The sequence below is a fragment of the Aplidium turbinatum genome, chromosome 10, assembly GCF_918807975.1.
Source record: "Aplidium turbinatum chromosome 10, kaAplTurb1.1, whole genome shotgun sequence".
NCBI classification, from domain to species: Eukaryota; Metazoa; Chordata; class Ascidiacea; order Aplousobranchia; family Polyclinidae; genus Aplidium; species Aplidium turbinatum.
The window spans coordinates 23,438,328-23,510,416 of record NC_137481.1 but is presented as its reverse complement, the minus strand read 5'-3'; the positions used below and the strand labels follow the sequence as shown (position 1 = coordinate 23,510,416).

Sequence of the window (72,089 nt, the reverse complement as noted above, 5' to 3'; positions counted from 1 at the left end):
TAATCAAGAAATTGACAAAATTAATGGATGTTCTAAAACAATTACGCAGGCAAATAACAATAAAACAATTAACTAATCAATGAAATCAAAAGTAATGACTGTCTATGCATAGTGATATTATTGAGATTTTGCTAAAAAACTTAACCAGAGCAATTGCATGAAGTGCACAGTAAACAAATGTGCTATAGTAGGCCCACAAGTGTTTTTCATTTAAATTTAGGCAAAAACATTTTTTGAACATTTATTTTGGCATCTAACAATTGATACCACAATTCTTCTTTGTGGTCAAGTTTGATTGGGTTTGGTTCTTCTACAAACGTGACTTCAAAGCAGTCTGATAATTGAAGATTTCCCAGTGAAGCATCAGTATGTATTTTTTGGTAATGTTGTAACAGTGCCGTTCTGTCGGTTTTGTCGGAGGAGTTGCCGCAGTTACCCGAATTCCAAATGGAGCGATGTTTGTTCCAACGTGCAGAAAATGAATTTTTTGTTTGTCCAACGTACTGCTCTTTGCAAATTTTGCAGGTAGCTACGTAAATTCCAAAGTTCTTACATGTCAAATTCTGTTTAAGACGAAAAAGTTTTCCTGATTGCGATGTAAGACTGTGTGTGTCACTGACCATACAAGAAAAGTTTTTTCTACCGCCACACAATGCACAATTTCCGCACCTTTTTGAAGATCCAATGTTTTTAATTTTTTTATTTGAAAAAGCCAAATCCTTGTAAGTCGTGACATAAGATGCAATAGTTGGTGGTCTTTTGAAGACAATACTGGCTGAAGATTTTAATTTCTTTTCTTTGTCTGAAAGCGTCAAAATGTTCGTAAAAGAGGAAGCCCAAATGATTCTTTTTTTGTCTGCGTTGGTTTTCTTCTCCGGTGCAAGTCTAGATTTCCAAGTTTTTGCCAAGTCAATAATGCTTTTGGTCATTTTTTTATTAAAGCCAGAGGCTATGCATTTATTGTACAAGCGAGTTAAACTCTTCAAGTAATATGGTTCAGTTTCATTTAATCGACGCATTCGAATGCATTCTCCATACACAATTGATCTGAACACACTCTGTGGATGATGTGAATTTCCATGAAGAAATTTTGCGTCCACAGCTGTTGGTTTCACAAAATCAGAAGTGAAAAACCCCATGTTGTTTTGGCTTGAAATGATGTGAAACACGTCAAGAAACTCAACTCCTTTTCCTTCATCTTCGGTGGAAATATTTCTAAATTTTAGTTTTAGATCCCAAGATGCAAATGCTTCGATCAAGTGCAATTGTATGTTTTCTGTGTTTTGGGACCCAAATGATAGCCACATGATGTCATCGATGAATCTTTTGAATAGTTCCGTTTTGTGTAATACATGCGATATGCTTCGAACAACATAATGCATGGAAATGTTGGCAATCGATACGGAGTTGTTGTCACCGGTTACCAAACCTTGCTTTTGTTTATAAAATTTGTCCTGGTATTGAATAATTACATTGTCCAAGCAAAGCATGACTAAATTAATAAACAAAGTTTGTGTTGTTTTGCTCCATGTCGTTTGTTGATTCAAAGCAAATGCCATTGCTGTTTGTACTAGTCGACGGTTCAGGTTAGGATAGAGTCCTTCTACATCAGCTGCTACGAGGTGCAGTTTGTTATCATTGTTGTTGAGAAATGTTTTTGGACTTGACTTCAAACTAATGAGTTTTGTAATGTAATCCTTGCTGTCCCTGCAGTATTCATCAATTTCTGTCTTACAGAAGTTAACACTAATTGGTTGGAGCATATGTTCGAGGAAAGCAGTAATTCTGGAAGTGGTGATGTTGCCGGCAGATTGTAATAATCTGGTCGGAATTTCAGAGATTGTTGTTGTTTTTAAGACTTCTTCGTTTAGTTTGTGAGTTTTAAACAAAGGGTATGCATAAGCTGCGGAGTTATTGCAAAAGTATTTAGCTGTAGGTCCAGGTTTTCTATGGTATCCTGATGGTGAATGTTGAATCCCTACGGTATGCAATAAAAGTTTGTCATCCAAAATACCTGCTGCATGTAATTTCTTCATCAAATTTTCACCATCTTCTCTAACTTCATTCATATGCTTATTGATGTTGTTTTTATTCAACGTTTTTTTCTCGTGAAATTTCTGTAGCTCCTTTTTCATTATTTGGTCATAATCCGAATAGTTAACGATGATTGTTTTTCCGTCTTTGTCTGCACGACAAATGACAATTTCTCTGTCTCTGACTAAAGTTTTAAGGTGGCATAGGGCATTTCTTTGTGACTGCGTTAGATTATTTTTAGTGAAATAGTTTTTTTGAATTTGTTTTTCTGCATTGCGTAGTTTAGACGTGACCATTTCAGTGTAGGTGGTGGTTTCTTCGTCCAAAACTTCTCGGTTGGGTCTAGATGTTTTAGGAATTTTTAGTTTGTCTGGTAGTCCATTTTTAAAGCTTTCGTCATCATCGTTATCAGATTTAAAAACATTTTCCCACTCAATTCTACGGATGTGTTGTTGCATGTTGTACCATTCTGATTGCTTGATTGTTTCATTCCATTTAGGTGTTGGCGCAAATTTCAAACCATACGTTAATACTATCTTTTCATCATCATACTATCTTTTTCATCATCAGTTAGAGAAGATGGTGAAAATTTGATGAAGAAATTACATGCAGCAGGTATTTTGGATGACAAACTTTTATTGCATACCGTAGGGATTCAACATTCACCATCAGGATACCATAGAAAACCTGGACCTACAGCTAAATACTTTTGCAATAACTCCGCAGCTTATGCATACCCTTTGTTTAAAACTCACAAACTAAACGAAGAAGTCTTAAAAACAACAACAATCTCTGAAATTCCGACCAGATTATTACAATCTGCCGGCAACATCACCACTTCCAGAATTACTGCTTTCCTCGAACATATGCTCCAACCAATTAGTGTTAACTTCTGTAAGACAGAAATTGATGAATACTGCAGGGACAGCAAGGATTACATTACAAAACTCATTAGTTGGAAGTCAAGTCCAAAAACATTTCTCAACAACAATGATAACAAACTGCACCTCGTAGCAGCTGATGTAGAAGGACTCTATCCTAACCTGAACCGTCGACTAGTACAAACAGCAATGGCATTTGCTTTGAATCAACAAACGACATGGAGCAAAACAACACAAACTTTGTTTATTAATTTAGTCATGCTTTGCTTGGACAATGTAATTATTCAATACCAGGACAAATTTTATAAACAAAAGCAAGGTTTGGTAACCGGTGACAACAACTCCGTATCGATTGCCAACATTTCCATGCATTATGTTGTTCGAAGCATATCGCATGTATTACACAAAACGGAACTATTCAAAAGATTCATCGATGACATCATGTGGCTATCATTTGGGTCCCAAAACACAGAAAACATACAATTGCACTTGATCGAAGCATTTGCATCTTGGGATCTAAAACTAAAATTTAGAAATATTTCCACCGAAGATGAAGGAAAAGGAGTTGAGTTTCTTGACGTGTTTCACATCATTTCAAGCCAAAACAACATGGGGTTTTTCACTTCTGATTTTGTGAAACCAACAGCTGTGGACGCAAAATTTCTTCATGGAAATTCACATCATCCACAGAGTGTGTTCAGATCAATTGTGTATGGAGAATGCATTCGAATGCGTCGATTAAATGAAACTGAACCATATTACTTGAAGAGTTTAACTCGCTTGTACAATAAATGCATAGCCTCTGGCTTTAATAAAAAAATGACCAAAAGCATTATTGACTTGGCAAAAACTTGGAAATCTAGACTTGCACCGGAGAAGAAAACCAACGCAGACAAAAAAAGAATCATTTGGGCTTCCTCTTTTACGAACATTTTGACGCTTTCAGACAAAGAAAAGAAATTAAAATCTTCAGCCAGTATTGTCTTCAAAAGACCACCAACTATTGCATCTTATGTCACGACTTACAAGGATTTGGCTTTTTCAAATAAAAAAATTAAAAACATTGGATCTTCAAAAAGGTGCGGAAATTGTGCATTGTGTGGCGGTAGAAAAAACTTTTCTTGTATGGTCAGTGACACACACAGTCTTACATCGCAATCAGGAAAACTTTTTCGTCTTAAACAGAATTTGACATGTAAGAACTTTGGAATTTACGTAGCTACCTGCAAAATTTGCAAAGAGCAGTACGTTGGACAAACAAAAAATTCATTTTCTGCACGTTGGAACAAACATCGCTCCATTTGGAATTCGGGTAACTGCGGCAACTCCTCCGACAAAACCGACAGAACGGCACTGTTACAACATTACCAAAAAATACATACTGATGCTTCACTGGGAAATCTTCAATTATCAGACTGCTTTGAAGTCACGTTTGTAGAAGAACCAAACCCAATCAAACTTGACCACAAAGAAGAATTGTGGTATCAATTGTTAGATGCCAAAATAAATGTTCAAAAAATGTTTTTGCCTAAATTTAAATGAAAAACACTTGTGGGCCTACTATAGCACATTTGTTTACTGTGCACTTCATGCAATTGCTCTGGTTAAGTTTTTTAGCAAAATCTCAATAATATCACTATGCATAGACAGTCATTACTTTTGATTTCATTGATTAGTTAATTGTTTTATTGTTATTTGCCTGCGTAATTGTTTTAGAACATCCATTAATTTTGTCAATTTCTTGATTATTGAATCGACAGTGTAGAAACTTATTAATTATCTTTTACTTCATTTGATAAAACTTGTAGACTCTTTTGGTTTTCATGCTATTTAATTTTACTTGTTACGTTTTCTTCATTAGTAATTACGTAGTAATAGATCATATAATTTGTTTCATTGTTTCCATGGTGGCGCAACATGCATTGTTACGTCATAATATCTAAACTTTTAACCTTTGAAGAATTTTTTATTATTATTTTTCTCTTGACAATATCAAACTGAAGATGCTTTAAAAGCGAAATCGATTTTTGATTAAAAAAATGAGGCTGGTACACTGTTTGTTGTGTTGAGCAACAGGACTATAGACAAGCATGAAGAGATCAGCTATGTTGCATGGAATGGAAGAGTTAGCAGTAAGGAAGATTAGAAAAAGACGTAGGATAGTAGAAATAAAAGTCGAATGAAAGAATTACTGCAAAAGGAATCCAAATACCTAAACTATTCGAATTCAAATACCTAAATTATTCAAATACCTAAAAACATAGACCCCTTCATCACTACCTGATACAATTTGCCACAGTTTTGACATGATCTTCCGGAACATGAAAATCCTATTCTAGATGAAATCTTCGAGATAGAAATTCATTCACCGAAGATTTCAACACATACGAGATTAATCTCTATGAAAAAAAGGTTTGATTAAATTATGTTGTGGGATGATACAGGAGAAAAGAAGCAAGAGGTCGACAAAGATGAACTTATTTAAACAGCTTGAATCAATGGGCCGCAAACACAACAGTCAAAACGAACAATTTTATACGAATGTTAAATGACAGCAAAGTTTGGAAGACCATGATCGCCAACGTCTGTATCAGATCAGGCACATAATCGTCATCATGTTGTGGTTCTACATTACAGATTAGTAAAGTCCAGAAAGGTTACAAAAAATCATGGTCACAATTCTGAATATTTTGAGGAAACAAATATTCTTGTCTAATTCTTTCGGGGTTTTTGTAACCGGCTACTAATGTGGGAAAGCTTTTTAATCTCTTTAAGTACGGTAAGGAAATCTGCTGGATGCCGAAGTAGAAACGTTTTGATGTCTCGCATACTGAAAGCGAAACAAATTTCCCAGTTACATCAATTTTTCGAGTTTTGTTAGAAAGTTTGTCTTGTTGAACCATATAGGCACATACATCAATTTTGAATGTAACTTAAATGAATGGACATTTTGTTGTCTGTGCTATTTTGATTGCCATTTTGCTGTAATTTTTATCTTTTAACACATGGGATATGGAAAAAATATTGCATTATGGTAACGGGACGCAACGACAATTTTAGTGGCCAAAAATGAAAACAAAAATCCGCTTTAGACTTATTTACTACGATCTTTTGTCATCGGTCCGTAAACATTTTTTTTTGCCTGTTTTTCCATATGAAAATTTTGGGAATCACTGCTATAATTGATCCTACTTGGCCAAAATTTAAACTACAGTTAAGTGTTAATACCTATAGATAGAGGCTAGCCTAGGCCTACACTAGGTCACATAGACAAAATGTGTTTAACTATGAACTTTTATCCCATTGCAGGCGGCAAGGTGATTAATTAATGTTGTTATTTATCTTACAAATTACAGAACAAGAACTCTGCATGACCCAAGATCATGAACACTTCGCACTTATTCTTTGGTTCCTGTTGGATCATTTTCATCACTTGCTTTCCATGCGTGAACTCACAAACCTTTTCTTCGTTGGGAAATTGCACGCCAATTGACAATTGTTCAACAGCTGCTTTTAGCTCCACAATTGTCCCGTCAGCTGGGCTTCCGTGGTCTTTCAATTGGGTTTGGCATAATAATACAGCTCAAGTCATCATAGCATCTGTTACAGTTTTAACCGGTGACAAACCAATGGTCATAACTCCTACAAACTTATTTCCTTATTCATATTCTATAACCAATGATCCTGATAGAAGCGTTGTTTCACCCAACAATTTCAAATCAAAGTTAATTATTTTTGATGTAAGCGCAAATGACAGCCTTGTGGTTGGCATTCCTGGTTCTCAATCTAGTCCATGCCAAAGATCACAATGCGCAGTCAGTGAAATACAAACTGTACCTTGTGAATATTATTTTGTCTGCGAATATACGAATGAGCTGTTTGAATGCCAGTTTCCAGGAGTGTTTAGCCCGACCTACAAATCTTGTGAACCGCCAACGACTACGGCTTCAACAACAGCTACAGAACCTGCAACTACAGAACCTGCAACTACAGAAACATCCGTCGTGCAAACTACCTCTGCAGAATCCACAAATGCACCATCGTCGACTAAACAGCCTGTTATTGGCAAAGTCGACCCTTTATTTGATGCTAAAACACCTGCTTCCACAGAAAGCAGTGCTACGAAATCGACAACAACACAACTAACTACAACAAGCGCCGCAACCAGCACTTTATGCACTGTACAAAACATCGCTGGTCTAATATTTCTTCAGATGCTCATTTTGTTTTTCACCAGCCATACATTTTGCTTAATTAAACTCTAGCCAATAAAACTCATGACCAAGGCTAATTGTGAGAGGACGTGACTGGTGCTGATATGTCATGTTGACGTCATATTACGGAAGTCGTTTAGTTCAAATTGCAGTTATGTCATTTTTAGAAATAAAATTTTAACACACTTACTTGCACTGCAGTTCTTTTATTTTTATTACCTACCGAAGGAAAGATTTTTGTTTTTCATGGAAAGTTCTTTCACTGCATATTGCGTCTTTATGAGCTTTTTTTACAACTTGGTGCATGCTGTTAACCAAGATAATATATGGTAAAGAAAAAGATCTTCTTTCTTATTTGTTCCTTATTTTAGTAGGGGCTTGATGCGGTCTTATTATTCTCACCTCACAGGCCCAGCCAAACCAAGGAATAACATAAATGGTTTATTGATATTGTTCGATTGAAACCATAAAATAAGCGACATTATAACTTCTATTTACTGGCTGCTTTGGTGTTCTCTGTTTGCATTGCACTTCACAATACCATGATGACCTATGACACCATTTCACGTCACTCAGCAATCCTCCAAGCGATGTTGGGAGTAAAGGAGTTATAATAACAGCATCACACACTTTTCTGACTAATAAGATTGTGCGCCATGATAAGTCAAACAAAGCTAGAAAAACTCCTCATTCTATCTTCTTGTACAGTAGACCATAGCTTACGGTTCTCAGTGACAGAAGTATTATAGGTGAGGTGCTCGACAAAGATTTAATGACTTGTGCTTATAGCCATGTCAGTTTTCGAATTTTCACCTGTTATAGTAGAGAAGGGGGGTGGGTAATTTTAATTTCAACTTTAGCCCATATTTTAGGATACAACAAGACATTCTAAGATCTCTAAACATAATTTAAAATTCCCCCCAAACCCTCTCTCTCCCTACAATGAAAATTACTTTTTGTGTGCAATTGCTTAATGTAATTGTATGGACGTCACTTTTTGTTTATGGCATTTAAAGTTCAAATATTGTTTACTACTTTACTAAAACACGTTAATAATGTTGCAAGACAGCCGCAAACAGTTTTTCTTGGGCTGATTTGTCATAAAATACGGAAGTAGTAGTCATTTCGATTTGTGCGCATGACTAAGCGCATGCGCAAAAGCGCAGCGAGACTACAGATATTCTGTATTGAAGAAATCATTGTTACAAAAGTAGAACTTTAAGCTTTCTTTGATATGTAGATTTAATCACTGACGTCAGTATGTAAAGCATGTCATTACTGACGAAGCCACATATTGTAAATAAAGTTTGTGTTTTTCAAAACCTTGTGACCACTGACCAATCAAGTATTTACAAACGTATTTATGACATCATTATTGCCATTCAATCGCATCAAAGCAGCCTACTGTTCAGTATTTTTTTTATTAAAAATGGATGGGGAATCAGCAGAGCCCTATTTAGGGCATATGCATTTAGCTCTACAACTGTAGAGCTTCATTAGTGCATTATTCAAATAGAATCTGTTCAAAGCAGTTCAAAGAAGCAACCTATTGTTCGGTTTTCATCATTTAATTGTTAGCGAAAGTCAATAAGTTCAAAATCAGTTAGGTGAACGTTTGCTGTTTTGTGACCTGCAGACTTTTCTGAATTTAAGGTAATCGTATTTTTATTAACATTTGCATTAGGCCACTAAAATCTTTGTTTTTGTTGTCTTGGGCATCAACCGCACCTATTGATGGCATCTGAAATTTTGATTGTTTTGTTATTGCCAATATGGCATTTTTGCATTAATGATACCATTATTTTGTTTTCTTTATCAGCGCTGATTCAATTATTGTACTAGACCTAATTAATTATCTTTGCCTACATCAAGGTTAAAAAAAAAATAAATTTTGTTTTAAAAACAGCAATTATAGCCAAGATATTTTATGTGACGGAACGAAAAAGTAAAAAAAATGTGTAGCTGGAATGAAAATTTCTATTTTTTTTGCCTACCAGTTAAGCTTTTTGTTCATAAGCCTAGTTGAGCTGTATAAGGGTTATACACAACTTGGCTATCATCGACGCAAGCAACTACCTGCTAGAATAACAGGTTAATTACTTACTGGTGGCTAGTCTTATTTTTAGTGGACTACAACTTCCACGTGTATTGAAAATAAGTTACTAGCTTTAATTTTCAGATGACCAACTTTTTTCAACAAGATCGGATTTTGATGAGCTAGTTGTTGGTTCTGTCATGGCTACCTAAAGGTTCTGTGTTAAAAAGTTTTTAGGCTTACCACAAAATTTCGTTCGATCATTTCCACAGAAAAAACGTTTTGCCTTTTTTCATTTCGACATTGTAGCAAAGTAGTTGCGAATTGCTTTGGCAAAAAACGCACAGGCCATTGTTGCAACGCAGAAAGCGTCGAAATGCAAAATGAAGGAACTGGCATGTGAAGGGCTTAACCCTTTAAGGGACATAATATTTCTAAGAAAGCTTTCTTCCAAATAAATATGTTTTGTAGTTTAAAATGGCGACCTAAATTGATTTTAAGATTTTTTTTTTTTTTATAAAACGGTATGGTACACATATGTACCATTGTCCCTTAAAGGGTTAACGAAGATATGAACAGGCCCGTTGAGAATAGTTTATATCCAGTTACAGTAAAAAATTTTGTACTCCAATTTTTAAATCAAGACACTTCTAAGAAAAATACAGTATATCCGAAGAATAAACAGTAGGCTAGATTTACAAGTTCTCGAGCGCCTTGGAAAGACTCCGGGCCCCTAAAATAATCCCCGGTCCGGGTTCAAGACCCTCTGGACTCCCCTGTCAACTCTACTGTATATGAAGCACGTTTAGCTTTGTATAGGAGTGTTTCATGCAAAATACTGTGTTTTTAAAAAATTTCCTTCTTTTTGTCACCTACCTTAATACCTTTTTCTTGAGTTTCTTTAAATTTTCTTAAAATTCTTTAAGTTTGGGTTTTAAATTTCTCAAACGAAAAAAGTCCTTTGCCAGATATGCTTCAAACACCTTGTCGGTCAGTACAGTTCAGCCTAAACTTGTTCGTGTATGGTCCGTGGTTATTTAAACATTTGTTTTCAAGCCAATCACGACGTTAGCTCAAATTACTGATGCTAAAGCCAGAATTGGTTAAAAAACTAAATGTTGGTAATATGACATCTGTCACAGTGGTTGAAACATTATCTACAAAAGTATAAAGCTATAAAATATTTGCCGAATTTCCAAGGTTATTGCTTATTGGCCATGCGTTTATTGGATAACAGATAAAATTTGAAATGTCATATAGGCTATACGCATAGACCAAAAATTGCCTGAAGCTAAATTTTCATGTCAAGTTAAATACTTTTGCTTCTGGAACCTCCCCAATTAAATGGGTCACAAATTAAACTGACAATTGACATCGAGACACCCATTTGCACAGTCCTCACAACTCCTGACGACAACTGCCAAAAACAAATAAACCAGTAGGCCTACGGCTAAAAAGGCAGAACTGGAGCTTGGAGTGGACACATAATTCCACGCGGTTTCATTTCCGATACTGGTTTCCACTCAACAGGAATAATTCGGCAAAGAAAATGCTTGGTTGTGGCTCAACCGCCTGCGCACTGGCGTTTGCACAATCCATTGATCATTAAAAAGGTGTCATAATGCTTTTCCGTCCAATTGGTACTTTTTGTTTATATGCTTATAGTGCATTAAATTTAATTCTCACTTAATTTTACACTAGAAAACACAGAGAATTTAGTAGAAAATACTTTAACCAGCAAAATTTTTAATTTATTACAATTTATAATCAGAGCTATTGCATAATCAGACTGTTTGAAAACATTAATTGTTGAAAATTGTGTGTTAAGAAAGTTACCTTGCTGGAAGTGGTTAGAAAAACCTTTCTGCCAACACGCTTCAAGTCTGTATTGTTTCGTCATGCTGGTAAAAATTTCAACAAGATCTAAATCGACATGTAGCCCACATCTATCTTTTGGTATCTTCTGGATCATCTTTGGTATCTGCTTTCCATGCGTGAACTCACAAACCTTTTCTTCATTGGGAAAATGCACGCCAATTGACAATTGTTCAACAGCTGCTATCAGCTCCACAGTTGTCCCTTCAGCTGGGCTTCCATGGTCTTTCAATTGGGTTTGGCATAACAATACAGCTCAAGTCATCATTGCATCTGTTACAGTTTTAACCGGTGACAAACCAATGGTCATAACTCCTACAAAGTTATTTCCTTATTCATATTCTATAACCAATGATCCTGATAGAAGCGTCGTTTCACCCAACAGCTTCAAATCAACTTTAACTGTTTCACACATAGACGAAACTACGTTGTTCGTACTTGGCGTTCCTGGTTCTCAATCTAGTCCATGTGGCTACGCACGATGTCGAGTCAATGAAACCTTCAGTGCATTATGTGAGGAGGATTTCTTCTGTCCTTATACACAGGAAACTTTTCAATGTGGGTTCCCTGGAGAGTTTAGTCCGACCTTCCAATCTTGTGAAGCACCCACCACTCCAGCTACAAATGCGGCAAATACAAGGTCGACTACTCTTCATTATGATACAACACGAAGTGGCCTATTTTTGTTCATGTTCCATTTTTTGTTGCAATCAATGTTACTTTGGTTCAATTAAACTCTGAGCAAGGATTTTAAGACTTATGTAAACACTGTAAGAATAACAGCAGTTTGTTTTTTAGCGCCATTTTTGCAGATTTTGTTTTTATTCATTTGCAATAATTATATTACCATTCGATCAACCAAAAAAAATGTTTAAATGCATGTTAAGATATTCTATACTTTTTGCATTTGGTTAACTTATTCTTTGTCATTGTTCAATGTCACATTTTCTATGTTGTATCGAGCTGTATCAATTTTTTGATTTAATAATTTTTATTTTACTTGTTTTATGCGAAAATGATTATTCAACGTTTAGAGATAATTTTACTGAAAGTAAACTTTAAACCTGTTATGCAATAAAAGAATGCGTTGGCAGATACTGTGAAAACAATCCAACAATCTTTCATTGGTGAGCCTTGTTGTTATTGATGAGCCTTGTAACCGCCGAAACCGTACAGGATTCGTCCTTGGTGCTTCAGCGCGTAAACGACATCGAGGGCGGTGACGGTCTTTCGTTTTGCGTGCTCGGTGTAGGTGACGGCGTCGCGAATCACGTTCTCAAGGAAGACCTTCAACACGCCTCGGAATTCTTCGTAAATTAAGCCGGAAATGCGCTTGACACCGCCTCGACGAGCGAGTCGCCTGATAGCGGGCTTGGTGATTCCCTGGATGTTGTCACGCAAGACTTTTTTGTGGCGCTTAGCGCCTCCCTTTCACAAACCCTTTCCTCCTTTGCCACGTCCAGACATTTTCGTAAGATGGATGCAAATACAACAAAAGTTCAACACAAAGTGAAATTAACTTGCATAGTCAGTATAGATGTAACAGAAAATATATTTCGCACTTGCTATAGTGCATCGTCAGTTCTGATCTTTATTGCTCTTTATTGCTTGCTTCTTTATTCTTGCTCTTTATTTATAGCTATTGTTAGCCTAAACTTGGTTGAAATACTTCTGTTTTGTGAGATCTTGGCTAAAATAGCGCTAGAAATTAGCGCTGACGCCGTCAATTTCTTTAAGAGCTGACGCAGTTAGTACTTTACGCCGTAAAGTTTTTAGGCAATTCGTTGACTCGTAGGCCACAATACTGCTCAAACTTTTAAAGAAATCTAGTTTTAATTTCATAACATTGGTCAAATGCAATATTTGCATCTCGGGCAAAAAAACATTATGGGCCTAAAAATACACAAAAAGCGATTGAATTGGTAAAATAATTTTTTGAAAGCAAGCCTCCTACAACGCTTACTAAATTATTTCCCTTTTTCCGACCTCGATTTTTGCAATGTCTATTTTATTTTACGAATCTTGCCTGTGTGTTTAAACCTTTGTAAAAAAGTAACCTAAAAGTACATGTCAAACTTCGTTTTTCTCAATGCCGGTCCGCGAAGCTATTTTCATTTTAAAACTGGTCCGTGATAGAAAAAAGGTTTGGGAGCTCTGCTCTAACAGATTAGTTTATATCGGTGTAGCGTAGCGTCTAAGGGATACAGAGGGGGCACGTGCCCCCCAATCATTTTGAAGCTACAAATTGTTTTTATCATTTTTTGAAAAAATACTTTTAGAAAGTTGTTTTGAAATTTTTTGGATTATAAACTATCAGGGGTGTGAAGGGTTGGGGAATAGGGGAGAGTCACTGGTCAGATAAATTGCGCAATTTATGCTCTTAAATCTTTTCGGTTTTGAAAACTCGAATTTAAGACAAGAAATACTGAAATAGTAATAACATTCCAAGAATACAAATGAAGAAGTGAATAAAGAAATAACAGTAACTTCTCAAGTAACTTCAGTAACAGTAACTTCTCAAGTACATGTAGCTCCACACAAGTCAGACTAATGATAGGAGTTATAATATGTAGAAACAAGTTTTATAGTTAAAAGTTCTTTATTACCATTTTAATAGATTTGATTTTTTACATGTTTATAACCATCTTATTATCTGATTTATTGGCCTACAGTCTTATAGTAATGTATAGTATTTGATCTTTTCTATGATTTTTGTTTTACACAATATTACCTACTTTGAAACCTTTTAACACTTTCATTAAATTTTATAATCATCTTAATAGTATTGCATTCTTTATTTTGTTGCAGCTTAAACTGAAGAAGCCACACTTGTGTGGCGAAAACTCTATATTTTAATAAATTGATTCTTCTGATTTGGTGTGATAATGCAAATAAAAGTTTGTGTTTTTCAAAACCTTGTGACCACTGACCAATCAAGTATTTACAAACGTATTTATGACATCATTATTGCCATTCAGTCGCATCAAAGCAGCCTACTGTTCAGTATTTTTTTATTAAAAATGGATGGGGAATCAGCAGAGCCCTATTTAGGGCATATGCATTTAGCTCTACAACTGTAGAGCATCATTAGTGCATTATTCAAATAGAATCTGTTCAAAGCAGTTCAAAGAAGCAACCTATTGTTCGGTTTTCATCATTTAATTGTTAGCGAAAGTCAATAAGTTCAAAATCAGTTAAGTGAACGTTTGCTGTTTTGTGACCTGCAGACTTTTCTGAATTTAAGGTAATCGTATTTTTATTAACATTTGCATTAGGCCACTAAAATCTTTATTTTTGTTGACTTGGGCATCAACCGCACCTATTGATGGCATCTGAAATTTTGATTGTTTTATTATTGCCATTATGGCATTTTTGCATTAATGATACCAATATTTTGTTTTCTTTATCAGCGCTGATTCAATTATTGTACTAGACCAGGGATGGCGAACCACTGACCCGCGGGTCACGAAGTGACCCATCACAGATTTTCAGTGACCCACTTGTCTTTTGAACAAGTCTACCCACTTGTCTAATGAAATTTAAACAAATATTTCAGCAAAGAATAAATGTTTCACTAAATATTTGTAATAATGCCCTACCCTATTGCCTATTTTAATCTAGTAATGGCTTATTCATGTAAATTTAATGGCTTACTGATGTACAACAGTGTAAGGTGGTTAAGTTGTGGTAATGTTTTACAGCAATTTGTTGAATTGTTGGAAGAAGTACAACTTTTTTTAGCTGAAAAAAATCAAAAATATTCAGAGTTAAGCGAAAGTACGTGGTTGAATGATTCACATTTTTTCGCTGATTTCACAATGCATTACAATAAGTTAAATACTGAATTGCTAGGCTGTGGAAATATTGTACTATCCATGTTTGGGCACATTAAAGCATTTGAGATACTCGCTATTTTTTCTGTAGACCTTGAACAAGGTCAGATGAAATATTTTCCTCAGTTGTTGAAGCAGTTGGAAAACAAAATTTGTAGACTTAAATCATCTCCTACAAAAAATTGAAATGAAAACGGATATGGATGGTTGTGACTTTCCTGCTGTTGAAAACCATGCTGAAAATATAATTCTTGCAGAGTGGAACTCCCTGCCAAATTCGTTTGAAACTATGAAAAGATTTGCGGTTGCTCTGTTAACGTTGTTTGGTTCTTCATATTTGTGCGAATCTTTATTTTCGCACATGAATTTTATACAATCAACCACACGAATCGTCTCAGCTCAGATATGAGTGCTGCATGTGTGAAGTTAAAAACTACGGATTACCAACCAAGGATAATAAGACTTGCAGAGAAGATGCAGCAGCAAGTTTTGCATTAACATGTAGTTTCGCATTAACATTAAATGTATGACCCACTTTTGCTTTTTCAAGATTTAGGTCTCTTTTGTGACCCATGCACTAAAAAAGGTTCGCCATCCCTGTACTAGACCTAATTAATTATTTTTGCCTACATCAAGGTTAAAAAAAAATAAATTTTGTTTTAAAAACAGCAATTATAGCCAAGATATTTTATGTGACGGAACAAAAAAGTAAAAAAAATGTGTAGCTGGAATGAAAATTTCTATTTTTTTTTGCCTACCAGTAAAGCTTTTTGTTCATAAGCCTAGTTGAGCTGTATAAGGGTATACACAACTTGGCTACAGTCGACCCAAGCAACTACCTGCTAGAATAACAGGTTAGTTATTCACTGGTGGCTAGTCTTATTTTTAGTGGACTACAACTTCCACGTGTATTGAAAATAAGTTACTAGCTTTAATTTTCAGATGACCAACTTTTTTCAACAAAATTCCAAAACAAAGCTTCGTTCCTAAACTTTTCATCAAATTTTCCTATAATTCAACTGATGATCCACTGGGATGCACGGTGTGACAAAACATTTTAAATAAAGTAAACAATATCACACATTGATTCACACATTGATTCTATTTGAATAAGTTTATACTGATGAAGCCACACTTGTGTGGCGAAAGCTCTGTATTTAAATAAACCGATTCTTCTGATTTGGTGTGATATTGTTTACTTTATTTTTTCAACAAGATCGGATTTTGATGAGCTAGTTGTTGGTTCTGTCATGGCTACCTAAAGGTTCTGTGTTAAAAAGTTTTTATGCTTACCACAAAATTTCGTTCGATCATTTCCACAGAAAAAACGTTTTGCCTTTTTTCATTTCGACATTGTAGCAAAGTGGTTGCGAATTGCTTTGGCAAAAAACACACAGGCCATTGTTGCAACGCAGAAAGCGTCGAAATGCAAAATGAAGGAGCTGGCATGTGAAGGGCTAACAAAGATATATGAACAGGCCCGTTGAGAATAGTTTATACCCAGTTACAGTAAAAAATTTTGTACTCCAATTTATAAATCAAGACACTTCTAAGAAAAATACAGTACATCCGAAAAATAAACAGTGGGCTAGATTTACAAGTTCTCGGGCGCCTTGGAAAGACTCCGGGCCCCTAAAATAATCCCCGGTCCGGGTTCAAGACCCTCTGGACTCCCCTGTCAACTCTACTGTATATGAAGCACGTTTAGCTTTGTATAGGAGTGTTTCATGCAAAATACTGTGTTTTTAAAAAATTTCCTTCTTTTTGTCACCTACCTTAATACCTTTTTCTTGAGTTTCTTTAAATTTTCTTAAAATTCTTTAAGTTTGAGTTTTAAATTTCTCAAACGAAAAAAGTCCTTTGCCAGATATGCTTCAAACACCTTGTCGGTCAGTACAGTCCAACCTAAACTTGTTCGTGTATGGTCCGTGGTTACTTAAACATTTGTTTTCGAGCCAGTAACGACGCTAGCTCAAATTACTGATGCTAAAGCCAGAATTGTTTAAAAAACTGAAATGTTAGTAATATGACATCCAGGTTTTTTTTAAAGGTTTGATTTGGGTGATAGTTGCATAGTTGGGTGATTTCTACTGTAGTTGCAAGTCCAAATTTTGGGAAACCGCTGGAGAAATATGGGGTCCCCCAAAACACCTTAAAAAATACACTGATGACATCTATGGTTGAAACATTATTTACAAAAGTATAAAACTATAAAATATTTGCCGAATTTGTAAGTTTATTGGCCATGCGTTTATTGGATAACAGATAAAATTTGAAATGTCATATAAGCTACGCATAGACCAAAAATTGCTTGAAGCTAAATTTTCATGTCAAGTTAAATACTTTTGCTTCTGGAACCTCCCCAATTAAATAGGTCACAAGTTAAACTGACAATTGACATCGAGACACCCATTTGCACAGCCCTCACAACTCCTGACGACAACTGCCAAAAACAAATAGACCATAGTAGGCCTACGGCTAACAAGGCAGAACTGGAGCTTGGAGTGGATACATAATTCCATAAGGTTTCATTTTCAATACTTGTTTCCACACAAAAGGAGTAATTTGGCAAGGAAATGCTTGGTAGTGGCTCAACCGCCTGCGCACTGGCGTTTGAAAATGCATTGATCATTGAAAAGGTGGAATAATGCTTTTCTGTCCAATTGGTACTTTTTGTCCATATGCTTATAGTGCATTAAATTTAATTCTCACTTAATTTTATACTTGGAAATACAGAGAATTTAGTAGAAAATACTTTACCCAGTAAAATTTTTAATTTATTGCAATCAGACTTATTTCATAATTAGACTATTTGAACATAAATTGTTGAAAATTGTGTTTTAAGAAAGTTACCTTGCTGATATTAGTTAGAAGATTCTTTCTGCCAACAAGCTTCAAGTTTGTGTTGCTTCGTCATGCTGGTAAAAATATCAACAAGATCTAAATCGACATGTAGCCCACATCTATCTTTTGGTATCTTCTGGATCATCTTTGGTATCTGCTTTCCATGGGTGAACTCACAATCCTTTTCTTCGTTGGGAGATTGCATGGCAATTGGCAACTGTTCAACAGCTGCTATCAGCTCCACAGTTGTCCCTTCAGCTGTGCTTCCATGGTCTTTCAATTGGGTTTGGCATAGCAATACGGGTGAAGTCATCATTGCATCTGTTGCAGTTTTACCCGGTGACAAACCAATGGTCATAACTCCTACAAAGTTATTTCCTTATTCATATTCTATAACCAATGATCCTGATAGAAGCGTCGTTTCACCCAACAGCTTCAAATCAACTTTAACTGTTTCACACATAGACGAAACTACGTTGTTCGTACTTGGCGTTTCTGGTTCTCGATCTAGTCCGTGTGGCTACGCACGATGTCGAGTCAATGAAACCTTCAGTGCATTATGTGAGGAGGATTTCTTCTGTCCTTATACACAGGAAACTTTTCAATGTGGGTTCCCTGGAGAGTTTAGTCCGACCTTCCAATCTTGTGACGCACCCACCACTCCAGCTACAAATGCGGCAAATACAAGGTCGACTACTCTTCATTATGATACAACACGAAATGGCCTATTTTTGTTCATGTTCCATTTTTTGTTGCAATCAATGTTACTTTGGTTCAATTAAACTCTGAGCAAGGATTTTAAGACTTATGTAAACACTGTAAGAATAACAGCAGTTTGTTTTTTAGCGTCATTTTTGTAGATTTTGTTTTTATCCATTTGCAATAATTACATTACTATTCGATCAACCAAAAAAATGTTTAAATGCATGTTAAGATATTATATACTTTTTGCATTTGGTGAACTTATTCTTTGTCATTGTTCAATGTCACATTTTTTATGTTGTATCGAGCTATATCAAATTTTTAATTTAATAATTTTTATTTTACTTGTTTTATGCGAAAATGATTATTCAACGTTTAGAGATAATTTTTCTGAAAGTAAACTTTAAACCTGTTATGCAATAAAAGAATGCGTTGGCAGATACTGTGAAAACGTAACCCATTTCACTAGACCGGTTGTTGCCAACCTTTTTGGGCTTACCGGACCCTTCAAAAGAGAAAGATATTTTCTGGCACCCCGTGGCAGATCAACAATCTTTCACTTCGAATGCAGCAGTTTGTTGGAACAGACCTTAACCATTCCATACTAAAAACTTTAAAAATGGTATTCATGGCTATTCTGTTTGACTTTCAGCTCTGGTGCAATGTGAAGAAACCAAATCAAAACAGTAGGGCCTAAATGATGCAGTTTTCTGGGACGCGATCTTCCTCTTCCACAACTTCAGCTTTTTCGTAAAAGCGATCAGTTTTTCAGATACATCGGCACATAGCCGTACGAGACCAAACCATTTTGGGAGGGCAGAACGTAAATTTGCCCAAATGTGCACGCTTTTATAGAAATTGCCCAAATATAATGTATGCGGTGCATGATAACAGTGGAAAACTAACATAACAAGATCACTAGCAGTGGCGTAGCCAGTAATTTTGAAAGAGGGGTTTTGACGGCGTGTTTCGGTTATGGCGACATCCAGCAGCGAGGGGTCTGGGGGGCCTCCCCCAGAAAATTTTGAAAAATTACTTTGAATTTGGTGCATTTTGAGAGTATTTTCAACAAAAATGTGGTTATGAATATTCCTGTATAATGGTACTGTGTGGTGGCATAGCAAAAGGATAAGATCATGTTTTCTTCGGCATTTTTTGGAAATAAAGCTACAATTTTCTATGTTTTCTTAATTGTTGTTAATTCCTGGCTGAGATATTTGAATGTTTGGTAATGGCAAAACTCGCTCTTTGCAATACCCACCCACCCCCCTGGCTACGCCAGTATGCCACTGATCACCAGCTAGCTAGAATTTCTTACCAAAGTAATCAAGATAGAACAACTGAATTCATCTTTGAAGATACCTTGCTTGTGCATTGCTCGATGCTTCTGCACTTTGGCATGATAAGTAGGAGTAACAAATATTGTTTTACACACCACAAATGATAAACAACGCCACTTAAATATTCAGTTGTGATGTCATAAAAGACTCAAAAATAAACATTGCAGGAAACCGGCTCAGGGGGACCATGCAGATTCAGAAAAAAGTACATACCGTTAACAATAGAGAAATTATAATTAAATGTAATAAAACACAGACATACTACTTCTGTTCAAATAAACTTTGTTCAATCAATTAAAGTAGTTTTGATGATACGAATTTTAGTACAAAAATAAAAAGGTCTGGCAGCACTACTTCTAAAAATATAGTTAGGCTAGGTAATTTGATGACAAAAATAACTAAGCTTGATATATTCTAAGTTTGCATACAGACGGTGATGTAGGATTCAAAGAACCCAATTAGCCTAGCAGTACGTATTTACATTGATTCAATGTCTGAATATTGAATAATATTCAATCATCGGATTTGCAGAAGGCGTCGTTGGATTTTCAAAAAATCGCCGAATAGGAAACTCGCCGAAAAAGGCTCTCGCCGAATAGGGAACTCGCCGAATAGCAGCAGAAACTTTTATAAAAGTAACCAAACAAAGCTAAGCAACACCTTACATTACTTTTAACAGGTATAACATATTTTTGTTAAATGTTGTGGTGTTGCTTAGCTATTTTCGTTTATGGTTGAAAAAGTAATGTGACCTCCCCACCCGAATTGTTTTATAAAAGTATTCACCAGATTTATATAAATTCATATTTTGTAGTTGCCCAAATCAAGATGATGCATTTATGGATATTATGAAAAAAATTAAAGACTTTGTAAATGTTGATGCCGAGGCAACTGCATCATGCCAATTTGGGCAGTTTTATAAATAGACTATGATCAGATACTGCAATTCACTGATCAGATACTGCAATTTCATATTTTTTTGTTGCCCAAATCTAAACGATATAGTTATGTAGGCGGGAAAATTAATGAATTTGTTCATTTTGGGGAAACTGCCTCACGCTAATTTGGGCGGTTGCATAAACAGACTAATCAGTTTCATCAAATAATTTCATGTTTTCAGCTGCCCAAATCAACACGATGCATTTGTAAAAATTAATAAAAATAGCTATATAGCAAATTTTGCGTTTTGATTAGGGCAGTTTCACAAAAGTATTAGAGACATATTTTGGTGGTTGCCCAAATTGGCATGATGCAGTTGGTTAAATGCATTTCGTACTGCAGTTTGATCACCATGCAATACAATATATCAATATGGGTGTGCCAAATGAAAATTTTGCGGCACATTTCTTGTGTAAATAAGAGGCTGTACTTAGTTTGATAGGTAAAAGATATTAATTTATGGTTTTTCTTAATTTATGCAATTTTGTAGCGCTTTATATAGCAATTTTTGCCCTAATAATTTCAAAATTTTGCCGGAATTCGCGACGTTTTGAAACAACAGGGGGGCGGCTGCCCCCCCTGCCCCCCTGGCTCGTACGGCTATGCATCGGCCAGCATTATGTTTGGTCCTTGCAAAGATTTATTCAAGATGTTCAGCTGCGAAAATATATCAGAAAAATACGCCTCAAACAAAACCCTTCTTTGATCAGCAAACTTTTCTGCCAAGCTATGCTTCTTGTTTATCAAAAATAGTTTCGAAATGAATCGGTTTCCACTTGGGCGAATAAGTTAATTAAAAAAGCTAATTCGTCTTTTCTTGATCTTGACCATGCATATACGGTACTTATTAAAACAACCTATCGCAAGGCAGCACGTATGAAATTCCATAAATATCATATGATCATGTGTATACAAAGTGAATAAAAGCATTTCTCAGGCCAAAGCCATCTTCACTCTTCAGGCTGTTATACTTCAAACAGACCTTTTACAAGGTAAACTACAGTAGTGGTAGGCAGTTTTAACTTTGCTCAAAAGACGTTATCTGTTATCACCACATCTTACAGTGACCCAGCCAAATGAAACGGCGACCCAGTTTTGGGTCGCGACCCAGGGGTTGAGCAGCACTGCTTTGAGCCAACTAGCTGACAAAGAACCCGTCACTTGATTTGCATCGTATCACCTTATTTTCGAGCTTTTCACGTCACGGAAAACGTAGCCTATGTTTGGTTGATTGGTTCAAGGTTTTTATCGCAATGGATGAATTTTTTCTTATTAAAGTGGCTAGTCAAGTCAAGGCAATTTATTTTGTTTCAACAGCGCCATATATTAACAAACAAGCAGAGTAAATGTAATTGTCAAAACAATGCATTGTACAACTGTTGGTTAGATTATAGCGCAATCAGGATGGTAGCGAAAGACCATAAGCAGTCATATAGTCAGCCACCACCCCATAACAGTAAATCTAACTACACATTCATACACACAGGTGTGCAGAGGCAGGCACACTACTTCAATGAATTAAAAGGGCTCGTCACTGAGATTGAGAAACAACTGCTGTTGGTTTGAATTTCCATTCTCAGACTGGGTAAGCCGAGAATGAAGATTCAGCCTGACAACACACACTAACCCGGAAAAGTTCAAAAAATAACTGAATTAAAAAAAAAAACAGGACAAACTTTGAATCGATTTGATAATGGGCAGCAAACAAGAAATTAATTAATACATACAGCATGCAAAACAATGGGGTTGTGCGATCCACTCGGTGGCGCTACAACTGGGTCCTAGCAACACGCTCGCAGTGATTGCTTCAAGCTTTAGCACGCTTTGCGTAACGCGCGTACAGCTGATATGGGTGGGATGGGAGTGCAGTGTTCTGTTGATGTGAGGGTAAGAAGGTGCATATTACAAAGCTTGATACATTTTAGGCTTGATTTAACGTTGCTGTGGCTATAAAAGCAAATAAGTAAACAGGCTTTTCGAACACATTGCATGACAAGGTATCGACTTGTGGTGTCAGGCAGAGAGGGAGACAGAGCAGTTTTTGTAGCTATAATCCTTTAATAATGTCCAGGGATTCAGAATAATGTCCTTGAAGTCTATGATTGTGCTGTCTCTTCCTTGTAATAATAAATTGAGATGATTTAACTCCGTAAACATGTCAGTTAAATAAGCAAGATTTTCTTCAAAATTATCAGCATTCATCACATCAATCAATTTTTTTTCAATCATGCCATTTTGTTTTTGGAATTGTTTGGCAGTTTGCTTCTTTTGCATTTCACTATCAATTTTATTCTGCATAAATGCCTTTACTTCTCTTCTTAGCTGAAATAATCAATTCAAAGCACTGCCTTTTGATTCAAAGCATTTGCATTTTGATGACATTAAATAAAAACTCTTCTTTAATGTCATCTTTTATTTTGTAATAGACGTAAACTAGCACCTGTGCACAAGATCGAACTCCAGTGGACTCATCCACTGCAATGCTGAACAAGCCAGATTCTTTAATTTCCTTCACAACAGTCTCCTTAACATTTTCTACCATTTCAAAAATTTGTCTCTGCACTTTTGTTGGATAGTGAAACTTGCATACCCTGCCATCACCTTTTATATAGGCTACCAAGTACTTATAGGCTACTTGCATACCATGCCTTAACCATTTATACAGGCTACCAAGTAGCCTACTTGCATGTTTAACTGTATGATGATTGATGAATCAACCATGTTTGATGGGTGTGCGGAGCACACACTCTGAATATACGCCACTGCAATATCCAGGGTTGCTATCGACATGGACCCCAAAATAAGGACAACAGAAAAATTAAATTTTTATACAAAATAAAACAAACGTTTTTGAACAAATCTCAGCATTTATACGAGCCATTATATATCACATGCCATATTGTTTGCCAGAAACAATGTGTTCCAGCAACTCATTGTTCGTAAAAAATACTTTGTGCATCTCACGACAACTCAGGTCTAGGTTTACTTTTACTGTAGTAGGGATTTGGCTGTCATTCTACTAAGTTTATTCACTAATTGTTGAAAATAAGACAAAATAAGGACTCAAATCAAAAAGAAGGATATTTCCTAGCAATAAGGACAGTAATATTTTTTAAGATAGAGTTCTTCAAAATAAGGACAAATCTTAGAAATAAGGACGGTATGGCAACTCTGGCAATATCCCTGGAATGGGGTGATTTACCGATTAGGTCCGTGTTGTGCACCGTCTTCCTGGCGTTCAATTAAAAAATGGTTTTCGATTTAGCCATTTACTCGACAAACCTCCTAAGAAACTCGAGTTGCTAAGCGATCTGTTTCCGACGGCCCTCCCTACTGTACACTTAGTTAATTACAAGCACTTTTGCAACTTTATGAAAATTCTGTAACTTTATGAGATGTTTTTCTTATTTTTGTATCACTCTGCGTTCCAACCTTCTAAAAACAAACATGTTTTGATAACTACAATGCATATCCGAATCATATTTTAAGTTATTCTTTCGCCCACGCGTAACCAAGCGCTGTACAACGCATCGTCTACACAGTATATGCTGCGCAAGGCTAGTTCTCGTCTAGAAGGACCCAGTTGTACCGCCGCTAGTGGTTTCGTGGTATCCTGTCGCACAACCCCATTGAGCCTTATGGTCGTTGTTTGATAAATCTTGTACTGTACCGGTACCTCAATTGCTTCACTGGATAATAATTTTAGTTTCCTCATCCCAATTCTTTCAAAGCTGAGGCTGGCGAGCAGAGATGTAGGTTACGTAGCCTATACGCCCTAATCTTGCGGCGTAGACTTTTTGTTTACGCTAACGGCCACATTTTTTGAATAGCTGTCGCTTGAGGCTACGCCGTAAAGTTTTTTGCGTTTTTTTAGCGTATAGCGTCAACGTAGGCTATACTTTTTAATGTCTTTTTTCGCTACAACACGCCAATACCTCCCAGCGCTGCAGTTGAAAGAATGTTTTCAATGGGCAAAGACATATCGAAACCAAAACGCAGCAAAATGTCAGATGGACACTTTCAGATGCTTGTGTTTCTTCGTGGAACTTCAAAATAAAACTTGTTTGTTTCGAGTGGTTTATACCGTGTGAGTGTATGGCACCTAGCAAACAAAATGAGTTTACGCTAGTCTATGGGCTGATGCTGACGCCGCCAACTTTTTTTACAAGTTACGTTGACGCATACGGCGTAGGCTATGGTTTTTCGAACGTTTGCGTTTACGCTGACGGCGTCAAAATTTTTTGTATACGCGTACATCATTGCTGGCGAGTCAATTGCATGTTTAACCGCCGACTTGTATTCTTGATATTATAATTTTTCTTTCAGTTCTTCTCATTTTTAAAAATCTTGGTATTAAAATGTTCAAAATCAAATTATCTTCTTCATTTTACTAAACTTAGTTTATCTCTAGGTCTCAATTTATCATGAATCCAGTTTTTAGATTTTGAATTGACTCATGCGTAGCAAAAAATATGTAGCCTATTCACTCATGCTAAGCAGAAAATATCTTGACTCCAAAAGTATGTAGTTTTAATACAATACTGAGACTATTGACCGATCCTTTGGTACGGTACTTAGAGCTTAGACAGTGCAGACAGACCAACTAGTAATGAAAAAAGGATCGTCGCAGCATAGCAGCTCAGATAGTCAGGCAGATCTCCTCCATCAGTTTACTACGGTACTAGAGAACTTCAAAGTATGTAGTCTTATCAGGCCCGGATTAAGGTTAAATGGGGCCCCTGTGCTAATGAATTTTATGGGGGCCCTTACCAGCTTACGTGGAGCGTAATGGAAGTGAGCTGGTTTCGCTTGCAGTGGAAACCGAGCATTGCTTAGGTAAGTTAGATAACTTTGAAATAGCACGTGATCGATGATTAAATAAGCATGTGCAAATTAAGTCAACACTATTTACGTTATAATGAATGCAAAATCACACACATTAAATCAACGAAACCGTGCAAGGGAAAACATTGTAGCAAGGGACCACTGTTAGTACTGCACACTACACTGCAAATCAAAATGAAAGGTTATTTTGAATTTCTATTTTAAACTGCTCTTGCATTCACTACTAACTACCAATAGGATTTAGAAAACTAACATGAAATTCAGTCGAACGACTTTTTTCTGGCTTTCTTTGCTGCAAAGTCTTTGTTGCCAAAGAAAAAATACAAGAACCATATTTTTATTTCACGTGAAGGGGATGATATATTGATAAATGTGTTACTTTTTTCAGACAAGGGGCCCCACTTTTCTTAATTTTTTTTCCTTGGAAATTTTTTTCAGGAAAAATTTGTTATTTTACTTTATTTATTTCATTTTTAGGAAAAGTGGGGCCCTCTGTCTGCGGGCCCCCTGTGCTTTAGCACACCCTAGCACAATGGTTAATCCAGGCCTGAGTCTTATTGAGGAATTGTGTATTTATACCATCCGTCTCCAGTTTTGGACTGGGGGCGCGTGGTGTCCTGGCCTGTTATAAAGATCGCCATGCGTGGTTCAGAGGTGATTAATTGTGATAATGATGGTGGTGATCATTGGTGTCTAGTTGCGATCATACTTTAAATGTTAACTTTTGCTAGTTGTGAGTCAAGATAAAAAGCGCAACAATTATGAAAAATCCCATATGGATTCCCTAAAGATTGTTACCACCAGAACCAATCAAAACTGACGATGACAATCAGATCAGAACTGACGATACACTAGCAAGTGCGAACTATATTTTCTGTTACATCTGGTACTGACAACTGATCCCTGTGGCCTGTTACCTTAGTGCAGGGGTCACCAAACTACGGCACGCGGGCCAGAGCCGGCCCGCGAACTCATTTCATCCGGCCCGCGTCGTGCTGCGGAAGTTACAGCTGCACTACAATTCTGTACATGTGCTTCGTGCTTCCCTTGGTATTAGCAACCGTCTTTGGCTTTGCCTTTTTGTATAATAGAAACTTCTTTGTTAGAATTGTTCGTTCTTATAGGCTAGTTCTTTGTTGTATGTTGAATTTGTATATTTTTCCACCAGGCAGCCTACATGTTGGTGTTCTGTTTTTATCATTAGGCCACCACAAATGGGGACAGCCTAGGCCAAACTTGGAAAGATGTAATGTTTTTTCAAGAGCACGATACCCTGTAGTGTATCACAGCAGGGGATAACTTTTCCAGCAACCTTTCAATTTTCATCATAACTTTGCTAATCCACCGCTGACTTTGTTATTTATTGTGCTCAATTTAAGTCAATGGAGATTCTAAATAGTTGTATATCTTTTCGCAATTTGCATCCGGCCGGCAGCTGTTAATCTCGCAGCAATCCGGCCCTCAGAGAAAAAAGTTTGGTGACCCCTGCCTTAATGGCTTAGCAATTGAGGTTTTAGCTCTCCACCATATACCAAGGCTTATTGTTCAATTGTGACGTCATACATTGTCGAAACAGATTGCTGTAATACGTGACAGTGTTGCCAGATGGTGCTCAAAGACACAAATTTTGAAAAAATAGTGTAATTTGAAATGGCTTGGTGGGAAAAAAATTTTCTTCTACACCTTCACAGTTTTGGTTTAATTTATAAACTATTTGCTACTTTGTTGTAATAAAGTATATTTATTGTTGTGTTGCATTTATAAAACTGTTTGTCCGTAATCATTCAATCAATCAATCAATGTTTTATTTGTCAGTGACAGGAACATAGGTACATGTTTGAAATATGCAAGCAATATATACAATGCAAAAGTTACACAAGTTCCCATACCGACAGGAAGACAACGAGACGACCATACGGTCTACAAATCAATTGCCACCCTACAGAAATGACGATTTTGCAATTTAAAATAAGCTAACAAGAGAAAAATAAAATAAAACGTTAAAACGTTCCCGCGCTTCAACATACGCACCAAAAAAAGAAAAAAAAATACATATTTAAGATAACGTAGGCCTATACACAAAACTCCAAGAAGCAAGCAGAGATTAATCAAGTTTCAGAGATTAATCAAGTTTCATTGCTGAGCTATTGCCTGACTGTTTTGAGTCTTGCTTGTCTGCTGAGTGCTGATGGTTTGTTTGTTGCCGAACTACGTTCATCGGTTAATGGTATATGCTACTACACCATGAGTACGAATTCGTACAACAATTAATGATCAGTGTTGAAATGGACTTGGTATATTACGGGACATGATAAAAAACTTCAATTCTTCTCAAATAAGTAAAATTCTTTGTGCAAAAAGTTAAGGTCCTAGACATGATTTTTTGGCTATTGCACACTTGCACTGCCTTTATGGGAAGAACAATTGAATGTAAGTTTGTTTGAAAAACTATTTTTATTTTAATCTTCTAGCTTCTCGACCTAAATATAATACTGTATGGCTGTGTTGTACATATACCTGTGTTATTTTTGTTCTTTGCTATGTAAAGTTTTGTTATTCCCATTACTTTTCTAACACTTCTGTATTTTTAGGAGAATTTAAGGCGCTGGTGTAATTAGGGAGTTGAAATGGTGTTGTGAGCAAACTGGAGTCTGGCAACTCTGGTACCTAACCACAGTGAAGCTGTGCTGCTGAGTGCTGAAGCAAAATGTTCAAGTGATAGGCTATAAAACACAGCATGCGTTTTGCTAGTACCGTTTATTGATTCGTGTAGGCTACAGCAAGTGGCGTGAATTAAGTATAGTGATCTCGGAACATTGATTGGTTGTTAAGCTAGGCTTACTTGAGTGTTAGATTAGCAAGGGGATAGGATTTGACCGGTAGCTCTAAATACCCATTTTCAGGGTTGCCAGTTCTAATTGGGCTAGTTTTTCAGATTACGGTAATAGTTATAATTGGTGATTGAAATTATGATCTGACAACCCTTTAAAATGTATGCCGATTTCTAAAAATACCGACAAGGGCTTGCATTGCTTGACAATCCCTGATAAGTTTTAAGGGCTGCCAGATCTGCAAGTTTTGCCTGCAAAACCTGGTCTACTTTTGCATCCGAATTGCGAAAAAGTTTTAACAATTATGGAGTGTTGTATTGTTAAATTCTTTGATTTTTTATTTATTCCAATTTGTTTTAATATTAAAATAAATGCTCTTTTTTGTTAAAAACATTTGGCTACTCTGACAATGGGTATTTAGAGGTACCCGGATTTGACTATGTAGTGTTTGGCCTAGCAGCAAACTGCTGAATATTAGCTAAGCTATCTTTACGTTACCGTTCGTCTGCAGTAACATAAAAGCAAAGCAAACTAGCACAAAAATACGAAATAATGTTTGTGTGTTTATCAGAAACAATACTTGTTCATCTTTTGTTCATTCATTTTATTTTTCGTCATTAACACGTTAATGAACGGGAAAAGGTGGAAAAATCTTTTTTAAAAGGTTTAAAACGTGCCTGCATATGTAGGCTATGTAGTTAGCATGGCCACAAAACTCAAAAAAAAAAAAACGCAAAAAATGAAACAAAAACAAAGAGAAGCACACATGTAGTAATAAATGACAGCCTAATGAAAAGTGTTATGGATTGAATTTGCCAGTTCCAATATTGATGTGGATGAGCAGTCTTCATAATAATATTAGGATGGAGAAAGAAAACCGGACATAAAAGAAACCCATCTTCAGGCATAAGCCCGTTTCGATGTGGCCCAGAAAAGCAAAGTGTTGAGCTCTTTCTACGGTCAGACTGCACATCACACACTAACCTACTACGATTGAGGTTCGACTTCGAGACCATCCAAGATTCACTGTTGATAAATTGGGCTTTTTGCTGGGCAAGGCAGGGTTGTCAGACAGATTTTGAGAAAAAGAGCCAAACAATGTCGAAAAAAGGGCCAAACTGGGTAAAAAAGAGCCAAATTGTTTAATAATGTTAATAGCCTTGTTAATAAAACATAATAACGTTAACAACGTCAATAACGTTACAACAACACAGTCTACATTCTACAAGAACAATTCCAAATCTTCATCTTTTGCAGTGTTTCCACTCGAATCTTTGGCATTGGCATAAACATTGGCAGCTAAACACTGTCTAAAAAATCGTAATAACACTTTTCAGTCTCAATTTCCGAAAGACATTTATTTAAATAGCTAGTTTGATAGTATGTGCCAACTGCTTCCAAAAAGAGCCAAATATTGAAAACAAAGGGCCAAGGGGCCAAACAATTTTTTTGGGGCCAACTACCTCTAAAAAGAGCCAATCTGGAAAGCCTGGGGCAAGGTAATGAAATATGTGTTTTGGTTCAATACTTTTGCACAGTGATCATAATAATAAAATTGTTAGTAAGGTGGTTGCAAGCAGTATAAAATCACATTTTATAACTTTTCGTAATGTCAGACTTACAATCATATTTGGAAATTTATTTACTAATTAGTTAATTTCTCACACAATTAATCCACACCTAATAAAAACCAAACTCACTTTTATTAAATTTAATTAGGCTATGTATCGGCATTGAAAAGCAATTTTGTCCTAAATTCCGTTTTCAAATATCCTCCCATAATCGCTTGCCGACGCTGTCTTACTTTACGAATATCTTGACGACTTCTAAACTTAGCCTAAACCTTTTGCCAAAGCTTTACAACCCATTGGGTTTTATCACTGCGATAAAAAAAACTGCTCCACTTACAAACAGGGGCGGATCTACCGGGTGGGCCTGATTGGTACAGGCCCACCCAGATTGACAGTGGGCCCACCCAAAATCAGATTGTTTAACACTGTGGCACTGAATTGTCTGTGGAATCACTAGTTCACTGCAATAGATATCACTTCAAAAGCCCACCAAGATATTTCCTAGGCCTACCCATAAAATATGTTCTGAATCCGCCACTGCTTACAAATACTCAACCAAATACCATAACAAACTCTGTTAACAATTCCAACGACACAAAAGTATTTTCATTTTTTTAACGTATCACTTGCAAAAAATTGAATGAGGCTGTTTACCAGGCATTTACTTACAATTCATAAAAACTTGTGTATTTAATGCCTTGTTCAAAATGTAGCAAACAATATATACTGTAGGTGAAACCCGCCGTAACTTAAAAGCAAGGATATCCAAACATTTACTCAGATTGATTTAACTTTTATTCTGCGTATTAATAGATTGCTTTTTGCTGTTACATTTTTGATGCCGTAGTTCAGAGGTGACGAACCTGCGGCCCGCGGGCCGCATGCGGCCCGTCAAAGAATTTTGTCCGGCCCGCAAAACAATTTGACAATCACTCATGCAGTAAAGACAAAAGACATCTCAGAGCTGTTTTATGCCTTCACTGGTACACCTTTCCTTTGCTATTTTCTTGCCCTAAACCCTTTGGAGAATTGGAGTGCAAGATAGATGGACAAACGACTTAGCAAAACAAAAGATGAAATTCGCGGGACATATTTTGAAAGGATCGGCAGGATAGCTACATCAATTGGTTATTGAAGGTATGGTGGAAGGAAAGAAGTGCAGGGGAAGAAGGAGACGAACATGGGGAGATGACGTGATACAGTGGGCTGATTTGTCAAGTATCGGAAGAACATGACTTGTGGAAGAAAATGACAGCCAACCTTCGGATCGGAGACGGCACGTGATGATGATGATGAAACTCTTTGCCTAAAAAAGTCGTAACAGGTCGAGGCTGACAGATGAAAATCTTAGTAGGCCTATGCAGTTGAGAGTTGCCACATTGTCTGATCCACCTAATATTAAATGCTTAGTCAAGCAAAAAACTTTCTAAAAATCCCACTAAAGAAAAAAATTCAATGCTTCAATGTTATTTTTTAATATTTTATGCTTCAATGCTGCATTAGATAGCTTCTGCTGTATGATTCGCATGAACTTTTGTTTGAAAAAGCAATTTCATTAATTGATTTGTTGTTTCGGCGCATAATGGTCGGAACATTTAGTCAACTTGAGCAAACAGGATAGAGCCAAAAAAAGAAGAAATCATACTCGTATGAAAGCAAACGCTTCGAAAATGAAACTGTCTTCATTATGAGTGCAAGTACTGTTGCTCTATACTTTTTGCTCAAGTTGATTTGTTTTTATTTTTTACTGCTGTATGTTTCGATTCTGCGTAAGATAATTTCAACTGTGTGGGTTATATTACTTTCATCTGCCGTTCGTTACTTTTCATGAATAATATCTTGAGTCGCTTCTAAAAGATTTCATAGTAGGTTACGATTAAAAAGTTGTGTGGCCCGATAACTCATGTGTAATTGACAAAGTGGCGCGCAACCGCAAAAAAGTTTGTCACCCCTGCCGTAGTTCAACAGTTTTCCTAACGAAAACATAAGTTTACTTGAATGTAGATGAAGGATTACTAGATTCAATATCGCGAGGTAGAATCTGAGTTCACTCATTTCAAGAAGAATTGATAACAATCTGGAAAAACGAATAATCTGGAATAATTGATAATACTTGTGGAATAAACAGTTATCTGGTATAATGCCTAACACGTGTTTGTCTGGAGTATTTATGTAATAATCCACATTGAAAAGAAAGCCGTGCAAATGTAGCGAAATATCCAAATATGGGAATTGAAGCAGAGTGGTCAAGACAGTTGTTCAAAAAAGGTGATAGGTCTGGTCCCAGCGGTAAACCATAATCTCTTCGTGGGAAAATTGTAACATAAAGTTCCCGGATCCGTTCGTCTGTATGTAATGAACGAAAGAAACACTCTTCTGAAAACGTCTATTCAAGAATTGTATTTCTGTAAAATTAGCCTCATGGCTGTCGAAATTGGGACGCAACACGATACGCCACTAAAACTTGTCACTACAATACAAATTACTGAGATAGAGACGGAAATTTCGTCCAGCTGGCAAGCACTAAGCAAAACAGTTAAATATGAGACCAACTTTTCAAGCAACAATTTTAAAATAACGAGAATACAGTAGAACTCGGTTAATCCGGATTCGGTTAATCCGGATCTTCGCCTAATCCGGATGAAGCTGGAAGTACAAATGAGTCAGGTTTGATAGAACCGTCATCGGTTAATCCGGATTTTCGCCTAATCCGGATGGAATCGCCGGTCAAATCGAATCCGGATTAACCGAGTTCTACTTTAGATTGCAATATTTCAAACGCACGTAAGCAGTTTCTGTGACGTAATAATGATAAGAATTATGAAGCTATTCAAACACCTGTTGAATTTGCCTTACACCATACCCAGCTAGAAAGCTACGTATATTACACGTTGATTTTTGGTTGATTTTAGGTAGTATGGTATCTTAGGTGGAATTCAGGTGTTATTAAGGAGTTTGTGTACACCAACAAAAATTCACTTGTTTAAAAAACATTTTTTTAGAGACATATTTTAGCTATCATTTAGTATGACTAGTGTGTAAATATGATTCTAGAAGTTTTATCAGGGATTATTTTGTGAATATAACTCTTGCAAAAATAACACGTGTTTTCCACGTATATTACACGTGTTCAAAATCCTATGATTATTTTACTAATTTTTAAGGTATATAAGGTAAAATCACACCCAGAAGAGGGCATACAAAAGAGAAAAAATGTTTACCCGAGCAGAAGGATGTTTTACCGGAATTTTTTGTATGTTGATTATATGTTGTTTCCACGTGTATTGCACGTTTCCATCTGTTGAAAAGTAACACGTGTTTTCCACGTATATTAAACGTGTTGAAGTTCTTTCGTTCATTTGGGCAATTTTTAATCTGTGTTAGGTAAAACTACCTCCCAAGGACGGCATAAACAGAAAGAATTCTCCACTCAAGCGGATTGGTGTCAACCACGCTCCTCCGCATTTTTTAGGATATAAGTTAGATTATGTGTTTTTGTAGGTGTCTTTACACGTTTTTATTACGTTATGTAAAAAGGAAACTTCATGACATTTTTTAGTCGCAAATTAATGTGATATTTTAACGATAGTTCTTAGTGTAAATTTAAGTGGTCTCGCTTACTGATATTAAACAATTACTTACTAAGGTTTGGTACGGTAGCCACTTTAACAAGTCGAAATTCTGCCACTAAAATGACTAGAATGAAACCGCCAACCAATCATAAGCTCCGGTTTAAGTGACGTAAAAATGGCGAAAAGAAGATGATAGAAAGCAAATTAAGTGATGGATTTTTTGTCAGCTGGTTGGCTTAGGGGTTAAGGTTAAGGCTAGAAAGTAGTCATTTCATTGACGCGGGTTCGATTACCACCACTGCTATTTCTCTTTTTCTTCTCTAATTCCAAATAAAGTTCAAAACAAGCATTAACTCTCCGAATGAGTGCTAGAAGGGTCACAATTGGGCAGTAGCCTCTTATAACAATATGTGTTATACAAATGTGTTAAATAAATACAAATGTGTTAAATTGTTGATTTCAGATACGGTACGCGGAAATTAGGTAGAATGTGGGTGTAAAAACATGTAAAATCCACCACCAAATATACGTGTAATACACGTGAAATAGTGTCGACACTTATACGTGTATTATACGTGAAAATTAACCTATAATACACGACCCAAGGAACGTAGAATCTACGTGTCAGATACGAGGAAATTAGGTGTAATGTGGGTGTAAAACACGTAAAATCCACCACCAAATATACGTGAAATAGTGTCGACACTGATACGTGTATTATACGTGAAAATTAACGTATAATACACGACCCAAGGAACGTAGAATCTACGTGTCAGACACGAGGAAATTAGGTGTAATGCGGGTGTAAAACACGTAAAATCCACCACCAAATATACGTGTAATACACGTGAAATAGTGTCGACACATATGCGTGTATTATACGTGAAAATTAACGTATAATACACGACCCAAGGAACGTAGAATCTACGTGTCAGATACGAGGAAATTAAGTGTAATGCGGGTGTAAAACACGTAAAATCCACCACCAAATCTACGTGTAATACACGTGAAATAGTGTCGACACATATGCGTGTATTATACGTGAAAATTAACGTATAATACACGACCCAAGGTACATAGAATCTACGTGTCAGATACGAGGAAATTAAGTGTAATGCGGGTGTAAAACACGTAAAATCCACCACCAAATATACGTGGAAAACACGTTTATTAGTGTTGTCAGATACGAGGAAATTAGGTGTAATGCGGGAGTAAAACACGTAAAATCCACAACCAAATATACGTGTAATGCACGTGAAATAGTGTCGACACATATGCGTGTATTATACGTGAAAATTAACGTATAATACACGACCCAAGGTACGTAGAATCTACGTGTAATACACGTGAAATTTCTAGCTGGGTATCTCGTAATTCAAGATTTAACGATTATGTAATGTTTCACAGGTGTGACAAAGGTGATGCAATCTTTGCTTATTTCTAGCAACAGTCCATGACGTAAGACGCTTCATACCTCTTTGCATTGTCATGCAGTCAAAAGACGGTATAGAGTCGTATAAGATTGTCGAGTCAATACAATACCGAATGTTTCGATCCGACTTCACAACCCATATTTAAAAGCATAACACAAGTGCCATAATTAAAGGAAAGCAAATTGATTTGTAAGCGTGAAGACAAAACGGGTCGTGGTTAGCAGTCTGTAATGTAAAACACTGTATTGTTGGTATTTTAAGTCGATGATCCAAATACAAACTTTTCTCTCACTGATACTAAAGTCAAACAGTTTTTGTTTATATATTCCTTTCAGAACAATAACGGAAAAAGTTATATTAGAATTAAAAAGGTGCATCATAAAATTTCTGAAAAAAGCTTGAAATATCTTGCTGTTTTAATTACGGTATATTAATAATATTATAGCTGTAAATAAAAAATTGCAAACACTTGTTCAAGTCATAACGTTTTGTGGTCTTTATTATTACATTCAGAATTGCTTTTTTGGGTCTTGAATTTTTGTCCTTGCACTGACAAAGCCTCTGATGAGTATTCCCAGCAGTTTCGCATACTTTGTAGAGGCTTTAAACTGGTTACCGAGATTGATGGAGTGAAGTTTTCGATTGTTGAAATGTTGCTGCCGTACAAATATTCCATCCACCAGGTGAAGCCACTATTTAGTTGATAATGATTATCTTGACTGTGATGAACCAAAATTGTTTGAATGTGTTTTGGTTTTGTTTGAATAATACTTTTTCGTTCTATACTTTTTGTTGACCATCTGTTTATAGCGCATTAAATTTACTTTCAACCTAATTTTATACTAAGTAGCCTGATCTAAAACACTTATTAAAAAATACTTTTGACCCGTGAAATGTTAATTTATTACAATTTTTATCAGACTGTTTAAAAAAATTGTTGAATATTTTGTGTTAAGATAGTAACTTTCCAGGTATTAGTAACCTTTCTGCCAACAAGCTTCAAGTCTGTATTGTTTCATCATGCTGGTAAAAATATCAACAAGATCTAAATCGACATGTAGCCCACATCTATCTTTTGGTATCTTCTGGATCATCTTTGGTATCTGCTTTCCATGCGTGAACTCACAAACCTTTTCTTCATTGGGAAATTGCACGCCAATTGACAATTGTTCAACAGCTGCTTTCAGCTCCACAATTGTCCCTTCAGCTGGGCTTCCATGGTCTTTCAATTGGGTTTGGCATAATAATACAGCTCAAGTCATCATTGCATCTGTTACAGTTTTAACCGGTGACAAACCAATGGTCATAACTCCTACAAACTTATTTCCTTATTCATATTCTATAAACAATGTTCCTGATAGAAGCGTTGTTTCACCCAACAGCTTCAAATCAACTTTAACTGCTTCAAACATAGACAAAACTACGTTTCTCGTGATTGGCATTCCTGGTTCTCAATCTAGTCCATGTGGCTACGCACGATGTCGAGTCAATGAAACCTTCAGTGCATTATGTGAGGAGAATTTCTTCTGTCCTTATACCCAGGAAACTTTTCAATGCGGGTTCCCTGGAGAGTTTAGTCCGACCTTCCAATCTTGTGGCCCACCCACCACTCCAGCTCCTGCTATAACTGTGCAACAAAAAGCTGGAGAAATTAAAAATACGGCAAATGCACCGTGGTCTACTCTTCATTATGATACAAAACGAAGTGGCCTATTTCTGGTCACGTTCCATTTCCTATTGCAATCAATGTTAGTTTGGTTCAATTAAACTCTGAGCAAGGATTTCATGACTGGGTTATGTGAACACTATAAGAATAATAACAGTTTGTTTTTCAGCGTCATTTTTACAGATTTGATGTTTATGCATATGTCATAATTTCATTACCATTTGATCAACCAAAATAAAAAAATATGTTTAAATTCATATTAAAATACTGTATAATATAAGAAAAGTGAAACATATTTTTGCATTTGGTCGACTTATTGTTTGTCGGAATGGTAAAGCTTTGGTAGAGAGTTTGCTTTGTTGAACCATAGACAAACAAAACAAAGTAACTTTAGCGGATTTAACATGTTGTATTATAGATGTAGCAAATTAAATAAAAATCAACTCAAAAGTTTTTGACACGTACGTGTGTCCTCATCAGGAATTACTAAATCTGCAATATAAGTATATACATTTAAAATGCACCAATATTTTCAACTGACGTCGCGTATTCCTTTTACTCTTTCTTCGACTTGTGTGTATAAATTTAGTTATTATGTCAACCAGACATTAGTTGACAAGGGCCGGGGAGCATTAAACCTGAACTGAACAACCAAAAGTGCAATTAAAAAGCACATCGCCTCTTGTGAAACGTGCACTGACAATGTTTCGATCGACCAATTTAGAATCATCTCTCGAGGCAGATCTGATTTTCAGACTAAGATCATGGAAACCTTACGAATCAAACGTAACAATCCATCTCTCAACCGGCAGTTATTCGCCTGTGGCTCATCGTTTCTTTGGTGTGTGTTCTAATTGCTTGTCACATGCCTGTATTTTACACCTCACCCTCATGTGATCTGTTTTCCGCCGTATAATTTACTCGTAATCATTCCTGTGTCACCCGTTTAGTTTTGCTTTGACTGTCGTTGCTGTGATAGTGCATAGTCAGATTTATCTTATACTTTTCATTTTATGTATATATTGCAGATTTAAGTAATTCCTGATGAGGACACGTGTCGAAAACGTTGGAGTTGATTTTTTTTTAAATTAAGTTTTATCTCTGTGTTATACAACATGTTAAACCCGCTAAGGTTAATTTGTTTTGTTTGTCTATGATTCTTTGTCATTGTTTAATGTTGCATTTACTATGTTGCGTCAAGCTGTATCAATTTTTTTATTTAATAGTTTTTATTTTACTTGTTCTACCGCAAAAAGTGATTATTCAACGTTTAGAGATAATTTTACTGAAAGTAAACTTCAAACCTGTTATACAATATTGAATGCGTTGGCAGATATTGTGAAAACGTAACCCATTCCACTAGACATTAATTTAAAATTAGGCCAACCATAGATTTTGATAGGGTTTCGGTATGTCGGTCTTTCAAATTTGTGGTGGTTGGTTGTAGCAATCTTAAAAACTATTGGCTACACTTGACAAAGATTTTTTAATTTGCAACAGTGAACTTAACACAATTAGCCTACTTTAATTTAAGTAAATTTACTATGTAATATAATTATGCACGTATGGCATTGAGAGCCTGGAAAATGTCATCTTAGCCCAATCATCAATTGTTAGAAGCATAACAACCAAATAGGTTTTATTCTGGTTCCAATGGAGTGTAAACTTGACTCTCAAAACGACAGCTCAAACAGTTTATTCCAGTGAAACCGGCTGTTAGGGTTACTTTAATTATAGTGATTTTATTTGACAAACAACACTTCAATAGTTATATGATCTTGTTTGTTATACCGTCGCCATTTTGACGATTTGCGTTTTCTTCTTCTATTAAGTTTGCAGCGTTATCTATAAGATGGCTTGAATTATTAAAATTTCAATCTATTATTCTTGCTGCTTTCCCGAATCTGATTTCAACTCTTCTTCTGCATCAAGACTTTTACCGCTGGTTCCCCTTCCTGTTTTCAACCAGTCATCAACGACGGGGTCACTCTCGAAGTGTGGTTTGGAATCAGTGGCCACGTGCACAGTCAGATCGCTTTGATCCAGTGGAAGAGAGTGTGTCCTTTCAATTGATGACGTTGAATGCACAGAATGTGTGGTAGATGCGGCGCGATCAGTTTCCAACATATCGCTGTGACCTGGATGCAGTAACAACTTCTGAACTTCTGAATTCGATGCATCGTTTTCCATCGAAAGTCTGCTCTCAGAAACAACGCTTTCGTTTTGTTTGTTTGGAAATGCATTTGATTGTTGAGGAATTGCTTCTGAAGAATCTGTGTCATATGGTCTGTTGTTTTTGAAAAAGGACTTGCTGTTTGTGTTTATTTGTTCAACATGAGATGATATCTTCAACTGTGTTTCGTTGTTGAACCCAGGGGTTGAGTTACAGTGTGCACTTTCAAGAACATGTGCAGCTGATTCTGGTGCATCACTTTTCATAAATTGACTGTTGCTGTTTGCGGACTTTAAAGATTTTTTGTTTTTGTCTTCAATTTCAACTGGATCTGCCACTATGGAAATCTTCTTATTGGATTCAGTTGGTAAAACTGTTTGATCCTTAACGTCTTGACTGCTTTCGACACTTTTAAAAGCTTTCTTTCCCAAATTTTCATGAGATGATTTAGATAGTCCGGCTATTGATTTTCTAACCCTTGCGGTTATTATATTTTTGTACGTTCGGCATCCCACTAAGGCATTCTTCATCATTTTTTTCCTTCTTTCTCTCTCCTTGTGGTGCCTTATACTGTACCCACAAAACCAAACAACAGAAAGAAAAACGCTCCCGAATATCGCACCAACCACAATGGAAATGTAAGTCGTCGGTGGTTCATCTATAAATGTAAGAAAACCTCTGTTAATCCCATCGATCTTTAACTTTTCTTTGCAGAGGATGAATTCGATGTTGGATTGTTAAGAAATAGCTGAGATTCCAGTTTTGTTTAAACTTCTCAAAGCTGCGATTTATTTTTATATAAGTAAAATCTAAGTTATCTATTCCATGAAGTCAACCTAAATAGGTTATTTAAATAAAATCATTCGGTACTATTAAGTCATTTCGCGTTAACTTTAAAATGATTTTTATGTAACTCCATCTTTAAACCTTACCCTATATTTTCAATTACGTTCGCCTGCTTTCAAAATCTTGGGGTAATCGAATTACATTTCAGTTTATACGGTACTTTCACGGTACAGTTACGGTAAAATCACATGGAACCCTGTCAAGTAACCCATGTTGATGCGCAATCTGCTGCAAGCGGAGATAGCGAATGATTATTACGGTAGCCTACTTTTGTTAAAAAATTTCAAGAAAGCGTTACAGAATAAAAAATAAACTCGCCAATAAAAAAAATAAAAAACAATTACAGAATAAAAAATAAAACTAAACATTTCAAACTAATTTTTCTGAGCAAAACTTGCCTTGGAATGCAAACGATGTTTTGTAACATTCTTCCACTTGATCTTCGCTTATTTCTCTGACAACCACCTCATCTTCTACCACCACCGAGCGTTTGGGAGGAGTACACGGAGGGGGACTGTCGCTGGAAAGCACAAAAATGACCTAGATTTGCTATCAAAGATAATGGAAACACTCCAATCCAAAATATTCTGTATCAATGTTTATTTGTTATTATTAACCCATTATTGTAGCTAGGGGAGTTATCAATGATAATCATTTTTGTTTGCGCCCTTTGTAACAACTGTAAGCCTATACTGCTGTACACTGCGACACAACATGAAGCAGCGACGGGACATATAACCCAGTGATGAGCAACCTTTTTGTGACTGTGGACCATAAATTTTTTTTAGAAATCTCTGTGGACCATCTTTTTTGTATAGCAGATTTATAATTGTGGCTTAAGTTTAGAAAAACAACATATTTATAAGTAATAAATTTAACCAAATATTTATAAGTAACAATTGACCAAATATCATAAAATTTTACGTCAGTGACTGCCTTGTTCTTGATGTTTGTCACACATTAAGTCATAATTTCAAGTAAAAGTTTGATTCAATCTTAATTTTACTGTACCACGCTTATTAATATCAAGTCGGTTTCTTTTTTTACAAAAAATGCCAATGATATGTCACAAGCACAGTGAAAACGGAGTTAAATTGCTAATAACTTAGCATTGGTACAATACCATAACAATATGGAAATAACTTTACCGAAAGTGTGTGTGTCTTGAATTATTTTATCCGTGGACCACCGAAAATTCTCTGTGGACCACTTGTGGTCCACCTGGACCACGTTGCTCTACACTGATATAACCTACTCTTCAAGTTATCTGCTCCCCTTATTTTGCCACGACATTAAGTGTCTTTGTCCAGACATAGCCGCGTGCTCTGGAGCGGTGCCGAACCCACGTCCTTTCGAACGTCGCGCAGACGTTTACCACTCGGCCGACAATTCTTGCCTCTCTCCATGGGTGCAAATTGAAAAATCTATTGCGACGCCATTGTCAATAACCAATTTCTGTTTGGTGTTTGTATTTCAGTTAAAAGTTTTAAAATGAATGGAAGAGATAAATTGCGCTGAGCTACCACGTACCTAGAGATGACATATTCGTTTTTACAAGGAATGTAATGAGGATCCGAAGCTGCGCAAGGACATTCGCAATTACCAGCTCCTAATCCGTCGGTAATGCATGTAATTTTGCTTGTTTCGTCCTAAAATAATTAATAAACTACTCAGATGCTGTTTAACTATTATACGCAAGGGCGCTGGAACGAGTTTTGACTAGGGGGGCAGGATTATGAAAAAAGGGCACGATAATGTTCATCTATCAGCTCATTATCGAGTAACGATATAGGTGTCCACCGTCCGGTATACAAAGAACAATGGCACGGAAAGGCATCATGCTATGTTATAATGATGTAACCTTCTGTGATATAGAATTTTGTGTCGTGAATATTATTTTGAGGCAAAATGAAAAATTATAAATTAGGCTAAAATAGCAGAAATTGTTATATTGCAAAATATGCAGTAGCTTAGTCTACATGACCTCAAAAGGGCACCATTGCCCCTCCTGCCCCCCCATCCACAGAAAAATTGGGGGCATGGGGGCAATTTAACTTGGTCCAAAACCTGTGACGGCTTCTACCTCCTGAACAGTCAACTTCTAAAGATTTGAAGCACATGATTGTTCAATGGCAAAACACTTAATGGCGTGCCTAAAGGTGGACACGAAGATTAGCCACATATTTCCTTTTATTCTCCCTCATAAAAAAAATGCATTGTAACTCTATCAAGTTTCTTCCAAAACTAGCATCCAACGTTTTTTATATTGTTACAGTATATCACACATGCTGAATGCTGATGATTCCTCCAGCCCAAGAGTCAAAAAAGCTTGTTTCTGTAATCCAAATAACACGTGTGTGAAAGTACAATAGCCTACTACAAAAAAGTACATTTTAGCAGAAGCATTGTGACATTTGTCAAAAGTTAAACCAACTACCGTAACCGCATGAGCACATTGACAGGAAAATGAATGAAAGCTACAACCACTGTTGAAAAGTAAGCGAACAAGTAAAAACGTGTTTGTTTCTGGAACAGGAATCATCTTGAAGTTAAATACATCAAAAACACTTTTTTCCAGACTACCGGAATATGGGCCCTGGTCATCAGAGATCTGTAGACGACAAAGAGATTGGATTAAAGTGATGGCCTAAAAATTAATACACTGAACAACCTTTTTTTAAAGGCACGGGATTTGAGAGTCGTTAAACATTGGCGGACCAGTTTTTTTCATGTCATAGTGTTAGAATAATGAATTCTAAATAGGATGCATCAAGCTGAAAGACAAGAGGCTTATTAACTTCAACGGGTTTAACATACTTTGTTACACAAAAAATACAACTAACTAAATAAACTAACTAAACATAACCAAATAAACTCAAACGCTTTCGACGCGTAGGCTATTTGAGTCCTTGGTTTGGTTTTGATTTTGAATCTTTATCCTCGGACTGACAAAGCCTTGATAGGTTATTCCTGGTAATTTCGGTTGTAGAGGCTCTTGATGCAGGGCCGGTTACCGAGATTGACAGAGTGAAATTTTCCGATTGTTGAAGTGTTGTTGCCGAGAAATTATTGCATTCACTAGGTGCCGCTGAATGGAGAGCAGTCCTTAACCTGCGTTGCTCAAGCGCATACCCCGAAAGTCGAACTTGCGCCGCGTGATCTTGAGCCGGGTACGTAACCACTGAGCTAACGGGGCGAATTTAGGTGTTTACGTTTAGTTGTATGTGTGACGCAAACTAGACATTTGTTGACGAAAGCCAGGGAGCGCCTAAACACAAATTTAACAACTAAAAGTGTAATTAAGGAGCACATCGCCTCTTGTGTAACGTGGACTGACAATGTTTCAATCAACCAATTTAAAATCATCTCTCGAGGCAGATCTGAATACCAGACAAAAATCATGGAAAACACTCCAGCGTAATAATCCGTCTCTCAACAGGCAATTAATTATTTGCCTGTGGCTCATCGTTTCTTTTGTGTGTTTTCTACTTGGTGGTAGCCTACATGCTTGTATTATACACCTCATGTGATCTGTATCCCGCTGTGTTATCTGCTCGTAATCATTCTTGTATAACTAGTTGAGTGTGTGCTGGTCAAAAGTGTCATTTGCAGTTATAGTGCATACTCACATTTATCTTCTTATTTTTATGTGTATTGCTGGTGTAAAGTAACACCTGATGAGAACACAGGTAGGCCTACATGTCGAAAACATTTGAAAGTTTATTTAGGTTGTATTTCTTTGTGTAATATAATATGTTAAAGCCGTTGATGTTACTTTGTTTTGTATGTCTGTGGTACAAACAAGCAAACTCTTTGCCAATGCTTTATTATATTAGATTAAGTTGTCAAACCATAGGTTATAATAAACCCAGTATATTTGAACAAACGTGTTTTACAACGTTAGAATTGCAAGAAATGTAATTTTCCCAACGTCTAACAAGCAGTCATTTTGATCCCACAAGCTGTTATCTGTAGTAACCTCATTACTAGACTCCCGTGAGTTGGTGAAATGTCACTATGAGGTGAAACAAGATACTTGACATACTGTACTTTCAAATGAGTCTGTTCAGTTTTTGGTAGACCATGGCTAAATCACAGACCTTGAGGTTAGATGTACGAGAGTAGGTCAAACACCAACGGGATGTCAAAATTTACACAAAACTTAAATCTATTAAATTTTGAAAATTAAATGAGGTTGTTCACCAGGCATTAAATTAAATAATATGAGATGTTCTACTGGTGCAACTTAAGCTTAACTATCATTATATAGTTTAATTTTGTTGTTGTTTAATTTTTAATTGTTTAATTATTATTAATTATTTAATTGTTTTAATAATCGTTTAATTGTTAATTGTTTCAATAATTGTTTAATTGTTAATTGTTTAAATCTATTAAATTTTGTTATACAATTTTATAAGAGTCTTCTTGGGATCTTCAACGTGAGAAAACATGTGCTTCCATGTTTCAATGTGGAAAAGATGTTGTTTAGAGATGGTTTCAATTTGAATCGATTTCCCGCACAAGCATTTTCGTTACACTTTAGCACTTACCATGTAGGCTCTTTGAATCAAGCCAGCTTCGATATTAGAGCAGTTTATGCGCTGCAGAACATTGTCTTGAATCATTTCCTTCGCAATATCTGGCTCCATTTGCGATATGTGAGCCTCCCAATTGTAATCTTCAAATAACGCATTCAAGTCGCCATATTTTGGGTCAATATTGTTTGTAACAATGATAAAGCCACCTTTGTCTATCAAATAACACCTATCACACAGAAAAGGACACTTTAGTTAAACCTTGTAATATTCGCAGCATTAGACTTATTAGGAATTAACTGTAGGCTAAAAGCATCTTACGATGAATTTATCTATAGATCTGCTTTCATATAGCGTTACACTGCGGATGCTGCCATTTGAGGGTTATTGAACAGATAAAATATTATTTTGAAATTTAAAATAAGTTGTTCCAGATATGTGGTAAGGCCTTCCACGTTCAACCACAACAGTGTTACTCCGACCCTTACGACAGGTGGAGTGGACTGCACTTGCTCAAGATGAGTTCCTCACGTTGGACACCGGGGCTGAGGGTTTATCCTTTTAGCTTACCGCCCCGGGTGCTCTGTGAGTTGCGGTCTCTGATTGTTGCCATTTGCTTCACAAATGTGAATTACCAGGACTCACCACGAGGAGATTGAAAACATGAGTGCCTCTAGATTTGTGATTATGTGATTAATTCTCCGTTTTGTCAAACCCAGATATGTGATTTGACAAAACGGAGAATTAAAAATTCAGCGTTTGCAACTTATATTTAAATTAAATTATTATGCAGCAAGAATTTTAGAAGCCCTGGAAGCAAAACAACTTGCTTGAAGTAAAGTGCGTTCATCAAAAGTGTTGGTAGGAAACGTTATTGCAACTACTGCAGTCCCTACCTGATCTAGCTTCGGTTGGTTGTTGATTTTGAATCTTTATCCTCGGACTGACATAGCCTTGATAGGTTACTTCTGGTAGTTTCGCATAGCCTACTTGTAGAGGCTCTTGACCCAGGGCCCGTTACCGAGATTGACAGAGTGAAGTTTCTTATTGTTGAAGTGTTGTTGGTGCCTGGGAATTATTCCATCCATTAGGTGCCGCTGAATGGAGAGCAGTCCTTAGAATGCGTTGCTCAAGCGCACACCCCGAGAGTCGAACCAGAGCCGCTTGAGCTTGAAGTTTTTTTGTTCACGCAGTCACTCGCTAACCTCTTGAAGAAGTCAGCCGTGTCTGATTGACGAAGCGTCGGAATAAAAGCAGATTGATTTTTTATTAATTCTCTTTAATCTTTGATATACATATAACATACAAGTGAAACTGTAACCTACCTATACAAATTCCCATTATTGCAATCTGGGTACCACTTCAAGAAAAGGTCTTGGAAATGGTTTAGTTGCAAGTCCATTCCCATCACTCCAAATATCTCATCAGTTTCGGGATCAGCGACACCTGATGAGCTAAATAAGCTGATTGTTTGGAATAGGCCTGCGTCAAGTTTGTGTTTGGTGCATTAATCATAAATAACTAGTTTAAAAAAAAACACAAACACACTCTATAGAAAACTTTTAGCAAATGTCATATGAACAATACATGTTCTGTACAATACATACGAATATCTAACTGTTTTAAAAAACATTGCTATATTTGCAAAATCGTTTTCTTTTTGGTGTTTGAAATCAAACAAATTCTTCTACGCTTGAGTTCAAGGTTCTTGATTTTTTGCCTAAATTTAACTTCGACTTCAGCAAGAAAAATGGAATTGTTGGTGTTGAAGTGTTTGTAGCTGTAAATGAAACCAGTTGAACACTGCGCTTTAAGATTTTATTAACATAGTTTAAATGCGTAGTTTAAATCTAGATCGCGTCGCCGCCACTGCCCAAGGGTGGTAAAAGGCAGAGCCCCTCGACCCCTGGAGTGGCGAAGAAGGTTTAAACGAAGAAGAAGAATGTAAACTAAATTACCTTCCTTTAAATAAGACGTGGGTTAATGTGACAACTCCCATGTTATGCCCTGGGTTTTTATAAGGTGACACAAGACTGCTTGTTTTGGCACGATTTGCAATCCCATGTTCAAACCTGAAAAACATCAATTTGGTCATTCCAGGTTGCGATCAGCCTAGGTTACATCGTATCGTAGCAACAGCAGTGAAGTTCAAAACGGTTTTTTGGTAATCAATATAGACATGCAAAACTTATTTACAAAGAATTAAATTAAAAAAAGTATACACGCTTGGTCACAGCGGTAAACCATAATCTCTTCGTGGGAAAATTGTAACATAAGATTCCCGAATCCGTTCGTCTGTATGTAATGACCGAAGAAACACTCTTTTGAAACCGTCTATTCAAAATTGTATTTCTGTAAAAATAGCCACCTGGCTGTCGAAATTGGGACGCAACACTGTACACCACTAAAACTTGTCACTACGATACAAACTACTTAGATAAAAGACGGAAATTTTATCCAGCTGGCAAGCACTAAGCAAACAGTTAAATATGCCTCCAACTTTCAAGCAACCATTTTACGAATGACTAGAATAATTTGCGATATCTCAAACTCACGTAAACAGTAACTGTGACGCAATAATGAAAGACATTGTCACGCAATTCAAACAGGTGTTCAAAGGTGGTGATGCAATGTTTCATCAGGTCTTCCGAACGATGGTGCAATATTTGGACATTTTCTAGCAATTTCCATGACGTAAGATGCCAGCTAGGTTAAGTAGACCATAACGGTTTTTATATGACGTTTGATTTGGTGAAAATCGTCCGTAACAACGCTATGAAGGTTTCTAGATGACTAGTAACTAAATTTGATATTATAGTGTGTTAGATTATAATGTAATTAACTAATTAACTGCAGACAGTGCACACAGTTTCGGCGTTCCGGCCTCCTCAGTTCAGTAGGTACACTGGGTATGGCCACGGAGATATAGGCTACCTCTGTGTGACGTTTTTCTATTTGTGGAACCTAAGCTCCGAAAATGATACTACCGCCAACATTGCCACAGTGCTCAAACTGCAAGCAGTGAGCTTTGCACATTGCACAGCAAGGTGCCTCCAGTAAAGTGCTCAATCGGCATAAGCCAAGAGCAATATTATATCACGGTTTTGTACCCAATACCGAACAATTATGTCAAATAATATGCTATTAATACTACGAAAAGTGCTCAATGCCAAGCAAAAAAGCCAAGCAGAGCAAACCACTGCATATCAAATTATCTACTATACTGCATAACAACATATATCAAAACCTCTACAGCTTGTTTCAGCCTCACTGGGACGTGGACGTCGCTATAATAGCATGTGGACTGGAAGTCGAACGCTAGGCCTCATCTTGCACATATTGGTGGCATTAGGCTACCACCAAATTTTAGACACTTGACTTTCTTTTAATACATTTTTAGATTAAATTATGTTGTTGACAAATCCGCCCAAAATGCAATATTATGAAAAGCATCATCAAGATTCGGGAAAAGTTGCCTTTTTAAACCTGATGTTTTGTAAATAGGCTACTGTGCATTGATAACACAGAACTTTTAAGCTATTTACAACGATGAAAAAAAACAGAAACTTCAAAAATAGAAAAATCAAATTCAAAGGTAGCTTGCCAAACGCATTAAAAAAAGTTCAAATTTCAAAAATTTGGCGTTAAATCCGCTAATAGTGCAATCTTCTTTACTCTGCAAGATGAGGTCTAACGTTTGGCTTCTAGTTCAGATGCTATGATAGCGACGTCTGATCAGAGCCTATGAGAGGGGGGTACGGCGTACCCTTGAGGGCCCAGGCCTGTGTTTGTTAGGGGGCCCGAAATTGTAATTTTATAGTTTACGTGCAAAAATGTTTGGTTAAAACCATCTTAAACGACTGATTTCAAGCATTAAAGTTGTTATTCTTTAGTCTTGGGGGCCCGTAATCTAGCAAGAGGGGCCCAAAAAGGTAATCGAGTGCTTTGCGAGCAAATTAGAGGCCCAAAGTGGTAATTTAATGCTTTACGTGCAAAAATTTTCTGTTAAAAGCACCTTAAATTAAGTCATAAAAGTTAGTTATTCTCCTGTCCGAGGGGGAGTGGAGAGGGGCATAGTGTAGTAAAAGCAAGTTTGAGAAAAATCCGGGCAAAAACCCGGTGTTTTTTTTGTGTTTTTTAAACAAAAACTATTTGACAAAGGTAGTTTCAAGCTTATTTCACTTCAAAATGAATTTCGGAGTTAGAGCAGGAGCCGGATAATAGCCTACTTTCGGAGCAGGACCGGAGCCGGAGTCAAAAAAAGTGACTACTCTCGTTCACCTCTGCTAGTGCTGCGCATGTGGTGAATGCAAAAGTTAATGAAGAAAGGTTGGATTGGTCAGATGATTAACTAGATTATGTTTTAACAAGATGCTATGTTTGAGCTTTGGTAGAGAGCTTGGCTTGTAGGCTACCAGATACATATAACACTCAGTAGCCTAACGTTAACGGATTTAACATTAAACACACAAAAAAACATGGAAAAACAACTAAATCCAACGTTTTCGACACAACATAGTGTCCTCTTCAGAAATAATTATAAGCTACATGCTACATCTAAGAGAAATGAAAAAATGAATTTAAAAATTTTACATTAAAGATGTACAAGCGACACCTCTTAACAGCACCATCAACAACTGACACACGAATTGAATGCAGGATACACAAATTGGCGAGGGACAGATCAGATCACATCACACTTTTTTCCCAAGACAAAGGGGGCCCGGAGTGAGAGGGGGGCCCGGAATGACTCTTCGTACCCCTAGTGAAAATTTCTCTCAGAGGCCCTGCGTCTGATTGATTGATAACAAAATCAATCAAAGATCACAAAGCCAATTTCAGCTACAGCAATGTTAAATGCAGATTAAACAATCCAGCCAAATCTGAGTTGGGAATTATCAGCAAGAAATGTTTAGATCCGATTAATCGCAATTTAGTTAAAAATGCCGATATAAACCAGTGGCGTAACTCCTCAATGGTAAACGAATGGTTCAAATCCTTACAAGACAAATCGAAAGCAAGGTTCATTAAATTTGACATCGTAGATTTCCACCCTTCAATCAATTACTGAAAGATTATGTTGAGTTTGCTAAACTTTATACATCAATAACTCCTGAACAAGAAGACATCATTATTTTGTAAAGCACGAAATTCGCTTCTTTTTGATACAACAGACACTTGGATCAAATCTGCTGACAATGGTGCGTTTGATGCTACAATGGCAGTTACGATGGTGCTGAAGTGTGTGAAGTGGTTGGAAGTTTTTTGTGAAGCAAATTATCGAAAGTTTTGAAAAGCACAAATGTTGCGCAGTACAGAGACGATGGTCTTACGGTTGTTCATACCACCACCAGCAGGAAATTGAATTGCATCAGGAAAAATGTTACCAAAATTGATAAAACCTTAAGTAGCGCATGACTTAACCATTTTAGATTGTAATCACTAGTTCTGCTACCTGCATTGAGCACTTTGTTTTGCACTTTCTACAATTTATTCTTGAAATATGGTGCATGTCACATACACGAAATAACATCGCAGAAAATAGCACCTACTTACAAAGCCTCACCATGGTCTTGTAGTGGGATCGTAGAATCTTGATAGTTGAATTCCTGGAAAAATTCGGTACACTCCATTTTGCGTTGCTAGGTAGCGATATAGCACGTGACTCCGCAAAATGGTATTCTCATCGACTTTGCTCCACAAAACTGCAGCTTCGTTTGTCACCACAACTTCATCTTTGATGCCTTCCTAATCGATATTGGCAATCGTCGTCAAAATGTTTTCATTGCTTATGCCACTAAAATCCAAGCTAGCAATTTCAGAGCTTGAATAGTTGGTTCAACGTACAATAAACAAAGGGTAGACAGCAACAAAAACTATGTTGGGAACACTGGTAGAAGTGAGGAGCTTAGTTAGCACGAAAGGTCGTGCTTACTGAGCAATCAATGAAAACGAACCTAGATAAATTCATAAACAAATGATTGATAAACTTGTTTTGTGAAGTAGATCAGTGATTTTCAAGTTGCATGGGCGGACACACAGGTAAGTCGCTTTTAATAAAGGTATCACAAGCATAACTTCATCTTTCCATAAAAATGTAAATAAAATTTAAAAAAACCTAGAAATTAGCTACACACCAATGCACAATTTACTTTGAAAAAGTTAAGAACTAACACTTCAAGATACGATTTTTCTGGTAGATACAAAAACACCAAATGCTCACTTTGATATGATTCACGTTTGGTCCAGATCCTTCCATGTAATTCTTGATATGTTCAACGTCTCTCGAATTGAAATTGTGGCGGAAATAATAAGTTGGGTCGACGAACGCTCTCGACGGGATCATAATGGAATTGTTCTCTGAAAACTGAGATTTTTAATGCGTGTTTTTGTGTTTGAAACTACCCCTTGAGGACTTTAAAATACATCTGGAGACAGAGATGTGAAAAACCAGCAAAAACAAGTCAAGCTATAGATCTATTCATGCAACTGAAATTTACATGAAAATTTCCTCCTTTTATGAAATTGTTATCACTTGAGCCTCAGCTAAGAGTAGACTGTTACTTTCTAAACTGTAAGTCCATATAAGCTTTGCCATTGCTATAAGGCCTGGAATGAACCTGAGAAACATTTCACCTGTTATCAAGTTCGCATACCGTACATTAATCTAAATACAAACATTCTGAGAAATCGAACGATTTTGTAAACGTATTGACCTTTAGCTGTGTAAGAATTTAAATGTTTGCACACTTGTTTGGGTGGGACAAGATCAAAACGATGATAAATGAACGATCCAGGAGGTACGTTTCCTTGGGGATCAAGGACTTTGTAGGTATCTCCGACAACAACAACACAGACTGAAAACGTCGTGTTTGGAATCTTAAAAGAATAAAACAAAATTTTTTAAGCTTAGGGTGAGTGTTCATGCTTGCTGTGAAACGTTTAACGGCATTGTACAGTATGCTCGTCAGAGATTTCCTCTTTTAGCATCAACTAATGTTAAATTCTTTAAAGTTCAGAAAGATACAGTTTCACATTAACTTAGTGACAACAATCAAAAGGGTGTTAGCTATCTAGGTACAGACATTTAATCACCAGACGGTTAATCACGCAAGCCATGGTGACCACTTTTAGTTCTCCAAGTGAAAAAAACAGAGACCTATTGAATTTCTTATGCATTTGTACCCCATCCAATGTGAACAAAAACTTGCCGAAAAATGCTACAATCTTTTTCGTTTGAACCTTTGTTTTCCTTGTCACTCCAAGGGTTGAGCGACTCGGTCTTTTACCACTCTTGAGCAGTGGCAGTGACCAGGGCTAGATGTTTAGGATGGTGTCAAGCAGCTATATTGAATTGTTTCGCCATTTTAGCTAATAAGATGAAACTTTCTTTTTGATTTTTGAACGTATCTAAATTCTATAAAGCGTAGGCTTTGCCCAGTAGGGAAAAATGTACAATAGATTTTGTGAATGGAAAGGCAGCGAAGACAACCTTAATGTCCACGTGCAAGCATGCTAGACTCGCTAAAGCCTTGCAATCAGTAAAAGTAGCCTAATGGCCATGTATTAAACATGACTCAATTTTTATGCCTGTAGCTGTCGCTTTCAGTCGATGAAGAATTTCTACAATAAAAGAAAAGCTACGACGCCGCTTTCAAGAATGATTTTTTTAATCAAATACAATTGTTCAACTATTTTTCCTTTCAGTATGAAAAACTCTGAGATCCTTGATGTTGACTTACTCTTTGCCAAATGTAGAGTGCTTGAACATCTTTTGTAGTAACTCCGTATCTCTTGCTATCTCCATGAGATATTGTCTTTGTTGAATTTAAAGTTTTAGAGCCTTTTTCTCCCCTAAAAAATAGCCATCCAGTTTAAATCACTTTCAGCGCAATAAACAGAATTCTGTGTTTAAACTAGGAAAAGATGTAAAAGACCGGAGATAATTTACCATGTTAAGAGTAGGCTAGTAGAGTTAGAAATCTAGTGTCAAACGATAACTCTGCAGCCTACTACTTTGTGAGAGTGTTTGTCCAAAACCCTTGAAACAAAAAAAATCCTGTTTACTGCTGCCAAATAAGTTATCACAAAAATAAATGCGTAACATGAGCATTGAACATGGCATCATCCGGGTGCCATAGAAAGGTACTTTTGTTCTAAAAAGTAAACTTTTTGCCGACTGGCGAAAATTGTGAATTACACTGAGGTAAGCCCTGTTACAATGAGTAGGCCATGTGTTATTTAAATAAAAACAATCTAGTATCATCATCATCTCATCAGGTGATAGTTTAGTTCCATACTTGTTTATAATACAGCAGTAATGGATTACAAAGCCTACTGAAAAAATTTCAAAGTGCAACAAATAGTTTTTTAAAAGGGAAATCTATGCCAGAAAATATCTGAAGCCACGTTAAAAATATTACAGGAACTAGCTGAAGAGTTTAAAATCATACTCAACCTGAAAAAAAAAACAAAGTACGGTACTTGACTATCAACATTCTCACAGGACACTTATGACAAATCAATGGACAAAACATACAACCTTCAGATCAGTTTAATCCTATCTTTAGCCACACCGGGTTTTATGAGAACGCCCTACTGGCATCATCCGGGTGAGAACGCCCCACGTGAGAACGCCATGAGAACGCCCCACGGCAACATTTCGTCTCAGGTAGCTAGACAATGCTGGTTATATATATGTTAATGTTAGTGCAATTATAAGCTACTTTGAAATGTAAAAACGCCTAAAAATTCCTTATATTTATGAGCCAACGTAACTTTGTTTAGTTTAGCATTACTCTGCGTTATAATTCAAAAAGTTTAATTTTGAAGCTATTTTCAGGCTGTTAAGTCCTTTTTACTTCAAACCATTGTAACTTGAAATTAGAAAGCACCATGGTCACCTAAAGATACGGCCTGATTTGTCACATTTTGCAGAAATTTCCTGGTTTTTCTAACTTTGGGCAAACGTTTAAATAAATTTTTCTAAAAATTAGATCTTTACGCTTTGTTTATTCTTTTCCCCAGATGACACAATAGGTTTTAACATTCTCACATGCTGAAAAGCAAAGAAAATTTGATTTCGAAGATTTTAGTCAGACTGTTAATTTTCAATAACAGTCTGATTTTGTGTTTTTCAACTTACTTTTTCTCATTTGCTACTGCTTCCCAAGGCAACAAAAAAGTTTTATGTCATTAGGAAACCGCAAAAAGTAAAAACATCTCAAAAAATATCAGTCAAGCACTAGCAGTAGCCGTAATCAAAATCTTCAAAATGTGACAAATCAGGCCGCATCTTCAGGTGGCCATGAAAGCCCTGATAAAAATTTTCAACATGATTTTTTCAGAAAAAGAAACAGAGTTTCACTGACGGTAAAAACCATCAATTTGTCAAGATTTTAGGATTTTGAAGAGCTGATGGCAATTAAAGGATTCAAAGTGACGTCATGTGAATTGTTGCATCATGAGTACGAAATTTTTACCTTAGCATAGAATCCATTATTTCTTTAAACTCCGGATCTCGTTCAAAAGCTGTAGCGCTGACAAACAATGAATTGTTATCTTCAACGTATGGAAACAACGGGTGGTTGATAAGAAGACCTGTGTGGCAAAAAGATCACTTTGAAAACTATTAATGCTGTAGTTGATCAAACATGGAAGTTTAGCAAATAAATTCTTGTTTCTCTTTGAATTGACTTGTACTCTACAAGGTGGACTTTAATATGTTAAAGTATTCAACCTATTTTTTTCTTATAAAGTATATGTATGTTTTTTTTTTTTAAAGAATGAGCATTGCATTGCATCAGCTTTAAACAACCAAAGTCAAAGTTGTTTTCTATATCTTCTAATATTATGCATACGACTTAAGATCATTATTTCTTATCATTGACATATAATAAAATTTTCAAATAAGCATAAAGATTGTTTTTCTTGAAACTTTTACATCTGGCTCCCTTAAAATTGCTCTGCAAAATCATTGCACAGATTGTTTGCACATAAGTAAACCAAAACATCACCTCTTCCGTCTATGACAAAAGAATAAGTGAATTCATTAGGCTTGAAGAATCTGGCCTTTGACAACAAATCTTCTAATGATACGTCCACTGCAACTATTCCCATCAACTCGCCGTTGAGATAGACGGGAAGGCTTGCTGTTAACAGTTGACCTGGAAAAACAAAACTCTGCTGTTTATATTTGTAAACTTCTTTGGTTTCAAACAAAGCAGAATAAAATGTTGACAACTAAAATCCAAAATAACACCGAGTCTTGATAAAGAGTTAACTTAGTCTACAAATAACCCTACAGTATATTACCTTACTTAGCTTCTCATTTCCTTAATTTAAAAACACAAACAAAATGTATGAACAGCTAAGTAATTATCAGTTAAATTCAACGATTGATCTTTTTAGCTTGATTTTGCTTGTTGTACTTTGACCCAACAGGGCATCTCTTTCCTCAATCCTATAGAATTGTCAACTAGGATTAAACTGAAGCCATGCCAGAAAGCTTCCTAAGTTTGCTCTAGTTAGTTCAGCCAAACAAGCCTATAGTCTACAGTCTACATTATTATAACAAAGAATCAAAGATGTCTTATTTGAGGAAACATGCAGATACATTTGGCCAGGATACCTCAAAAACTGAAACGGAAAATGGTGGCTTTGAAGTTTAAATTGCCAAGAAAATTCTCACCTACACCACCAGAATCCAAGTAAGGTACTATCCAAGTAGGTTCCGTGATTTTCGTATTAGCAGCATACAACTTGTAGGTCGCCGACAATTCACTCCTAAGTTGAATAGGATCCGTAACAGGAAAATATTCACCTCGCTGTAATATGACAAATTTTCATTTGCAAATGCTCTAACAAATAACAATAAGTAATTAAATGTAGCCTACTAGCAAGAGTAATACAGCTTCAACAGTTTTTACCTAAACAATACCATATCGCAAGGAAATCTAAGTTTTTTTTTGACAACTAAGGCTAATATATTATTTAGATGCAATAAAATTGACCTTATGAATCCCTAAGAATCGCCATGCTTTATTTCTTTTAATGAAAATGTTTGTCTAGTTGTCACAGATTACTTTGTTTATAACTTTTCAATTAGGCTAAGATGAAAATGAATGATTAGAAATTTCTCCACTGTAACGGTTCAGTTTCACATTACAGTAGTCTATACTTATAGCCTAATGACAGGCAGTTTTCTTTTAAGATCAAAATTGTTTTGAAAATCAACAATCATATTGTCGAAACAAGAAACTTTAATCCCAAAATGTTCTGTTTTTATGTGAATTTTTATTTTGTGTTTTTTGTGTTCTTTTTTCAAAGATTTCCGACAATGAAAAATCAAAAACTTAGGATAGAGTGAAAGCGTTGTCGTTTGACAAAACGAAGCACAATCCATCACAAAAGCGTTTTTATCAAAGCTCGTTTGATACTCCATCTAAATAATAATTCAAATAAAGAATTAATTTGAAAAAAACTAAAGTAGTTTAAGATTAGCTTACTTTTGAGACGATTGGATTGTCAGTGGCAATTCTAGGCAAGATCCAGTCTCTTTGATCTGCACAAAGAAAACTTGATAGCAGGCCCGGATTTAGGGGGAGCAGAGGGGGCACGTGCCCCGGGCCCCCCGACTTTTAAAGGGCCTCCCTACGTGGAAAAAATGTGATTTTGTGTTAATTTTTTTTTCAGCCTTTGACATTTCTGCAAAATGCTGTGCAGTGCTGGATTAATGCTACTGTAGACGTAGAGGTGGTTTTTCGCATCGGGGGGCCCCCGATCTAAAAGTGCCCCGGGCCCTCATCAGATAAATCCGGCCCTGCTTGATAGCCTATCGGGACCGTGAAAAACTCGCATTACAAACATTTCCAAAAGCAACAAATAATCTTGTATGCCTACAATAAATGAGTAATAGCTGAAACTTGTGGAAAACAGTTGCAACTGGAATGACACAAACTAACAGGTCAGCCACTGAACTAGTTTATAGCCTACTCTCAATCGCAGCCTACTGTATTACGGTTGATAAGATTTAAACCTTTCACCATAACCACTAACCACGAATTTTTCGAGGGACAAGCAGAAGCCTTCACTGCTCGGTTATGTAGCTTTCCCAGAGTACTGTTGATCAATTTGCATTTGGATAAACATTTTTTTGTAAAATAAGGCAACTACCTCCTTCGGGCTCCCCTAATCCGTATGTCAAAACCCTGACACTGTTTCCCAGCTGCGCGTTCTTTTCGCGAAGTATTTTGAGGATATCTTTTGGAGAGTCATTTGGAAAGCCATCGGAAATGAAATGAAGCACTCGCGCAGTGGTGGTGTCTGGAAGTTGAACATTTGTTTCTTATATCAGAGAAGAATTGATTTCTTCACATTAAAAACTGGTTTCTTCACTAAGGAAACCGGAAGAGTAAAAAATGCGCAAACATACAAGTAATTTACGATTTATTATCACAAAAAGCATTAATAGAAATTACTTCATGTGCGACACCAACACCCATATGTAGCCTACACTAAAACCTTTTTAGCGTATTCGACTTGTTACACGTATGCAATAAGTTATGTATTTTTTCTAAAGTGTCTGGTGAGGCTTGATAGTGTTATGACGACATGGTAATGATTTTCTATCTCAAGTAAGCGTACTTACTGGGATTGTACTCAGAGAGGAAGAATTCAAAGCTTTTATTCAAGGCTTTTGAGAAATAGCTTCCACCTAAAAGGTTAAATAAACAAGAAATCGTAAAGTTCATTCTTTTCAAGTAATCCATCTTGTGGAAGTTTTACGATATCGAAGAAAACTTCCACCTCTGTAGGCTTCGCTTTCTATGCTTGCTTGTCTTAACATATTGTCATCATGGAAAAGCAGCCTACTGGTTTTAGGCATTCACTGCATTCAGTTTAACCTCTAGGTGTCTTGTTGCGTGTTTTAATTCTGATTCTTGCTGCTTACTTTATTCATTTTATCAGTACGTTTTTGTGTTGTGCCATCGTTGCTGAACAGGTTGTGTTAACCTGTTTTAGCCACCTTGATAAAGTCAGTCGTGCTGACTGACGAAACGTCGGAAATACAAAAGCTAGTTATCATCTTTAACATCAGGAGGTAACCTAGTAAATAGTCACCAGAAGAACGCAAATTACTTTTATTATATTGTCATCATATTGTATTTGGCCTTCTGCAAAATTGAAGATCACTTTCAATAGTTTGTTCAAAATTATGTTATCAAGCTTTTTAAACTTGGCAACGCTGCAACACACACTATAGCCTTAAATCATTGCAAAGTCACAAGCGTATTTACAGCATACAAGTTCGGAATTATTTAAGGTACTCTACTCTGAGAAGATTGTTCCTCATCCCGTCGTTCTAGAAATCCCTGTGGCAACCATAAAACCTGTCGCCCTACAAAGTAGGTTACTTTTTTCCTGTGCAATTTTATTTTGCTTTTCACAAAACTCGGACTTTTTAGCATTGTTTTTGCAACGCTGCTTCAGGACGATTTTATCTCTGCCTTCAAATGTTGAGAAATGCTTACTACTTCACAACCGTGATTTTCCTTATTCAACTTTTTCTCGCAATATTTTTTTACCTACGTTTTGGCTGCAGATGTTGGCGGTTAGAGAGTAGTTTTGTTTGTACTTTGGCTCAAACATGTAGTTACCAAAATATTGCCGTAATGAAGATGAAACGTCAGCTTTTTAGACCAATAAATACAGATTAGGAAAATATGAAATAAAAGCTTAACTACTGTGCAAGTTATTTTACCTATCTAGGACCTTGGGTAGCTTACTATAAAAAAGATAAGGCTATACCGTAGCTGACATAAATAGTAAAAAGTAATAGACACTTCCATTCAATTAGCAATCGAAAGATGGATTTTACTTTAAAGGAAATTCCATTTTAAGCGAGGATTATTTGTTCCATGCTGTTAAATTAATTTCGAATGAAGATAAAATACGTTTTGCGAAATAAGTTTTCGTACAACTAAATCTACAGGTAGTGTCGGTTTGACACTGCTCAAGAGCACGTGGCTGTGTCTTTGGCAAAACACTGAAAGGCATGCCTTCGATTGCGGAGGGGCGCCTCTTCGACTATAGCCCTTGATTTCTCTCATGATTATGAACATCACTGCTCTACAGAAAAATGCCCAAGGGCCATGGCCTGCTGAAGTCAAACACCGGTTTACAATCGTTTTTATTTTTCCTCACTTACCATTTGCATTAAGACCATTTATAAATCTTCCAATCTCAGATTTAGTTTGAGGAGTTACTTGAGCCATCATTGTCCGAAAGCAGTCTCTGTTTTTACTGTAATCGCTCAAAGTCTCTTGGTTATCAGACATAGCCACAACAGCCACCTGGGTATAAAGTACATCATTTTATGAGTAAGTAATGTCTTTCTTGCTGTTTGGAACAAAACTAATTTTTATATATTTGATACTGATTTTTATACTGTATGTAGCGGACGTCAAATTGTCTGGAGCATCCGCCCATACCTAGCTGTAGCTACTACAGAAACATTTCGAGTACCAGCATGGTAGTGGGGGTGATCTGAGAATGATACCTTGGTTATCATCAATCATCTGTTAGTGAGTTTATTGCAAAAAAAAACAAAAAAACTTCCAGATCGAAAACGTTGCAGCCAAACAATGCCTTGATTACAAACAGAATGAATTGAACTGAATCAAAATCATGATTCAGAACATAAAATTAAATTAGAACCATAACTAAACTGACACCGTGACTTTCAACAAAAGAATCCGAGGTGAACTGGTCGAAAATAAGACCCACCCAATGACTGAGAAAAACCATAATAATTTTAGTTTCGCGCTGGACGGTTGATTTAAGGGAGACTCAGTGTGGTCAGAATCCTCCAAGCAATGCAGCATGCGGCAGATGCACAACGCTATGAAGACGTAAAACTACGTGTATATGTGTATCAAACTGCTGATTGCAAGAGAACGCACAATTACTGTTGGCGTTTCAAATCCCTAAGACACAGCACAATATCTTAACGAAATTCCTGCCAGCGTTTCAAATCTCTAACAAACACAGGTTTTATAACGGCAATAATATGCAAGGAAACATATAAATAACCGGTCTGACGAAATGTAGCCTTATTCAAGTAGATTACAAAATTGATTGAAATAAACCTTGAAACTGAAGCCCATAACGAAAGTTGCTACAGTTGGAGCTTACTGCTCATCTTGAAAACTATTGAAACTACTTTTCTCCATTCGACTGCACGTTGAAACTTCTTGAAAGATACTTAACTTACAAATTGAAAATTAACTCGTTCCATAACTTATCGAAACTTACATATCTAGAGTTAAGACTCCTACTAATTTTTATACTTCAGATTAAAACGTTAGACGTTGCAGCAGCTTTTAGACTGCAAACATGGCCCTGACTTTGATTAATTACACACAGCACAAACCAACAACGCAGATATAGACGCAGTGCCGGTCTTAGGGTATTTCGGGTTCTGTGCGGAATATGCTTTGCGGGCCCCAATGACAATGATCCTATTCAGTAGCGTAGCTAGGTATTTTTAAAGGGGAGGGGATGGTGGCGGCGTGATCGCCGAAGGCGACAACCGGCGACGGGGGGTGTGGGGGGCCTCCCCGAAAAATTTGGAAAAATTAATTTGAATTTGGGACATTCTGAGAGCATGTTCAACAAAATTTTGGGTGTGAATATTACTGTAAAATGGTGCTATCCGGTGGCATAGCAAAAGAATGAGATCATGCTTTCTTTGGCATTTTTTGAAAATAAAGCTATGTCTCTATGTTGAGTTTGGATGCAACCTATTTCGTCCCCTGAAAACTTTGTACCCCGATTTCGTAGTCTACCCTTAAATCGTGTAACAAAATTAAATTTCGACCTATTTGGTCCCCTGAAAAGATCGAAAAATTTTGAAATGTTTGCGGCAACTCCGATCAGCGACTTGGCTATGTTGTTTTTTCTCGATCTTAACAGGGTAAGAAATGTTCAGGGGACGAAATAGGTTGCACTCGTTGAATCTCTATGTTTTCTTGTTGCTAATTCCTTTGTTGAATTTACTTGTTGAATTTTTCCATTGGAAATGACAAAATTACTGCATTTTCTGAGTAAATTGCGGGCCCTGTGCGATCGCAAGGTTTGCACACTCCAAAGACCGGCACTGATAGACGCAAAATTATGTGAATGCAACGTAATGCAATAAAGCAAACACGCGCTCTATGAAATTCCAGCCTGAAGATTTGTACGCAACGCAGAGAAAAACTATGAGCCTGTAAGGCCACACGGATTTCAGAACAAATTATGAAAAGACGAATGCACAACCCGCAAGGGAAACAACCTTATAAATCAATTTTATCTCATTGTGTGTCGTTTTCCGCGAAACCTTGTTCATAGAAAAATTAGAAATTTAATCGATTCCGACAGCCTATTTATTCAAAAAGAACAAACAAATGATATCTTGCAACAACAAATTTCAGTAAATAAGGAGATTTTTGAAATGTTGCAATATAAGCAGCAACAATGACCTGTACACACACCAGCGATAAATAGGCTCCAATGCAAGGAAGAATCCGGAACTTATAAAGCAAAAGCTTGTCGAAAATGAATATTCGTGAAACGCAGCACAATGTTTAGTTAATTTTAATAAGGCAAGAAATCCAGACCATGAAATACACAACGAAATAGACTTGATATACTTACTAATTAACCGTAAATTTTTCAAATTGTCACGCTGTTAATCAACTAAACACTGGAAGCGACCATAGAATGCAAAGCAGCAATATCAAACTGGACTTTCAAAAAGAAAGAAGGAAGTTGGCTCACTTCGAACCCGAAACAAAAAGTTGCGAATAGATCCTGGTTAAAAATTGCAATTTCAGTTTCACTTACAATTAACGATTTAAATAAGAATACAATGATACAATTAACAATGAGAATACGATAAATACAATTGAAGATTTAAATAGAATATTATAATAACCATACAAAACTAAAATGGTCATGAGCAGATCATTCCAGCAAGATATTAGGACAACACATGGACTAATAAATGAACATCTTCGACACCCTTGTAAAAGCCAAAAATGATACGGAGAGACGAGATTGACAAAGAATGTGCAACAACCAACTGACAGACAACACAAAAACTCACAATCGACTGGATTGACAAGAAAAGGGAAGGCCGTCGCTCAGCAATGGGCTACCACAGGCTGAACATGATGATACTGATGTGAGACGATAATAAAACGTGTTTTTATCCTCGTCAAAGAAATGATTACTTGAACTCACAGAAACATGCGGTAAGTTTATATCTTTATTGCACTAGGCTATTACTTTGTCATCTGGGCTTAAAGTTCCCACGATAACTTTTGCCACATCTTTTGCCAAGTCCATCCTCGCAACGCCAAGATGAGTCTCGGACATGGAACCACTCTTGTCGATCAGAATCACGATTTCTTTAGTTTGAGGAGATACAGCCTGCACGTACCAAGATCTTTAAAGAAAAACAACTTGTTTATTAGGCCAGGAAATCTCTGTTCATAATAGGACTTCTTATTCATTTATAAGATGTGAGGCAAAAATGTGGTAGAGTTTGCAGTATTGGAGTAGGATTAGTGTAAATGGTAATATCTAATACGTGTTGTGGAGAGTAAAATATGGATTATTTTAATATCGGCTTTCTGATTGGATTTGAAGACAACAAAGAGGAAATGCAGATAAAGGTTTCCACTTAGCTTTAGCTTACTTGTCTAAACGAGATAAAAAAGGAATATTAAAAGTTTTAGCCCACATTTATTTCTAAAACTGTTCACGCAGTATTGCCATAAATCAAACTATCATCTACTTTTTTACTACTTTTCGTGTCATCATTGTTTCAAGGTTTTATACAATAGGCTATAGTCTGAAGACGAATTAGGCCATTGATTATGGAAATCTTTGCCCTCGGAGTTGGGACAGAGAAAGCCTCTGCTCGCGAAGCTTAATGCTTGGACTGGGAAAGCTTTATTGAGAGCTTAATCCTGACAGTTTTACATACTAACAAAGGTTTTGAACCAAAGATGCAGGCTCGGTAACCAAGATAGACCGAAAACTGTGATGTCTTATATGATTGTCTGTAATTCATTCCATTCACGGAGTGCCACGGAATAGAGCTATCTTTGAAGTGCGTTGCTCAAGGGCACACCTGAGAATTTACCCAGAGTTTTTTTTTTATCTTTGCCACATACTCGCTTACTTTACTAAGAAGACCAGATAAACCACTACAAACATATTACATTCTTTATGAATAGCCTATTACCTTGAATCTAAATGCAAAAGCCATGTTATTCAATAGATCAAGAAACACTTCAACTTCTCAGAAAAGAAGCAATAAGTGATTCAATCAATAAGTGATTCTTCTTAAAGAATAGGTAATTCAAACAATAAGTGATTTGGCTGATCCATAGACAATATAGGCATTCGGTAGCTTGAAAGGTCAAGCTGATTACTTACTTAGAACGCGTATCTTTTCCAGCGCAGCTAGGAGGCCTTGGTCCGGGATACACGGTTGTTACACCAAATTCACTAGCAAAGTATTGCCACTTCAAAGAAGGAAGGTCCTTCAGATTTTGAATGCACATTTCTGTGAAGTATCTGTTAAGATGGTGGCTAATACCGAGTAATGTTGGTATAAATACCTCACATGGGGCATCCAAAGAAACCTAAAAACGTAAAATCAATACAAATCTAGTAAAGTCGTTTACTCCAGTGACGGAACTAGAAAGAAAATTTTGAGGGGAAAAAACAACTGTTGGGGTGGCAAGCGTTCCTTCAACATGAATTATAATGGAATTAATGCGTTGTAATATTATTAACACGTATTTGTTTTGGAGGGGAATGATAAAATTTTGTGGTGGTACGATCGCCTCCCCAAGCAGTTCATGGTTACGTTCATGATTTACTCTAAAAGACCAAACGCGCGGAAGGAAGAATGATAATACTTCTTCCACCGTCCTGTAAAGCGGACGTTTTAAACTAAGAAGAGATAGAAAGACACAGCTGCAATATAGAGGAGTGGCCTAAATATTTTTGTTTTAAAAATATACAGAAATTCTACTTTTTAAAGACAGCAACTCCGTAACCAAAAAAAACATCTTTAAATTACCCAGTAACGGTGTAGCACGGCCCACTCTAGTAGGTCAGCATGCGCGTAGTAAGCTTGTTAAATTAGTCACGTGCTCTCATGAAGTTTGAGATTGTCTTGTTAAGCATATTTGGTTTTGAATTGGTACGTTCTTCTTCTTCTTCATCTGAACGTTTCTTCTTTAGTCTCTTCAAGAGTCCAGAGGGCTCTTCCGTTTATCACTTTTAAGCAGTGGCAGCAACTCGGACTAAATATTTCGGCGTTATTTCTTTGAAACGTTAAAAGATGTTGCGACCGTGTCAAAATCCTTGTATAAGCCGATTTAGTAAATCACTTCTCACACGAGCATTAAAACTTTAATGTGCGTTTTGTCGCTTTTATCTTTTTTTCAGACTCCTGCTATGTTCTGGCTAGTGATATTGTTTCTTTGCTGTGGTGATCGGGAATGGAAAAACATGAAGATGATGCAATAGGCTCAAATTATTTCGAAGCATAAAAACTTTTTTAGATAGTATTATTACCCTAGTTCTGAATCTCGCTTCAAAAGTATAGGGATAGTCGTTTGTGCAGCATGGCTGCAAATTGTCTTCGTTAGTAGTTGTGAGGGCGATTTCCACGGCTGCTCTCAATCGTTTTACAATGACCACTCTTTTACGAAATTCCTCTTCGAAAAATTCAACCAACTAAATTAGAAACATAAAATAAATCTTTTATTCAAATAGATTCAGAAAATCAGAATTATAACCAAGTCTTCAGTCATTAAGGTTGTGATAGTAAATTTTGGAATGCCATCAAGTTGCTTTTAGTAGCCTACCTTAAATTAAATGTGACCTATTTTTAAGAGCGATCACGAAATGCAGGGGGCTAACGGATTTCGGGAGAGAATCGAGATAGTGCTCACACTCACTGCACCTGATTATATTAAGTTGTATTTAAAAAGGAAGTCGAACAACTCTAATATGAATTAGAGATTTTCTGGGGAATATCGAAAATTATGCGTGTATCAGTGAAGAACACACCGCTGAACTGAGCCAACCGGCCACAGTTTTGATGCGAATGACAAGAAAGATGTAACGTGCTGTAGATTTTATTTTACCGATAAGGTGGTTTGGCTTTTGGGCTACATTCCAGGGCCTTGTACCCTTACGGCATATTCATGATGAAGATTAGAAATTATAGCCTATCTAGAACTAAATAAGCCTGGTTTTGTAAAGCTTTAGTGAATTTAAGTAGCAAAACAAAATTTGTTTAAACTTGCCTCTTTCAGCAAGTCTTTAGCTATGGCTCTCACATCTCGAAAGCTTATTTTATCCATATGAGCCTGAAAAGACATCAATTTTCATTACTTCATACATACAATGTTTAATAGATCTATTCTTTGAAGGAGCTTGTAATTGTTTAGAAGCAACTGTAGAGCTTGGAGTTAATTTGTTCTTCCTTAAAGCGAAGACAAATCTATGAACACGATCATTTGATTAATTTATTTACAGCAGTGGTCCTTGACGCAGTAGCGTTGACAAGGGAGTTCAAGGAGTACTTTTAGACCCGAGCCCTGATTATTGGGGCTTATAACTTTTTCAAGGGACCTGGGAACTGAAACAATTTACCGCATCTTCTTTACATATAGTGCGCTTTTCGTAAAAGTGTTTTTACTTGGGGCCCAATGATGTCATTGGTACAGGGCCCAAATTATCCTTTCAATGGCCCTTCCTTGCCCTGTTATCGCCTCAATACTTGCAAGTCAAATTTTCGTTAATCTTGACACTGCTTTTTAATAAAGTTTATAACAAAAGAAGTTGTATGAAATAAAACAAAACCAGCAAATAAATACTTCTAGAGTGGTCAGGAAAAAGGGAATTGTCATAGAAATATACCGTAACTGGAAATTTTTGCATAAGCACCTGTTTTCAAGCAACATTTTCACCCTGAAAATCTTTGTCTGTTATTCAGGAATTTTGCACGCTTATAATGCTTAGTTGGCTGCGAAGAAGATTGTTAAGTTTTTTGCACTTGTGTGCTACTTTAAAATAAGAATCTGAAAGAAAGCCATAATATTCTTTCTGATATCAACTTGTCAGACCTATTCTACATCACCAATAATAGCTTACATAACAAACTGATTCAATTGTACTTTAGTTGGTCTGATGTTTATTTACTTTCCATCGCCGTTGAAGACCCCTAACATTTAGAATCTCAATACCCACAATAAAGGCAAACCTAATGAACTAAACTTATTGATTTAAAGGTTAGTTTTTAATGAAGCAAAATGTTGCTGAACTAGGCCACGAGATTTATTAGAATAATAATAATCGTGTTTTTATTTGCGACCATTGCAATACACTGCGATCGCAGATGCGATACAACCGGCGACAGAAAGCAGCGAAGTGACATAAACTCTTCGAGTCAGCTGCTTCCCTTATTTTGACTTGCCATTAAGTGTCTTTCGCCGAGACAAATCCGCGTGCTCTGGAGCCGTGTCGAACCCACGTCCATTCGAACTTACCACTTGACTACGCAGCCAACAATTACATATATAGCCAAGTTTGCAACATACTGTACAGTGCAGAGGTGACGAACCTACGGCCGCGGGCCGCATGCGACTCGTCAAAGAATTTTGTGCGGCCAGCAAAACAATTTGACAATTGACAAATTTCGAAAATTAAACTGTCGTCATTATCAGTGCAAGTACTGTTGCTCTATCCTTTTTGTTTAAGTTGATTTGTTTTTATTTTTTACTGTTGTATGTTTCGATTCTGCGCAAGGTAATTTCAACTGTGTGGGTTTTATTACTTTCATCTGCAGTTTGTTACTTTTCATGAATAATATCTTGAGTCGCTTCTAAAAGATTTTATAGTAGGTTACGATTAAAAAGTTGTGTGGCCCGATAACTCATGTGTAATTGACAAAGTGACCCTCGACCGCAAAAAGGTTCGTCTCCCCTGGATAGTGTATACCAGGGCTACTCAACTGGCGGAACGCGGTCCGAATCCGGACCTTCTGGGTGTTGAAGGTGGACCTTGAGCTTTTGGAAGAATAACCTCATTTGCCACGTTTCAGGGCTTCTTTAAACAGATTTCTGCTGGGAGGATCAATTTTTACTGTGATTATTCTAGTTGCTGGGGGGGGGGGGGGGGGCTTCGACTCCCAGACTCCCCAACACTTTCTCTGAAATCCAATTCGAGTTACCGTACATTTTACCTAAAAAGTGGCTTGGTACAGATAGTTTAACTTTCGTGGTTGCTTGTGAAATAACTTATTTACCGGACCGCTAAAAATATTCAACTTGTCAAACTGGACCTTTGTTAAGATTAGTTGAGTAACCCTAGTGTATACAGTTACACAATGGCTGCGTTGCCGAGTGGTGAGAGCCTTGGAACGACGTTTCAAAGGGCGCCAGTTTGACACCGCTCAAGAGCATGCGGTTGTGTCTTTGGTAAGGTACTTAAAGGCATGCCTGAAGGTGGTCAAGAAGATTGGCTTCCTTGCCTTCCCGTCCGCTCTAAATCTTCAACCACCGGGTGTGAGCCTGGATACATCAAACAAATAAGTGACACAATGGCTAACATAGGATATTTGGTAACTTAATTTGAGCTAAAACTGAACACGAATCTTTTGATTTTAGTGCCTTAGTTCGCTTGCACTCATTATTGTGACATCACAAGAGAGATAAGGTTTAAATCCTCTTTTCCTTAAAAAAGTTGGGGATTATACAACCGATGTGCCTACAAAACTTGTATAGTTTCAAGACTCATCTTGCGTTACATTAAACAACTTTTTTTAATGATAAATATAAACACTTTTAAGTGATCGATAAATTTGCAACATTGTTGTTGATAAAATTTACCTGCATCTCTTTTGTCTTCAAGGAATAGACTCCCAAGTCCTCAAGCTTGTTCTTTAATATTTCTGGATCCATGGTGATCTTATACGGATGGACCAATGCGATTCCATACGTAACCAAAACAAACCAGATCGATAAACCTTTCATTGCAACTGCTTATATTTCTCATTTAAATCCTGTTACAAAAAATTAATTCCGTTTAGCGTTTGGTGATATCTGCCAAAAGTTTTTAACACTTTTCTTACACATTTTAAAAACGAATCCTTTCGTCGTTTATACAAAAACATTAAATTTAAGTAAATTTGGATTGGCCTGCGTTGTTTGTTGCCACCATCCACACAAATATCATGTCTATTCTCATTAGCGTTGACTGAATATCCAGTGGGCACTTTTGAACTTGACATCAGTTTTAAGGCCCGAAGTGTTTCCAGCAGGCCTGAAAATAGAAAAACTGCATATTCTTTAGAATTTGATTGCTTTATTTAAAGTTGTCATTTATGGAAAGGCTTCCACACCTTAATGTTGACTGGCCAAAATTATCCTCCAAACGTCTTTGCTATTGGTTTTTGAAAGGCCTCGGTCTACTCAGACGTTCGTTTTAAAATAAGCGTTATTCAATTCATTCAAAGAAGAAAAAAAACTATATTGCACCTTTGTCAAAGTTCATTCAGGGACATATAGCCAAGGGGCTTTGAGGTACCAATCGCTCCCAAAATTGTATCTTGTCCTCCCCCTCCAAAAAATTGTTTTCAATGTTACGACAACGCTGCAATGACATTGTATTACATGTTGAATGACGTTTCATAAATGTTTAGCTGCATTTAGTAGCTATATTTTTGAACAATCTCTTTATTTTAAGCCCTAAAATATTTGCTCCCTGAATAGTTTTTGCTTTCAACCCCTTAAGATTTTCTTTCCAGCTTGGTAACTGGGTTCAGCGCGTTCATTTTAGCATCTCGACATTCATATTTGCATTGTTTGAAGTACAGAGTCGGTAAGAAATCTATTTAATTTACCATTTGAAGTCGTTTTTGACTAAAAAACAGTATTTTTTGTTTAAATTTAAGGCCTTAATATAAAAGTTTATGCTTCTATTGTTTTAAAACGGTAATGCAACAATTTCTGTAGAAGCTCACCACAGGAGATAGGCTATTGATCTTTTTGTAGCTGATATCTGAAATAAACTATGACATGTTTGAAGCCTCGAAATGATGTGGCTACACTCTGTTCTTAAGTTGCATCATTAGGCAACACATGGATTCAACACTTTTAGGCTACGCAGTTATAGTTTCATAACAGAGCAGCAAAATCTTACGTCAACTGGACAGTTGCTCTCTCTGAGGCTTAGATTGATAAAAAGAACTGGAAGGTTCCATTTTAATTCATGCCACTGAAATGACATGACGCAACAGAAATTTAAATTACGGTACGGTACATAAAAAAAAAAACAGACTATGCCTAACAAGAAAAATTCAATCACTGAGTTTGGAAACTACAAATTTACCTGTAATCAGAAAATCCAAGACAGTTGAAACTTTCGATGGTCTTACTGCGGTGCTTTCTTTTTGCAAACGCATCTTTCATCAAATTGTGTCAGATTTAGTATACTGCATTATAACAAGTTTGTTTATGACGCCACAGTAGATCTAATTATAATATATATACAAGGTATATACAACTATACTAGGGTTGCCATACCGTCCGGAATATTCCGGACATGTCCGGAATTTAGGTTTAAATTTTGCGTCCGGGAGGAATTTAAAAAAATGCTCAAATGTCCGGAATTTTACGATGGGCGTTTTGGGGAATTAAAATTGCGGGAATAAGCCTGTAAATTAGGGGTGTCCAACACGTTTCTACTTTGATATTTATGCCTTGGACGTTATCTTTGCTGGTATCTTTTCTTTTCTAGAAAATTCGCTCAGCCAGCTCATTTTACTTCATCTGCAATCACACTATGCACACTGCCAATCCAGAACATTGTTATTTCGTACCGTGTCCATTTTTCATACTACGAGGTTGTACGGAATTATGATGTAACAGAGCGTTTTCCTTATCAATGATGTTTACCACTTAGAATCAGTGTTACCATTTTAGTCTTTTTAAAACCAAATCTGGTTTATTTTGCAACCGTTTGGTTTATTTTTTTTCGATTTGGTTTATTATTTTTTTTCTTTTTTTTGGTTTATAATTTGTTTTTTTAGCATACTTTACGTCAGGTATTCGGTTCGTTGCAGTGATTATTTCACTCGAACAAATTTTTTAGTAGAACATCACATGCCACTCAGAAATTTTAAGGATTGTACAGTTTTTCTTTGCTGTTACACCCCACAATGCCAATGTAGAGAGAGTCTTTTCACTGATGCAAAGTCAGTGGACTAAAGAAAGAAACAAGTTGAGCGTTGCGACTATGAAAGGCATATTGACTCTTCAATATAATTTCAAAGATATGTGTTGTAATGAATTTTTCTCGTTTTTGAAATCACACAAGGCCCTATTGAAGAGAATTAGATCTTCAGAAAAATATGCATTGTCGGAAGAGTAAATTTGTAGTGACTTGACTTACAAGCGTGTCTTTAATTTGTTTTAAGCATGTAATTGCTGTTCTTCCTTTTTCGGCACAACCTAATTCTCATTATTATTTTTCACTCTGAACTTGAGATTTTTTTCAGTGACGGTCCGTAGCTATATTTAGAGAGTGCTTACCCTGCCTGGTGTGGGATTCTGCTCGTGACAGAAGACAATACTTTTCATTTCGGTAGCTGGCGCTTTAGCATGAGTATCGTACAACTTTTGTAGCTTTAGCATTTCGGTAGCGCATATATATGGTCTCATGAAAATAGTCATGCACTGTCCGGAATTTTGCTTTTTCAAATATGGTAACCCTAAACTATACGTCATCGCTGTATATACAACTTATAATAATAAAAATGTAGGCCTAAGCCTTGTTACTCACGCAACAAACAGTTCACCTGCCTCACTTTTTAATCATAAATCGATTTCGCCATCACAGCATCCTCATTCTGAATAATGTGCAGTAGTATGTCAATAAAAAATCTTATTGGTGATAATTGGACATGATCAATAATCACACTGAAGATGCTGTGATGGCGAAATCGATTTATGATTAAAAAAAAGAGGCTGGTGAATTGTTTGTTGCGTGAGTAGCAAGGCCTATACTTATGATCGATGCAGTCAACCGCTTTAAGTGGACAGTTTGCTTGGCTGGTTCACAGAAGCAGAAAGGTTTTATTTGACAATATAGTAATAAAAGCACTAAGATTTTTTTAAATTCCTAATCATCGTCATCGCTGTATCTGAATATAAGGCGTCGGCCACCGTGATTCTCCGCAACGATCGATCATCTATTGTTATGATATTTACAAAATCCTGGTTTGTCCATGTTAAAAGATATTTAAAAATTTTCCTTACATGAACGCCCCCGGTGGCTCTAACCAGAAAGTTGCCCCATCATTATTAAATCTTCAATTCCGCGTTTGCGCTAGACATGTTCGATGAATGTCTTTTTTCTTTTTAGAACAGTTGTTATCAGGACGCCAGGAATAAACCCAGAGCGTCTCCACATTTCTTCATTGGTAATCTTATCAATTCAGTTTATTTCCATCATTTTCCATATCAACCAAATTTTTGCACCGTTAGTCTTCATTTCTATCTGCGAGCATATAGTCCAGGATTCACAGCCATATAGCAGAACTGACCAAACGTAGCCTACACCTGCAAAATTCTTATTCTACAGTAGGCTACCGGTAGTGTTTACTGTTTAGGCCTTAGTGAGATTGAGTTTGATTTCAGTATTTTGGCTATTTTGATAAAAGCCTGTTTGGATTGTGCAATTCTTGATTTGTCATCGACCCAGCATCAACCAATTCAATTCAATTCAATTTATTTTTCTTTGTCGGAAAACAACAGCAATGATAAAGTTACAAATAGTGAACGGGAACAAAACTAACAAAAGGAAAAGGTGACAAAACTCATCATCATTTTGTTCCTTCCTCGTCTGGAGGGTTGGATACAATGCACCATTGTTCTCGACCATGAGCTGTGCGTACTGCACATTCATAACTTAATTTTGTCCATTTTGTGATGTTTGTTGTCCAAATCATTCTTGGTCTGCCAAAACTATAAAAGTTTAAAACGTGCATGCGATCAGGGATGGAGGAACCACGTGGGCCTGGGTTCACCATGGCCACCTGGAGATCTGGAGATCCGGCCTGATTTGTCACATTTTGCAGATTTTGATTACAGCTACTGCTAGTGCTTGACTGACATTTTTTGAGATGTTTTTACTTTTTGCGGTTTCCTAATGACATAAAACTTTTTTGTTGCCTTGGGGAAGCAGTAGCAAATGAGAAAAAGTAAGTTGAAAAACGCAAAATCAGACTGTTATTGAAAATTAACAGTCTGACTAAAATCTTCGAAATCAAATTTTCCCTGTTTTTCAACATGTGAGAATGTTAAAACCTATTGTGTCATCTGTAGAAAAGAATAAAGAAAGCGAAAAAATCTAATTATTAGAAAAATTTATTTAAACGTTTGCCCAAAGTTAGAAAAACCTGGAAATTTCTGCAAAATGTGACAAATCAGGCCGTATCTTTAGGTGGCCATGGGTTCACCTATTTTATTTTCTGGGTGTGCCAGGCCCACCCACTTTTAAAAGCCAAATTTCTTTGAAAAGGTAGCGAAAACGGCAAATCAGAGGGGAAGTTACAAAAAAAATTTCACTGATTTGATACACACTAGTTTGATTAATTATATAGCCTACTACGCCATGATTATATCTAATCCAATCTTCAAACTTTTCTGTTGAGTCCATTATGGATGTGCAGCACGTGTGGGTGTGGTTGCGTGTGACCGGTGGAGTAACCTATCAATCAATATAATTATTCTCTATGCTCTCTATGGTTAGAACAGTGATATCATGACATATGCACGTCTACT

General features: G+C 36.5%; 1 protein-coding gene across 7 annotated transcripts; it reads right to left on the bottom strand.

Moving 5' to 3' along the window:
• Nucleotides 1-38,329: 38,329 nt before the first annotated feature.
• On the bottom strand, nucleotides 38,330-68,724 carry LOC145778038 (VWFA and cache domain-containing protein 1-like). Of its 7 annotated transcripts, XM_082589431.1 has the most exons (26): nucleotides 68,635-68,698; nucleotides 68,446-68,520; nucleotides 67,782-67,896; nucleotides 67,134-67,306; nucleotides 64,548-64,610; nucleotides 63,811-63,972; nucleotides 62,659-62,867; nucleotides 61,501-61,660; nucleotides 58,379-58,523; nucleotides 56,819-56,884; nucleotides 56,344-56,493; nucleotides 55,677-55,732; nucleotides 54,860-54,995; nucleotides 54,186-54,335; nucleotides 53,652-53,769; nucleotides 51,912-52,023; nucleotides 50,886-51,048; nucleotides 50,393-50,529; nucleotides 49,736-49,917; nucleotides 46,128-46,241; nucleotides 45,495-45,623; nucleotides 44,185-44,398; nucleotides 42,072-42,245; nucleotides 41,165-41,283; nucleotides 40,033-40,154; nucleotides 38,330-39,446 (listed from the first exon to the last, which is right to left on the bottom strand). In XM_082589431.1, the coding sequence occupies exons 4-26, from the start codon at nucleotides 67,275-67,277 to the stop codon at nucleotides 38,497-38,499; spliced, it is 3,975 nt and encodes a 1,324-aa protein (XP_082445557.1). In that variant the 5' UTR covers nucleotides 67,278-67,306; nucleotides 67,782-67,896; nucleotides 68,446-68,520; nucleotides 68,635-68,698; the 3' UTR covers nucleotides 38,330-38,496. The 7 variants fall into 7 exon arrangements, with proteins under 7 accessions (XP_082445557.1, XP_082445559.1, XP_082445563.1 ...); XM_082589433.1 differs by lacking the exon at nucleotides 68,446-68,520 and having other exon boundaries at nucleotides 68,635-68,724; XM_082589437.1 differs by lacking the exon at nucleotides 42,072-42,245.
• Between the last annotated feature and the right edge of the window lie 3,365 nt (nucleotides 68,725-72,089).

What these genes read in the sequence shown, in the direction of transcription:
- LOC145778038 (XM_082589433.1), bottom strand. Translation starts at nt 67,277, where the DNA reads ATGAAAGGTTTATCGATCTGGTTTGTTTTGGTTACGTATGGAATCGCA. An exon ending in CACTCTACATTTGGCAAAGA is followed by an intron (nt 51,049 to 51,911) that starts GTAAGTCAACAT and finishes TATTCTTTTAAG; the next exon opens with ATTCCAAACACGACGTTTTC. An exon ending in TGATTCAAAGAGCCTACATG is followed by an intron (nt 42,246 to 44,184) that starts GTAAGTGCTAAA and finishes TGTCGTCTACAG; the next exon opens with ATCTCTGATGACCAGGGCCC.